This window comes from Vespula vulgaris, chromosome 1, assembly GCF_905475345.1.
Source record: "Vespula vulgaris chromosome 1, iyVesVulg1.1, whole genome shotgun sequence".
Taxonomy (NCBI): domain Eukaryota; kingdom Metazoa; phylum Arthropoda; class Insecta; order Hymenoptera; family Vespidae; genus Vespula; species Vespula vulgaris.
In genome coordinates, this window is record NC_066586.1 from 5286696 (window position 1) to 5358784 (window position 72089).

Genomic DNA, 72089 nt, shown 5'->3' on the forward strand with positions numbered 1-72089 from the left:
ATTTATATACAGCTGTTATTGATGCAAACGACAAAGATTAATGTTTAAAATTTTAACACTGGAAAATTAAATGAAATTTACTGGTTGACGATTTATTGATCGTGTCCTGAAAACGAGAATATGGCTCATTCAACCATTTCGATTACTTCTTGAAAATACAGTCACGCAATATTGTCACCCTATCTTAGATATTCGTTCTTTTTAAAATAAATATTTATCACGACTGTGGAACTATGTGTCATGCTATCAATGCATGTCAATGAACCATCTCTCATTCTCTACTATAAAGCTCCGTTGATCGACTGCCAAATCGAATGTCAATGTTCGGAGTAGTTATCATAAATGAAAAGAGAAACGATTCCCTCTCTTTCTCTATTTCATTTAAGAGTAAACGTAGATCGTGAATGGTGACTTCTCCAACATGCTCGATGATCATCTGACCCTTTCTCGTCTAAGCAACCTCTCTGACCGCCGATGCTGAAGATCTTAAAACGAATAAACCACGACGACCAAGCTCTAACTCTAACCAAAATAGCTCAACTTTTCTGAACGCGGAGGCGGTTCGCTTATAATGTTTCAAGATATACTTTCTTAAGGAGTATACTTAGGAGTACATTTAAAGGTGCATATTAAAATTTGTATTGAACACTGTCCAACGAGACTACGTTGATTTGTGTTGGCGACGACGGAACGTCTTAAAAGAAATCTTAACGAGCTTTCGTATTTGGCATCAACAATTGTCAGGCATTACGGATCAAAAGAAGATCATGCTTGAATATAAAAGTATATCCGAGTGAATGCACACTTGTAAATCTATAAAGCAACGTTAGTGAATAATGGAAAATATTACATAAAATTAATTATTATAACAGCATAATAATAATGTAATTAATTTAAGAAAGTAAACCAAATGTTTCTGATAATTTCAAATGAATTATTTCACCTGTTTCACCATTAATATATCGGTCTACCAGTGTTCATTGTCGTATGGTCGTATCTGAACGCATAATTATATCCGCATTAATGGTGCCAAAACGAAGGCAAAAGTCGATGGTATGGAATGCATTTCCCGGCTAAGAAAAATTAGTACAACGCTCTACGAATCGAGAATAGTGCGACCGCCTTTGATTTCTTATACTTGTTTCTCTTTTCTTCAAAATTTTTACATTATTAAATGATTTCTTGGTAGGAAAAAGAACGAATTAAATAAGTGACATTATAAATATATAGAAAAAAATATAGGAACAATCGTTCAAGATCTATTAGAGATTTGATCGAAGATGTTGCTTTTTCATCTTTGAAGGATTGTTTCTCTCTTTAAATATGTACGAAAAGACGGTACGATAACGGGGAAGGAAAGAAGAACGGGAGGTACGGGCAAGAGGAAGGGGTTGGAAGAAAAGGGATCGCGACGACGGTGTCGGTCCAATGCCAGTGAAACTCGCCTCGACGAGCTGGGTTTGGCTCGGCCTCTCGAAGTCGAGTGCCGAGCGCCGAGTACTAACGAGTGCCGGGAACTAAGTTCTGTCTGCTAGAGGAGGCACCTACTTCGTTAACGCCTTTAAATGTGAAATCGGTTGCGTTAATCGTTCCGTGCGAATATAGCACGAAGGATCGTTCATTTCTCCTTCATTTCAACTATCATGAAATACGCTTGTACGGCAGTTCTCGATCACGCCTCTTAAACATCGAATAATCGTTCTTCCAACGTACATCATTGGTCCATTCTTTCTGGATCTCATCGACGAATCCTAACCCGACCAAAAACTACTTCTATTCTTCTCTTTGGTCACTGTACTTCGAAACTATGAAGTGGTACGTGTTATCGATACACGATTTTTCATTTTTACCGTAAGCTTTTCTAAGGATCGATCGCACGAGAAAAATCATTCTTTCGATTATTTCGATCTTTCTTTGTTAAAGATAAGCCTACGATCATTCAATAAATAATCATTTTCTCCAAACTTTTTTCCTTAAATGTAATTAAACAAATTAGTCTTTTATCATAGATATGAAAAATTGAAGATTATTTTATGTAATTTTATTATATCTAAGGAGAAGATGTTTCGATATAACGAATCAAATGAGGGACAATATATATTATATTGTTGTTTCTTTACTGAGCAATGCCTTGCTTTGTAAGACGACTTAAATTTAATATTGTCTCCTTTTGTTTTCATTTGTTTTATAAGACCGCATTATTTTGTAGCATGGACGAAATGTATTCCTTTTGTCGAGTGCTAAATAACAACATAATTATTCGAAAAATCGATGCGCTTGTGAATTCTCGAGGAATATCATTCACTATAAACGTCTAGTATGTAGTTGATAATAAGCAACGAGGTGAACGCCTACGATTTTCAGTAATTATATACACTTTTATTTGGCCTCGGTTTGGAGGCAAATATTCGATATTGAAACTTGATATCTCGCCAACGCGATACCGTATAAATTCGATCGAAAGATTTATTGTGATGATTGGATTCCAGTCTTAACATTTCGTATCGATTGATATCGAAAGTTCTTCTTGTGTTCGATAAGTACATCGAACTGGTTATGTCAGCAAAATAATTGTAACATTGATACCAAATACTGTATCATTCGGGGAGTCAATTGTGCACGAAACGAAGAGTGACCGCGTAGTTATTTATGCTCTTTGGTTACTCTAAAATAAAAAAGCTCGACGAAAAATCTTCGAAAAAGTGCTGTGTTGGAGAGAACGATGTTGCCTGCTGTATCACACACCGAGTGGGGCCGTTTAAAAATAGATGTTTAAACTTAAATTATGCCCTCTGGTGAAGGGAACCGGTAGAATGGCGGTCAAAATTTCATAGTCTTAGAGTAAGTTCCTTCGATCTTCGTCGAGTTTGTCGAATTGCGTAACGAAATAGACGTTCTTATTACACATCCTTCTAATTTTCTTTTCATTCATCGAATCATATTCAGAATATGATTTTGGATTGTGAATATGCAAGAGAAATACTCAGAATATATATGTAATATCTAAAACAAACAATATCGACATGGTTACGCATAAATCATTTACTTTTCAATATTTTGATTACGTATTAAAGATCGTGATATAAAAAAAAAAAATTAAGAACAATGTTAAAAACATTTAATAAATTTTTAAGTATTTTATTCTCTATGAATAATCGCACGAAAGAATAGTTATGCGAAATTTTTAAGATCATTGATTAAAAGGGTAGAATAAATATGGCACAGTTTTCAATTATAAATACGTACGATTTAAGGTCATTAATTAATACTTTCTTTCGTATAACTATCACGTAATTATTTTTAATATTACTAGAGCTAAGCTAATTAGGAGTTCTTATTTTATTTAAAAGAAATTTTAAAAGCGAAAGTAAGCCAGTTGTACGACGATCTTTACCTTGAGCATGACATTCACCTACGCGCGTTTGTGCGAATCACGCGTGCTTGAGACGACTGATACATGTGTACAGATGGTTGTGTGAGTTTTAGGTGTGCATGCATGTACGCTAAGAGCTAGAATAAACACGTTTGTATGCAAGTTCGGTATGTGCAGTGGTGCAGTTTCAATCGACCAACTCAGTTTATCGGTATGCGATTGGCTAGTGAAACTGCTCACTTAATTTCTTTACGCAAGCTCGTGATACAAAACGCCAACTTACTTATATATTTCATTTGTATTGCTCTCTCCTATCATTTTTGTTCAATGAATAATTCTTTTTATATATATGTACAACCGAATGTCTTTAAATCGAGATCATCTCATTGACGCATTCGGATATGCATATAGAAAAGTTGTTAACAAAAATTGAGTACAATCATCGGTCGTTTTTTATAAATTATTATTACACATAGATAAATACTTGTAAGATCGCAAACATGAATATCACTTCAAATTTTCATTCATTGAATCGAGCTAAAATTTAAATCGATCCAAATAGTCGAATTTCTAAATCGAATGTTTGTCGGGACAAAGATCTTAAAATACATCAAACGTGCGTAAGAAAGAAAATAAAAAGATCAAAAGATATATTAGAACTAAATCGTTTCGTGTGCAAGTACGATCGACGCGTAAAAATTTCGAAGAAAAGAAAAAAGGATCACTTAGACGATGATTCTGCGCGTATCCTTACGCATTATCGTGTCGCGTCGCATGACGTATTGTGCAAGCACATTCGATAAGTGCACTCGATAGGAGCATTCGATGGGCGCACACGATAGGCATTATATGTATACTGTCGCGTGCGCGCTACTCTCAAAGGCGCTAAAAGAACGGCAGTTGGACGAGTTGTTAGTTAAGGGAGGCTCGGAGAAGAGGGGTTGCTCAGAGTAGCGTGCGACAGAAAAGGGACGGTGAGAAAGAGAAATCGAAGAACAAAATATAGTAAAAACGGCGCGGCGTTTCATAGGTCTCGGAAAAGAGAAAGATTCATCGATCGAGCGAACCAAGTGCTATCTCGTGGCCATTATGAATAACACGGTCTTCGGCGCGATGCGGAATGGTAAAATCGAAAAATGGCTGTTTCATTCGCGTGCGTTCACTTTTTCGCTTTGATCTACATTCAGTTAATTATTGTTTCCGATTAACATCATTATTTCTTATTTCAATATTCCGTATAAAAAAGAAAATGGAAGGAGAACGAGCGAATGACGTTTCGTGGGACTTTGACTCTTTATCGGAAAGGGACGAAAGGGGTAAGGGGTGCGAGGGGAAAATGCAAGAGAGAAGTGCGCGATCGTAAGGAGAGGTGCGTTCGGCGCTCGATCGCACGGCAGAAGTCCTCCGACTCGCGGAGGAACGCCGTGTCGGCGGCGCTCGTAGCAGACGACACTGTTAGTAAAAATAAAGTGTCATTGTATATTTGGATCGGTTCTCTCTCGTGTGTGCGAGTGGGGTTCGAGAAAAAAGCACAGGATTATCAAAAGGGGGGCGAGTCTTCGGGACATTGAAAATTCGATCATATATTAACGTCGTCTTGTCTACGGTGGTAACAAAGTAGTAGTAATAGCGGTGAGAGGGCATTATCGTGGTAACGTGTGCTTCCCTCTCCCAACGACAATGAAGAAGAATTGGTTCTCTACGAGAAATTTTTATTTTATCGAGAAAGAGGACCGCGAAAACATCGTTTTGTGGCAGTAATTACGGTTGAAGCGATAAGAAGAAAGAGAAGGAGAGAGATATAGAGAGAAAGAGAGAGATAGAAAAGAGAAACAGGTAGAGGGGAAGAACGAAGAGAGAAAGAGAGAGAAGCCAAGAAAGGAAGGCGACAGCAAACGCTATACGACGACGACGACGACGACGACGACGACTAGAGAGGGTAGAGGGAAAGAAAGAAAGAAAAGAAGAGAGAGAGAGAGACAGAGAGAGAGGGAGGGAGCGGGTGTATAGAGGGCTGACGACACGGTGGGGTAGACGGCGGGTTAGGCGATGAAGTAGGTGGCGGGACGAAGGGAGGGTTGAAGGAAAAGCTAGGAAGAGGTACCGCCGTCGTCCCCTTCCCCTTGTGCTCTAGCTGCACCCTTCGCTCGCACGCAATCATGGCTGCCTAGCACAGGGCGCGTATTGACCAATTTTCTATTACCCGCGCTAGAGTTTAGGTTAAAGATCTCGTCGCGAGATTCTTTCTCGGGGTGTGTCGATCCTTTTTCGCTTGCGTTGATAGCCCGTAATTCGGGCCATCATCTAGACATCGTCATTGAAGATGTCGCGATCATACGAATAAACCACCCTTCGTCATAATGACACTTCAAGTAAAGGGTTGGTTCCGCTTTCCAGGCATCCTAATCATCTTGAAAATTTAGTGCCGAGGAATGTAGGCGACGAAAGTACGGATCAAAACAATAATATAACTATGACGAGCGAGGATTTATTACAGCCTGGCCATGTGGTCAAAGAACGATGGAAAGTGGTAAGAATGCGAATTATTTGTTCTCTCTTTTTTCTTTTTTTTTTTTTTTATCGTTTTTCGTCTTAACGCGTTCTCTCGACTTTAGAGAACGTAAACTTTGCACGTTTTTTTCTTGGGTCTTATTAACTGCAAATTGATTAAGAAACAAACTTGTTTTGTTTAAGAAGGCTTTTTAAGAAGTAGTACTTTATGAACTGCATTATGCTTTTGAGTTGTTCCGTCTTCCAATTCTAGAATTTAGTCTTTGAGTTTTATCTCTTTTGCAAATAGCAGTAAAAAGAATATTTAAAAGACTATATCTCTGTAGTCTTTTCTAAATAGTTTGGTATAGTGCACAGACTAAGGTGTAATATATATACTATAGGTTAAAAAAATAGGGGGTGGCGGATTTGGTGAAATATACGAAGGCCTAGATTTAATGTCAAAAGAGCAGGTTGCTCTTAAAGTGGAATCCGCACGTCAGCCTAAACAGGTTCTTAAAATGGAAGTTGCTGTATTGAAAAAACTGCAGGGTCAGTATAGAATACCCTCCTATATTCCTTTAATATTTATATGCTTGCTTATAAAATAATGTATTTCTGGGATATTTCTGCAGCTGTATTGTTATATTGATTATACTAATGAATCTTTACAATACAGATTTGAACCAGATATAAAATAAAGATATTTTTTAATATATATATTGCTCTGTTTCAGGTAAAGAACATGTTTGCAGATTTATAGGCTGTGGTCGTAACGATCGATTTAATTACGTTGTAATGCAATTGCAAGGCAAAAATTTAGCTGAATTAAGACGAGCGCAGCCAAGAGGTGCTTTTTCATTATCAACTACTTTACGACTAGGTCTTCAAATTCTGAAAGCAATAGAAAGTATACATCAAGTAGGCTTTCTTCATAGAGATATTAAACCTGTAAGTGTCCTTAATATTTTTAATATTTCATTTACTTATTTCCCTATCTTTACATTTGCATATATTTTTTTTTGTCTCCTGAATTCTTATTAAAGCAATTATTTATTACATTTATGTTTACAGTCAAATTTTTCTATTGGACGCCAATCATACAATGCTAGGTTGGTATATATGTTAGATTTTGGTCTAGCCCGCCAGTTTACAACGGGTACTGGTGAAGTTAGACCACCCCGTGCTGCTGCAGGGTTTAGAGGAACCGTCCGGTATGCATCTGTTAATGCACATAAGAACAAAGAAATGGGACGACATGACGATTTGTGGTCTTTGTTTTACATGCTTGTAGAATTCGTTAATGGTCAACTACCATGGCGTAAAATAAAAGACAAAGAACAAGTTAGTTGATACTCAAATTTTATGCTCATAATATAAGATGTACATATATCTTATGTAAGTATTTTTAAAATTAATAGTCATACAGTGTTATATGTTTTATAGGTGGGTTTTATGAAAGAAAAGTATGACCACCGCTTACTTTTAAAGCATCTCCCATCTGACCTACGCTTGTTTTTGGAACATATTCAGGTATGTCTTTTTCAAATTAATACAAGTTAAATATGTCTATTAAAAAGGTAGATCTGCTTATCTCTGCAATACCTTAATCTCTATACATGTAATAGTATTCCGACACTACAAAATTATTATTTAATAGATGTACATATAAAACTTATTTATAAATGATAGGATTTTTAAACATATAAATGTAATATTTTTTTTATAAATAATATTCATTAAAAAGTCTTTATAGTAAATAGAAATATAAATATTTTTTATAATACATATTTTTACAAAATAAAATTAACACGATCATATTTTATAGAGTCTGGGATATGCAGATGAACCAGATTATGCAATGTTAGCTGGTTTGTTTGAACGATGCATGAAACGTAGATGTGTGAAACCAAATGATCCTTATGATTGGGAAAGACCATTGATAGCTAATGAAGGTTTATCAACTACCAGATCATTACCTACAGTTACTGTTCCTCCTGCACTTACAACAGCAACTGCTATTAATCAGCCTCCAACCATACCAACTGTAGATACAAACAACCAAGAAAATGTTGAACCAGACAACCGAAAAGAGTTAGATGTAAGAAATGTAGTTAAAATTATTTTTACAGTTTATAATAAGACTAAAATCAATATAGTATTACTAGTAATATAACAGAAAATTATGCCTGTTTTATACATACATATATTCGTATATTAGAGACTAGTATGATTACAAAAGAACAGTATAGAATCACTTACTCCCGTTTGGGAAGATAAACTTTTTTATTTCTTATTAAATTTATTAAACAAATAGAGCTTAAGTAGCACAAAAAGCACAAACAATGAATAATCTAGTATACTCAGTCTCATACTTTACATTCATATGTTTCTAATTTTAATTTTAATAATAACATATATATTATGATATCCTTGAAAGGCACTGATGGATTATGAAAGTGTATGTAGAAGGAACAGACAACGTGAAGTTGAAAGTTCTCCAGTACCATTTGCATCAGCTATTAGTAATCATGGTCGAGATAAAAATTGTAATGCAACAATACCTACAACAGATAATACTCAGCCTGGTACACAGAATACTGCAATTCTTCCTGTAGTTCAAGGTTGGTAGACCTTTTTTCTATATCTGTGATAATTTAAATTATTTTATTATTACTATAACAAAATTTTCCTTTCTTTAGGTTCTCCGAAAAAAAGGCGTGCTTTATCAATGGCAGTAGAACCACAAACTCCTGCTACAACAGTAGAAAAGCAACTGGACAATGAAGGTGATGCATTAATGGCGTCTGCTTGTTCAGCTTCTGAAGTTCCTCGTTCTAAAGTAATGTCAAATGCAGTAACTCCATTAAGAAAATCTGCAAGTGGCGCAACGTTTGCCCGTTTGCGTGTTGCTACTGCTCCAGAAAAAACTTCTGGTGAACCACCAAGTCCACGTGTACAAACTGAAGTGGATGCATCTTACTGCTCATATGATGTGACTAATACAAAATACATAGGAAATCAAAGTCCCGTATGTATACAGCATGACGTTTCACATGTGTCTTTATGTATATTATTTTCTTTACATGTATTTCTGTACCAATAACTATATAAAAAAATTAATTATTTATATGCATCACATTAAAGCATTTCCATGGTAGTAAAACACTTTAGTATTAACCTTTTTTTCAGTCTCTGCACTTGAAGTATTTCTTTATTTTGTAAGCAGGTACCCCTGCTATCTTATATATGATTAGCAGGTTACTGAACAGAGGGAACCATTACGACGGGAACCAAGAAGAAGAACAGATGGGCGACAGCAAGGAAGAGCAGGACGTGCTACTGTACGGGATTGCTCCATTACGCAGTTTGCGCAGATAGATGACGACAATGTGTCAGCCTTACAACAAGTGACAAAAGGTGGTGGTGGATTAACATTAGCTTCACAATGGAAATCGCAATTCGATGATTCTGAAGAAACAGATAATGAATGGAAAGGTGAAAATTTACAAAGTCCCGAACATAAGGGTACGAATCCACCATCTTTGGTTCCACAGGTGAGTATTAGATCTATTATTTTGTTCAGAAGGTCAGACGCGAATAGAATACATTTACTCACAGAAATTTCATTTAGATTCTATATATGTGGATGTAATTTTTAAATATTTGTTTTTTTATTAGTGCGGCTTACACGTTCGCGTGTTTTATATTTACATCAGATATTATCTTTCAATTTTTTAAATAATACAATTTCGATAATTGATGGAAGTATCTGTTATATTCTAGCCATGTCTGCCTTATATCAACATCCTCGCTTGACACCTGCTGTACTGCCAAATCAAGTTCTTGATTACCGTCGTTTTGAGTTCAAAATGCTATAGCCTCTCCTTTTACGTATATGTTAATAATTTCATTTCTTTGGATTAGAGTTACATGTATATCAAGATTAATTATGCAAGTGTAATCATAGAAAAATACAGTTTAATGCATGACCCGTATTAACAAATATATACAGGATGTTCTATTTGATTAATCCATGCAAATAGAATACCTATGGTCATGCATTAATATACATTTATAATTTATTCTATATATGATTCATTTGCCTTCTGTTAGAAGATGATAGTACACGAAACATTTTACTATTTTGTTGCAATGTTCTTCAAAACTTTGTTCCAAATTTAAAGAAATATCATAATGTAATAAAAAAATACAGTATCAAGAAAGGTGTTCTTATGTGTATAAAGTAGTGGGATAAAGTATACAATTTTTAATGTAAGTTTATTGCATGTGTTCTACTGTGCTTACTAATAAAATATAGTAGGAGCAAAGTATTAATTACATTTTTAAAATATAAATATGTATGGGGTGTATAATAAGCTATGATTATAGTACTAAAATAATTAGCCGAAATTTGATATTGTTTTTGCAACAAATATTTTTATGTAATCATACGGTATTTAATGAATTTAATGGAAAATATTACATGTAATAACATTTCTTCCTTTTAGCTTTTGTTCATTTTTTTTTATATACCTTTTGTTTATCCAGACAGCTGCTAATGAAGCTAATACTACAACAACTTCAATACCAGTACCAGCTGATACAAAAGCAGCAGGTCCACACCCAAGTAGTTCATCAAATACAGTACAACAGCATGTGGTAGTACCAACAGCTTTATCGCGTATAAGTGAAGATTCTCCACGTCCGGTAGTTCCACATAGATGTTTAAATATTGCTGGTATAGAGAAATATCCAGAACTTCAAGGAGCCCTTCCACGTGCTTGGAGCGTTCCTACATTAGCACCGCACGTTCGTAGCCATCTTGAAGCTCCATTGGTATGTATAATTATATATTACATTATATAATCTCTTTTATTATATCATCTCTGTGTGATATCATTTTTGTACTAATAGTTATACAATATCCTAACGTCCTTTTAATAGGTTCAACAAGCTGCATTTGATGACTTATTTTACGAAGTAGATGTTATGAGAAACATTGCTACAAGATATGATGAGCCAAGACAAAATCCACCACCAAGGAGAGCTAGTGTACCTGCTGTTGCTTTTTCACCTCATAACACTGTGCCAAGCACTCCTGCTGGCGATGAAGAAGAAGAAGCTGTAGCAGGAAAGCTTGAAATTAGAGTAGTAGATGCAACTGGAGGAGCTACAGTAATACAAACAAGTGCAGATAGGGAACCACTACAAAGTGAGTTGAACAATAAACGTATTAATTTCCTATTAATTTGAAAAAAATGTCTAATTCTACACATTACAGATAATTGTCTGAAATTAATCTTCAGTTTTCTATTGATAAAAGCTTTATTCCTCAACCTAATTTAATTCATTTAATTCACAGGAAAATTAACGAATGGTACTGCAGGTAGTCCAGCTAGCCCAAATCCAGGGCCTGAAGAACCATCAGTTTATTACGATGCAAATGAAAGTCGGGTACCTATTAACAATATTCAGAATAAAGAGTCTGGTGCTACCACTGCCGTAACCACTGTTTCAAACTCAGTGCCATTACTGCGTGAATATAAGGACAATAAGGAGAAGGAAGCACCTTGCAGAACGTATAGTATTCACAGTAAAATACCAATACCAGTGAAGAGTCCTAAATGTTCATTATCCGAATCAACTCCTGAAACTAATACACCAAATACTAGGACTGGAACAGGAAGTGAAGTAGAAAAATCACCAGCACCCGTGGTTGTAACTAAGGAAAGAGAAACTAGTTAGTAAAATGCTTCTTCATGATATATGTCAATTTTTTATGTATCGTGTTAACTAGTACACGAATTTAAAGTTTTCTCCGTATTTGATCGAATTACGATATCTTCGATTTCTATATCTACGATAGATCAGAAAAAGAAATTAAATATTTTTAGTAACACTTAATGAAGACATAATGTGTTGTAGTGCAAGAATAATTTTGAAGATTTCCCTGCTAAGAAAAATGGAAATATCTTGCAAATAGAGATAATTAAATTATTCTTAAATGATACTTGCTTAATATTAGGTATAATAGTGTATTAACTTGATACAATTTTAGAATATTAATAATCTTATACATGTTATTTAAAAAAAATATTTATATATTAGAAAGCAATCTATTGAAAAGGTATATTTTTCTTATATTAATTAAAAAGTTAGCTTATATTATTTTATATTATCACATCATTGGCTTAATGATTTGAAACTTACATTGCAATGCTTTCATCATATTATTTATCATTTCAATAATCTAATTTCATCTTATTATTAATTACGAGAGAGAGAACAAATCTTTATTTAGTACTAAATATGCGTTGATTTTTGCAATTAATATTACATACAGATCTATCAATACTAATGCTACTAAATTTTAGCTATCAAAGGTAAACCCTTGACAGTACATATGGAGGCACCTGCACTTCGTCGTTGTGCTACTTTACCTGATGCAAGACCAAATATGTCACCTTTAACATCGGCTAGTTCGGCGGAAGATGACAATTTAACTGGTTGTACACCAGCATTACGCCGTCGAAGACAAAGTGAAAAGTATGTAACAGATGCCAGTCAACTAAATTTACGATTTCAAAGACCACAACGTAGGATGAGGCCAAATTCTGAAGTATTACCAAGATGCTTCCCTAGAGGTGTACCTTCGCATCTATTAGGAGAAGGTGGTAAAAGAACAGAAGAAAGCAGTGATAATGATTCTGATAGCAGTGGTCCACAAAACGCTCAACCTCCACCGCCGCCAGCAACTCTTCCACCTCATGTAGCGGAAAATAATGCTAGGTATAATATAATCGACGAGCCCATTATTTTATATCACTAGATAATTACAAATATAATTACATTATTTTGTGTTAAGAAATATATAATACACACACACACACACATATTTATCGATGCAATTGTTTATTTGTATATTCATCCATATGTATTTAACGTTTTAGGTGTCGCAGATTTAGACCTATACCAGATACTACGGTAGTTAGCAGAGAATCGTGAGAATTAGTGTTCAGAATTTCCCAAGTCTTTGCTTATATTACAATCAAGACAATTCTACCACAGCCAACTGGGAGTGTGATACTTTCTTGGAAGAATACAGCCTTCATAGTAATCCGAGATGCTCATTAGAACTTAAAGACTTTGCTGAAAGGGATGGATATTCATTGTTATTTTATAAGAGAAGCACAGCACTATATTATTTTGGTATGTGATCGCGTAAAATATTGTTTTAAAACCACATTTTCAATTAAATTATCGTTATTTATGACATGATACATTTTTTTAATTTTTAGGACGTATAATTTACAAATTGCAGTAGGCTGAGCGTAATTGTAAATACTTCTATTTTCGGTGTACATTCAGTATAAAAAATCGAAATACTCAAATAACGATCATTAGAAATTATATCTTTTTAATCGTGAAAATCTTTAATATAATATAACTTGGCAGTTATATTTTATATTAAATCTAATTTATTTCAATAAATAGCTGTTTGGTGATTCTAACTTTTTATTTTTTCTGTGAAAAAAAATATTCGTATATTTATTTATTTATTTTATATAATTAAAATTATATTATTAAATGATATTTAATTTTGTCAGAAATATTGACAGAATGTTTAAGATAATATATTTTAAAAACACTATAATATACAATACTGTTTGTGCACTGAAAATTTATTTTGAAGTTTAAATTGCATAAAATATGATGTGTTAAAATGTGTTTGAGGACTACAAAACAATGCTTTGTTATAACTTTGATCATGTAATGCCCTTGGGTGTTAAATTATACATGATACAGAATTACACATATACATACATCATGCGCGCGCGCTCGCGTATATACAGATGTAAATTATACTAATAATGCTAGAACTACATATGGATTATACTTAGCAATTTTACATACAATGTAAAGCACTCAAACAAAAAGTTATGCCTGATGCTAAACACAAATTCATACATATAATAGTTACAACTCTGATCAGTATATCTTATTTACAGTTTAAATTGCAAAGGAAGCAAATATTTATCTTATAGAAGATAATTTTGAAGTAACCATTAATCCGGGCGAGTATGCTAGTCTTTAAAAGCCCACTACAGGAATCAACAGAATGCAACAATTTTTCAGTAACATCATCCAGATTGTTTGTGTATCACATTAATTAATAATTTAAACATACTGGATATTTAGTATATCTATTGGTAACAGACATTATGATTGATATGGTTTTAAACTTTCTTTTTATCACACTGTGCAATACTAGAGTTGTTAAAAACTGTGATCATAAGTTGCAAGAAACTTATCAAGTTGATCACGATCTCCAATATTGTTCCGTACAAGCGAAAATAACATGAAGTTGAAATAAGCAATGTTAGATCATCGGTTGTAAGCTGCATTTTTTATTTAGGGCTATTAGAATATTATAGCTTTATTTTAATATTCTATTAATTTCATAATGAACTATTTTTTTTCATTTTACCAACTAATTACAAATATACTAAAAATATCTAATGGATGTCCAAATAACTTATAATTCAAGATTTAGACAATATTTTGGGAAGTAGAAAGTACTTTTATTGAAAATTGAGTAACATATTTTATTGATAACTTTATCTAATTCTTTTATTCAAATATTATGCAGCTTTTCCTACGAATAACCAATAATTCACAAGTGATTAAAATCTAGTGATTCTTAAAACTAGTCAAATAGAATTCTATAGTGCTGTATTATTAAAATCAATTTTTTGAGTATAAAGTCATTATTTTGTACAAGAAAAGATTTTGTGCAATTTATGAAATTTTTCAAGCAGTAATATAAGATATAATGATTAGTTTTCAAAGTAAAAAAAAAAAATTTAATTATTTATTAACAAAAGAGACTAACATTTTATTTTTGGTTAAAAGTAAAATGTTCTCGCATATTTTTATTGATCAAACATTAAAAACAAAATTAGGATAAACCTGTAAGTATATATTTGGACAAATATATATGAAAGGTGCCACACAAAGACATAGCTATAAAAGTAAAGAATATAAATGCAATTTACTAGTAAAATACTAGTCAATCGTCGATTCTCTCTCTCTCTCTCTCTCTCTTTCTCTCTATATATATATATATATATCTACATTTTTAGATATATTAAATATAAATTGTTTTCAAATGTGTTAGTTTGGTTTTCAATTATAAAAAAGTGAAAGTACTAGATATCTATGGGTATTCACTTGAAATTTTATAGAATTGTGGAAATAAATAAAATGTTTTTTTTTTTTTTAATTGTGTAAATAAAATAATGGGGTATGTATCTGTGTTTGAAGCTATAAGGTATATATCACAAATGTACAATGTACGGTATGTATGTACATGCACATACGTATATTGTTGTGTAAACCCATATAGTACAAAACGCTCTATTAAATAAAAAGGACTATGATTCAAATTAATTGTGAATTTAGACTTCACTTTGTGAAACTGATGCTGGAGTATTCCGCAATTTCGTATGTTTAAGAAAAATCAGAAAATGTCATAATAAATCAATGATTTAATAAATTATTTCATGTATTTAAAGTAGCCTGTCTTATGATATACATGAATATGTAATTATTTTCAACAAACATATTTGATATTACTATAATTATTTTAAATTCATCAAAAACCATCTTACTTTTATTGTAAGATTACTATTATAATATATTACAAGTAAAATGATCGATCTCCTATTAAATCAATATTACATGTTTCAATTAAATATGTAAGCATAAGATAGGTTTCTTTAAAAAATTTCTTTTTTATTTATACTTGAATATACTTAAAAATCATGAAGATATTTAATCTAAAACGGGTATAAAAAACAGAGTATAAGTGCATTACAGTACTGATAACGTATCCTTTCAATCAGTATTAAAATAATTGTCTTTGCTGTGCAATAGTTTAAAATACTATATTAATACAGATACGCCATCATGTAGTTTATATGCCAAATTATGGATACTCGAAATAAAAATAATTATTGTTATTGTAACTTAGAGCAATACTTCTATGTTATAAATTCTTTAACAGGTTTTTATATACTGCTCTCATGAAGTTGGTAAATATGGACATTTTGCAATAATTTTTTATAAATGTATTTAAAGAAAATACATATACACATATGTTGCTTAAGTTATTTGAACTATTACAATGTAATATAGAAGTATTGTAATTTTATAATTTGTATCTATGAGAAATAAGCTTTCTGTTAAATATGATCAAAGAAATATTTCTGTCAACATCGCTTACAAGATACCAGACGTTAAAAGAAATGTTGCATTCCGTTGAGTGAAGCCGCCCATACCATCCCACCTTTTAGGTTCCTGTACATATTATGCTATTGTAACATTAATAACTTAATGTTGACTATCTTTCATAGATTGTCAAATAATATGATAATTATAATATCCTTTTGCTGCTTTGTGATCTATAAAAGATAGAACTTTGTCGGTACATGTGAACATAGCAACTCTTGATTCTTATTTGTTAGATAAGAATATAGGAGTTATATAATAATTAACAAATAAACAATTGTATTTAAATATGAAAATAGTTGTCTATAAATAATTAATTAGCATTAGTTATTAAAATATTAAAAAAAAAAATATAAATATAAGATGAGACATAAACAAAATCTTAAGAAATAATACTTGTATTTCATTACATCAATAAAACAAGGGAGAGAATATTGTTTTTCTTCGCACAGTATAGTTGAATGTATTTTGCAAGTGCCAAGTAAAGTAACTAAAATTATCACAGTGCTTTGCATTGTAATAAAAATTAACTAATTAAACTGAAAGTATATACTTTACAGGTCATATCAAACCCAATCAAAATCTTGGTGCAATACAAATTAAATAGATTCTATAGATTGGAATATGGTGTTAGATTATAGCTAGCTAGTCCTGCCACAGTTTTTACTCTATATGTATAATGAATGCTGAGGTACATATAAACAGCGATCAATGTTATAAAAAATGATATGTCTTTATTATTTTTGAGTTAAGATATTTGCACTGAACCTAAGATGTATTCTTTAATTCTTTAATAACATATTTTAGAATACCCAAAAATTCTTTCTCACATTAATAATAATAATAACAACAAAATAGATATTAACTTCTTTTTAATAAAATGTGAACAATTTTAGGTGTCCTCTAATTTTTTCAAATTTAAATGTTAAATTTAACATATCAAGATTAACTGAAATACTCGAATGAATAAAGTTAAATAAATGATCGAAATAACAAGATCATTATTTTTGTGTAAAATCAAATAAATTGGTTATAAACTAGTTCGCCATTATATCATATAGTATTAAGTTGGATTCATATTGCATATAAAGTTGTTACATTACAAACCGTCGAAGTAACATCTAATAACATCTATTTTATATTGTACTTGCACTTGCCACTACTAAAAATTTATAATAAAATAAATAAACATTTATTTTTTCTATTACAGAATATATTGACGGCTTATAACGTGTTAACATTATCAATGTGAATTGAGCTTTAATACCATATAAAATATACGTTATGTGAGTCAATCTCCGGTTTTACGATCTCCAAGCTCTAATGCAGTGGTGTCCAATCTTCTTGGTAGTATGGATCGCATTGAGTAAAGAATCGCATATAAAAAATAAAAAATAAAATATAATAAATGTATAATAAATATAAAAATTTCTTTTTTTTTTTAGTTTTTAGTCACATTATCTTCGCAATAAAACACTAAACATGTTTTCACTTATAAAGTATTGCTGCTTTAATCCTATCACCACGTGGTGTCCGCCGCCATCGAAATTTTGTCCATAAAACGATTATATTCGGGTCGTTATATTAATTTACTACAGGAAATTTATTCTGGGCCACATTATTTGCTTTATTGAACCATATGAGGTCTGAGGGCCACAAGTTGGATACCACTGCTCTAATGTAAAACGCACGCTTAAATTTTAGTTCTACCTATGAAACACTAAGCGGCGCAGTAATACGTAGATGTAATAGCTTTATTTGTGTATGCGTAGTATTCATTGTTTTGTGTGTGTATATATTGTGTGTATACTAAAATAATATTTATTTTATTTTCGCTTCGGCGCACTTGTGAAAAAACGTTTTCCAAGGTCGAAACATATTGCTGATAATTGGGTGTTGGAGTGTTTAAATTGTTCGATTGATTTTTCTCTTTTATAAGCTTCAGAGTAGGAAATGATGTATTTTATTACAGCAAATAAAATATTTTTCTTTGTAAATAACAAGTAATTTATCTTAAATTTTTCTTAGAAATTCTATAGTTTAAATGTACATATGATATTGTTTACTTATAAGATAAATAGATAAAAAAAAAAATATTTGAAGATGAAAAGATTAATATTCAATTGTGATGAATTGTAAAACATGATATAATTTCATGATGGTTCATTTTCAGACATTGAAATTCAGATATTATTAAATACGAAATGAATAATATACTACGCATATTATAGGCGTATATATACGTTCTTCGTATCTAATGGTACTTTGTTCGAAAGAGTATATATAAAACGTAAGTTAATGTCTAACTTTCAAGAATAATTTACATTTACTATTTAAATTCCTAGTCACATACGGATGCCTGCTTTCAAGTACTTAAATATTTGATTAAAGGAGTTCGAGTATTGTCGACAATAGTAGATATCTGCTTTATTGATGTAAAATGCGACTAATAAGACTAAATTTCTGTTTTACTAATCGATAATGATAGGTTTACCGGCTCTTTCATAATAATAACCCTGTTTTTATCGATGAGCAATGGTAAATTCTTATTTTGCCTTTTCTATCAGTAATAATAAATTCCTGTTTTATTAGTCGGTATATTTTTATTTTACTGACGAACTTTCACTTTGGAGGTATTAATAAATATTTGAATTACTTACCTTTTTGTCGATAGAAGTAGTTGATTGTTTTACCAGCTCAACACTTGGGAGATAATAAATTCCTGTATTATCTTGTATTATTCTTGGATTATATACTCCTGTATTACCGATCCGATGTTCACTCGTTGGAAGGCGAAAGACGACTGGATTGATAAATATCAAAGTCAATCGAACCTTCGATTGTTTTTCTTGTTCTCTTCGTACGCACAAGGAAGCTATTATTTACTCCACGGATATAAACATAACCACACTAGCTTTTATATGGCAGTCAGTAGTGGGATTAAGAACTTCTATCTTTTGTCGCAGATTTCGGAGGGCGCCACTGTAAGAAATGTTTCCATTCGAAAAATGTCGAAAAGAGTAATAAGTCTAGGCATAATTCTTGACCAATTTTGAGGAACAAGATCTTATTTTAAGTATAAGGGTTTAAGTAAGAACTCCACTTTCTCCAAGTTTTGAAAAAGCTTTATTTTTATGCTTAAACTATCGTCGAAAAAACACTTTTTTTAAAACGCATTATTTAAAGAAAATAATGTGTTTTCAAAAGTTCTCGTTTTTAAACCTTCATTTTTAAAATGAGACCTTTCGTTCATCAGAATTGTTCAAAAATTATGTCATTATTCATTATTGATGTAAATCATTATAGAATGAGAAGTGATAAACAGCCTTAAATTTTATGTTTAAAATCGATGTGACATGCTACCTTTTTATTACCTTATGGTGGCAGCACTGTCTTCGAGTTTTCGTGACAGATGCATCCTACATACATTCTACACGTTCGATAACGAAGTTGAGTTGTTCTTAATGCAAATAAATCCATACGTGATATTGCTGTCTAAGGTGGTTGTTATACACGCATATATATATGTATCACTCTAAAAATATAATTTCTCATTGTTAGATAGTGAATAAAGAAATTATATAGAATGTGTTTTACGATGTTTGTGTCATAGCTAATTCTAAGATTATTCTAACCTTATTAGAGCTGTGTTTACATGAAAGAAAAATTATAGATTTATTATATTTTAATATTTTTAAATATTGAAATTAATAATAATATATTTATAATGTCTATGAATGAAATTATACTTTTGCTTTACATTTACTAAATAAAAAGTTACATATTCGTGCTTTTATTAAGAGGTTAACCTTACAATTAATAGTTGGTGCTTTCTTTTTATTTTCATTTAATTTTAATAGAAATAATTATGAGTTATCACCGTGGTGGTGGTAATAAACCCAAAGGTTTTGGATTCCCTGGTTTTCAAATGACAGGAACCAAACGAAGTGGTTCCAATATACCTCCTCCTCCACCAAATTCAGTACTGAGTAAACAAGGATATCACACTATGAACTCTATTACTGAAAATGCTTTATCTGCTTGTTGGGGTATGCCAAAGAAACGTAGCAAAACTGAAGAAGAGTAAGTAAAATGTTATATAATCGATAATTATTAATTTGTTATAAATATAAATCTAACTATTATATTCATACAATAGATATTTTGAAGACGATGATGATCCTCCTACATCCTCCTTGGAGTATATACCTGCACCTGGATCGCCAACATATGATTTAATGAAAAAGACAACACCAAAAGAAGATAGCGATAGCGAAGAAGATCCTTTAGATGCTTTTATGGCAGGTATTGATGCAGAAGTTAAGAAAAATAATTATGAAGCTCAGCTAGCAGAAGAAGATCGTAAAGAAGACAAGTCTAAAGGATTTAGAGCAGATATAGATGGAGAGGACGATGAAGAGAGTTATTATAGGTAAAGAGCAAGTTATTGAATTTTTTCAAAAAAATATCAAAGAAGAATATCAAATAGTGATTACTAATTTTATAAGGTACATGGAAGAAAATCCTACTGCTGGATTACAACAAGAAGAGTCTGATCAGGAGATCGAATATGATGAAGATGGAAATCCTATAGCACCTCCCAAAAAAAAAGAGATTGATCCATTACCAGCAGTTGACCATAGTGAAATAGAATATGAGTCTTTTGAAAAAAATTTTTATAATGTACACGAAGAAATTGCAAATTTAAGTAAGCAACAAATTGATGATTTAAGAAAGACTTTGGGTATAAAAGTATCAGGACCTTCGCCACCGAATCCTGTCACTAGTTTCGGACATTTTGGATTTGACGATGCTCTGATAAAAGCCATTCGAAAGAATGAGTATACACAACCCACACCAATTCAAGCTCAAGCTGTCCCTGCTGCCTTAAGTGGACGAGATATTATAGGTATTGCAAAAACTGGTAGTGGAAAGACAGCAGCTTTTATATGGCCAATGTTAGTTCATATCATGGACCAGAGAGAATTAAAAACTGGAGATGGTCCTATTGGTCTTATTTTGGCACCAACTAGAGAATTATCTCAACAGGTGATTTAAGTTTTTACATTAAGGAAGATATATTAACAACATATTTACATAATTGAAATAAATATAAATCATATCCTATTTAGATTTATCAAGAAGCAAAGAAGTTTGGTAAAGTGTATAACATACAAGTCTGTTGTTGTTACGGGGGTGGTAGTAAATGGGAACAAAGTAAAGCTTTAGAAGCTGGTGCTGAAATAGTTGTTGCAACTCCTGGTAGAATGATTGACTTGGTTAAAATGAAAGCAACAAATTTAACAAGGGTCACATTTTTGGTATTGGATGAAGCGGATCGAATGTTTGATATGGGATTTGGTAAGTAAATTTATTTAAATTAAAATTAAAATCAAATTTTCGTTTGTTAATTTTTTTTTACAGAGCCTCAAGTGCGATCGATATGTAATCACGTTAGACCAGACAGACAAACGCTACTTTTTAGCGCCACATTTAAGAAGAAAGTTGAAAAACTTGCTAGAGACGTTTTAACAGATCCAGTAAGGATAGTTCAGGGAGATGTTGGAGAAGCCAATACAGATGTAACTCAACATGTCATAATGTTTCATAATAATCCTTCTGGTAAATGGTCTTGGTTATTACATAATCTTGTAGAGTTTTTAAGTGCTGGAAGTTTATTAATCTTTGTGACCAAAAAGGTAAGAGTATTAAATGTATTATTCAATCATTAAATATAATAACGAGTACGCGTATATCTAATTTTTTTTTCTTTATCAGTTGAATGCAGAGGAGCTTGCTAATAATCTTAAGTTAAAAGAAGTTGATGTTTTACTTTTGCATGGTGATATGGACCAAATTGAAAGAAATAAAGTTATTACAGCGTTTAAAAAAAAGGATGTCAGCACCTTAGTAGCTACTGATGTAGCTGGTAATTTAATTTCTTTTTTTCTTTAAAAGTACTTTTTCTTAATAAAAATGATTATAATAAAATTATTTTACCTTAGCTCGTGGTTTGGACATTCCACATATAAAGACAGTCGTGAATTATGACGTAGCACGTGATATTGATACGCATACTCATAGAATAGGTAGAACAGGTCGAGCAGGAGAAAAGGGTACTGCATATACTCTTGTGACGGAAAAAGATAAAGAATTTGCTGGTCATTTAGTAAGGAATCTTGAAGGTGCAAATCAGGAAGTTCCTAAAAGTTTAATGGATTTGGCCATGCAAAGTGCTTGGTTCAGAAAGTCTAGATTTAAAGGTGGAAAAGGTAAAAGTTTGAATGTTGGTGGTGCTGGACTTGGTTTCAGAGAAAGACCTGATACTTCAACGAATACGGTATTTGTCGATTGTTTTAAATAATATATGAATAAAATCGAGACTTACTCGTTCATGGAGTTCTTTATCGGATGACTTTTAACTTTAGACCAGCGGCACTTCGCAAGGATCCAAAGATATAAGTGAAGTTGTTAAAAAATTAGAAAGACATGGTCCAGGCAGTGATCGTCTTTCTGCTATGAAAGCTGCTTTCCGAAGCCAATATAATTCACAAGTAAAATAATATACTCTCGTTATACTTTCTATTGATATTTAGTACAACCGATATAAATGATTGTTTTCTTGAATTTTTATTTATTTATTTTAGTTCCGAGCGTCGTCGGATCATACGTGGGAACAAACTATCACACCACCTTCGGTTATAATGCCGCCACCACCTCCAGTGCCCCCAAAACCTAGTGTAGATCGACCTAAAGACAACCAAACCTCGAATTCTTCTGAATCAGACAACAAAACGGAACGGAAAAGAGTACGGAAAAGTCGTTGGGAATGATAAAAATATAATTATGCAGCCATTATTTTGTGATCGACTGTCATAATATGAGAAATTGTTTTATATTACAATAAAATTTAATTTTATCGCGAATACCTTACGATATATTAACGCATATTTTATTCATTATTCGATATTTCATTTTGTATCTTGCGTTGTTGTAAATCTATTGTATATAAATAAGTGTCGGTCGATGATAAGATTAGTCCTATATTTGTTACTATCAGCAAACATTTCTAAGATAATTATATTAGCACCGAATAAATGGACATTTGAAATCTTTAAATATTATGTAATTCTATCTTTTATTGTATTAAAAAAAATACTTTTCAAACTTACTTTACACACTTCACTTCATTCATTTTCTTTTCATTCGTGTTGAGAAAAATAGAGCTATTGATGAAAATGAATGAACTCGGAATAATTTATTTTATAACATATGCGATTTATTTGATATTTCAATATTTTCGATTTACATGCGTACATGTTCGGTAAAAAGCATATTTATTTTGCATACGAAGTTTAGATAATCATTTATAGCACTATTCATGCGATATAAATACTTAATAATTGCTAAAATGTATTTAATGAATCTTGCGGTATTGAAGTTTATGTTTCGGATTATAAAAGATAAAAATCAAAATTCTAGCTGAGATATAGCAAGGCATTAATAAAACAAATATTATGGAAAAGCATATTCTTGCGCGTGAATGCGTATCGTTTTTTAAAAAATTATGGTTACAATGAATTTTCAATGTACCTTATATCAAGCGTATTCGAAATTCTTCTAGTCTGAAATTTTCGTAACAATCGCATAGTTACTTTCTTATGTAAAAACATCCATAGGTCTTGCACTTACGTTTTCCCAAACACGTGCACGTTCGACCCTCCATTTGCTTAGAATGAATCATCTCGTAATTATTCCAATAAGGACTTATGACCATGATCACCTAGTCACAGTTTTCTCAATAATCCATTCTTTACTGAGACAACTAACTATATACATACGTATCTAGAATATATTCCGTTTCAATCTGGAGCAATGAATTTTCTGCTACCTTGTGGAAAAGGAACAGGATCTTTCGTATGTAATCGAGGAAATACTGCGTAATTCGACGTTATAGAAATTTTAATAGATTTTCCTGATTATACGATTTTGATACGATCGTAATTTTTCCCATAAACGGAATCTCGCAAAAATATACCTGCCAATCTCTTCTCGCGGAACGTCCTCCAAGTTCCGACAAAGCGTCGCGAACGAAGCCGATCCTATGTGCTTTACTAAGGAAACAAAAAAAAAATAGCTCTTCGTGCTTGCTCGATATGGAGATTATACCAAGGATAAGCTCGAGATGATAAATCACGATCAATTGCCTTTGTAATGCCGCGAAATAATCGAGTAGGACGTCGTTGACGAGAAATCTATAAATCTATAATTATCGATAACAATTTGAAACGATTTCGTTCGCGCTTCGATACGCTTCGAATAAAAATCATATCGCGCGTTGTAATCACCTTCTGATCTTTCCTCTGTTGACTGGCAGTGTTCTTGTCTCCCCTTCGTTCATCGTTGTGGATTACAAGACGATTATCTTAAATCCTGTAAGCGAAAATTTGATATTTCCAGCTTTTTTCACTACCATCTTGAGAATGACGCGATAACAGATAGATATATATATATGTGTGTATTATCAAATTCTAATTTTCAGTCTTTCGTACAAACGATTTTATTATGGTTTTAAGGATTAACGCATTGAGGCATGGCTGTAGTGCTTTTCCTCCTGATCTTTTCAATGTTCGTCGATAACAAATTCATCGATTTTTTATTGCAATCGTTTTTTCCTGTAAATCTTTCCATAGCCCTAGTGTAAGATCCGGTACATACCTTGCCCCATAGTCTCTTGTCTTCCGCGTTCTGTTTGCCCTTTGTTTCGTTCGAATCTAATTCCTTTTTCCTTTGATTTCTACAATTGTCTGTCTTCTCCAAAGAAACGTTTGATTCTGGTGTCGTTATAACGTCTTCCCAAGATACATTCGTATCCGATTGGACACTGGATGGTGTCGGACAACTACTGTCACTCGATAACGAAGATGACCTGACAAAGGAAGGTGGGACTATCAATTTCACCCTATCCTCGATCTGAGACATGTTAGATTGTAATTCGTTTTTCGCGGTACGAAAACTCGTTCTGTTATCTTTGCCATCGCTGACCGTAGAATCTAAGTTCTCATGAGACGTCAAATTATCATTGACTATGATCTTCGCTATCGACGTTCTTTTTCTAAGATTTTCCATGTTCTCTTTCGGTGTACTTTGAAAATTGTCGACCCTTTGAAGTATGTCCTTCAAGTTAACGTTAGGAACATTGACGTTACTCGATTGCATCGATTTTGTCAATTTTTTCTGATCTATTTTTACGTTTGTATTCGAAGATATTTTATCGTTGCAAGATGACTCTAGCATTTCCTCTTTCGCGTGACCAGTTAATTCCGGATAAATGTAATTAGGCATTCTTTCCTTTTGACGCATTGAACTCGTTGTTTTAACAAACGCAGAGATCTTCTCTTGCTTTTCGCTTTTCGATTTATTAGCAACTTTGACGCATTGTTTGTACTTCTCGTCGATTGTAGTATCGATACTATTTTCCATACCGATGCTTCCCGTAAAGTCAACATCCGTGGGCCAATCTTCGAAAACTAAATTATCCTGTTTCTTATCGCACGTTTCATTAACGATATCAACACTTTTATCAGTCTTATCGTTCGAAATTTGCTCAGGTTTTACCTCGCTTGTAATTTCTTGCTGGCTATCGTCGTCGTCGTTATCGAATTCGTTTTCAAAATTCTTAAGGACACCTTCGTTCTTCTCATTTCTCTTTCTCAATTCCTCCCAATTCTTCCTAGGCTTGTAACTCGTCTTTCGTCTGACTATTGTACTTTCTGTAATATCAATATCAGGTATGAAAAGACGCAGAGCTTTGGTGCCGGTCGGAAACGTTACCTCGTTGACTCGTTTCTCGCTCATAATCGCTTCTAAGCTACTTTTCGAGGCGACCTCTTGATGCTTGTTGAAAGCAGAGACTAATTGAGCAACCGTATATTTGGGTTCCTCGGTTTCTGACTCGGTCGAACGATCTTCTTTGTCATCCGAGATCCCAGAATTGTTGGAATGGCTAGAAACGTCCGAGTGTTGCCTTTGACACGGACGTTTTCCCAAGGACATACTGTTTGACTCTCTCTCGCGATCCAAAGGCATCTCATCGGATTCTTCCGTTAGAGTGTCCGATTCGATAGATTTCAAGGAATCTAGATTTTCTTCCGACCTCGAGTCCGACTCTTTCGACATCTCCGTACGATCATATGTCTTTTCCGCGCCTATAGAATCCGATAAGATCGCATGTTTTTCCAGAGGCTTTTCCTCTTTCGAGTTATCTACGATCTCGGTTACAACCGGCTTCTCCAAAAGGGATCCGTTCGTTTGCCGTTCCAAGTTTATCGAAGGAGTCTCACGGGTTGTTTCTTGATTATCATTGATTCTCGACATTTCTACATCGATTCGCTTGATGATAGGAACAACGTCCTCGGTCTTGGCTCTTTCGTAGGGCTTCCTCTTATGTCTGAGACACTCCAAACTTCTATATATGTCGAGAACACCCTGAGATTTCGAAAGCGATCGCAAACCATATAATTTTTCTCTCGATCTGCTAACGGGATGCATCGAGGCGATCATATGCTGAACTGGAGACGCGGTAGTCTTCGAAGTACCGTTCGATAGACACGTTTGAGATTGTATACGATGTAGGCTACGTATTCTGGACAAAAGGCCCCGGCTAGCGGCATGATTCAAATTAGCTTGAGATCGGCTTTGAGCTCGACTGAGCAAACCCTGCGTTTGTTCCTTGTTCAGCAAGCAACTCTGGCTGGCGCAACTCAGACTCGTTCGCGACGAGTTCAGACTCACTTGGGAATTCGCCGGACTTGGAAAACCTTCGCTTCCGGCGAGGCTCGATCGACTTGCCGTCATACAATCGCTCAGGCAAATCTCGCTGTGACTCAACACGCAATCTTGAAGATTTTGATCGTGAACCTCCGTCGATAGAAGATTCGCTTGGCTCGTCGTCTGACTCAAGAGGGCGACTCTCCTTAGATTCTCTCGGCTCACCACACGTTCCAGAAGGACCTCACGAGATTTCGACAAGTATCGTCTCAAATGCGGCGACGCTTGCGTCGGAGCACCGCGTAACCATTCGTGACGCAGACACTGCTTCGCTGTCATTCGTGCGCTAATGAGAAAGGAAAGAGAAAAAAAAAGAGGACAGGAAAGAAAAAAAAAGAACAAGTCGTTAAAGGTCTTCCGAGGTTCGAATTAGGTTCGATGATGCGTGCTTGAGAGGCTAACCTTGGGTCTAGCACTAAAAGTTTAGCAACGAAGTCCTTTGCCTGCGCCGAAACCTCCTCGAACAATTCTTCTGGGAAATCTACCTCTCCTAAGGATATATTTTGAAACGTTTCTTGGTCGGTGTCGCCTCCGAAAGGGGAGAAACCTGTTAGCAGCACGTAGGTTGTAACACCGAGAGACCTGGAATATTATATGTAACACGATTTCAAAATCTTTCCTTCTTATATTGTGAAATATTTACATTGATGTTTTTCACCCACCACATATCGGCGGCCAACGTGATCGGCTCGTAGTGTAATATTTCCGGCGCTGCAACAAAGATCCGATAGAACTTTTAATCGAACGTCGATTACTTAGATCTACGTCGAGAGAAGAGGTTTACTAATCGAAAAACATCGATCTTTGCTTTGTGAAATCGAATAAATCTGCGTATCGCGTTCCACGAACGCTAATACACGTGTTACGTCTACGGATACAAATTACCTAGTCCAACGGCCTCATTTGTACTTGCTTAATTTATTCGCGAAAAGTGTGCCACGTAGAAATCTGTATTTGGGTAAGGATAAATGTCTTACGTGTGCGCGTCCACGGTAAATCCAGTATCTCCTTCGTTACGATCACATTTATCCATCACCGATATATTCTGCTATACACGTAATTAAAATTTAACGTCATTTTCTCTCGTAAGACTTTGTAAAATCTTCGTAACGATTACCCGCTTTACTCGGGAAGTTTCGAGAACGTGCGATTTCGATCAGCGTTCCCATAAATCCTCGAAAGACCTTAAAACTGATTAATTGATCGACTAACGTGCTTTTAATCGAATCACTTTACTCTCTACTTCTCCTCCTATCAAATTATCTTGTTACAGTAATATCCATCGATCAAGCCCTTCTATTTCATTTTTCATGTTATCGTGTCGCATACTTTTCTCTTTCCATATATTACATTTACTGTTCTATAATTTATAAAATACATGTACATAAATTCATCGGACTGTAATTATATATATATATATATGCGAATACAAAATATTCCAATTGCAATTTCTTCGTGATCAATTTTCATCATAATAATGATCTTTTCAAGAAAGAATGCAAACAGATTTTACCTCGAAAAGATCGTTTAACACAAAGTCCATTGCAATCTAACGCGTATGCGTTTTGTTAATTGAAATGCTAATTGAAATACGACAAAGGTTGATTTAATCAGCCGAGCCGGGCGTGATCGAGATCGAGATTTGCGATAAAACGTACGATCGTCTCTCGTGGCTCTCGTTCCATAAAGACTTTTTTAGAATCCTGTCGATGTTGAGTAGAACATCTTATCAAGGAAATCGAGATAGATCTCGTTCTCGTTTCTCACAAACGCGGAGGAATTAACGTCGATTATCTTGTCGGATGCAAAACGGCTTGGAAATATGGTCATCGGTAAGTCATGTTGATGCTTTAAGAAAAAGAAAGAGAAGAGACAGAGAGAGAGAGAGAGAGAGAGAGAGAGAGAAAGAGAGAGAGAGGAGAAGGATAGAGATAGAGATAGAGATGAAAAGATAGATAGAGAGAGAGAGAGAGAGAGAGAGAAACCCTTGACACGTTCTTCGAGTTTCTTCATACGCGTGGAAAATTTCAAGAATGAGTTTGTCGAAAGGTCGTAAGCACGAAGCCGACCGAGGTTAACGCGTCGATTAATATCGATTATATATTTTCGATCGTTCGTACGCCCGAGATCGCCAATTAGTCGATCCGGATAATGATCGGCGCCGATTAAAGCAAACGCCAAGCGTGTTTCACAAAATGCCGATGCACCTGCCGGACTCTTGCGCGAGTAAACGCGATATCAAGGCAAACATGAGTAGCATCGATCACCTCGAAAGGAAAACAACTCTCTAATTCTGGACTTATCAAAATGATTATTTTCAAATATATCTAAATACATATATTTAACTCGTCTTGTCCATTTGACATAGATATATGTTATATATATAACAGATATCATTCCTTTTTTTTCTACCTCGTATAAAATCGAACAAGCGATTATTCATTTTATTAATATCTGCTGTACGTTCTTATATAACGATTGCATTACACCGTGACGGAGAGTGAAATCGAGGACGTACGTTACTCGAAATTTCCTGGACAAGAACACTTGGCTGGCACGAAAAATACCGACGTCGACTTTTCTTTGCAGAATGAAACGAACCGAACGAATGTTGACCCAGATAAATTCCCGGAAAAAAGCTCGACGATACGCAGACGTAGCCAAAAAATAAATTGTGCTCGTAAAACTTCCCTGTCTGGAATCTATACGAAAAATAGTATTGTTGCATGCCGGAAATGATCGTCAAAAATTAAGAAAAAGCCTTCGTGTTCTTTACGATTGGAATTTCGTTATACATACGACCTAAATATTATAAAAGTTAATATTTTTCTTGCGCAATACGAAACGTTTCGAATATTTTGTAAAACTTAAAAAAGAAACATTATATGACACAACATTTACAACACGGATCAGCGATAAATCGATCATAAAAAGACGTTGCTCACCCACATAGTCAGGCGTCCCAAGAATCTCACGAACTTCTGTGCCTTCCAGAATGACCCTCGATATCTCGAAGTCGCAAAGTTTCACGTCGCATTCCGGGAAAGTGCCCATCATCACGAGATTTTGTGGCTATAAAAAAATGTGTTATTACGCAATAAATATTACTGTAAATCAAACGACTATTTATATCTAAAGCTATAATATTTAAGTGAAATTACTAATATATCTAATAAAAATCTCATAAAAATCTAAACGACTGTTTATACGTAAAGCTGTAATATATAAGCGAAACTACTAATATGTCTAATAAAAATCTCGTAAAAATGTAAAAGCCATTGAGAAAATTGTTCGTATAGAAACGTTATAGACATTTTTGTTATTCAAGAATCAAAGGAACTTTTAGAAAAGAGACTTCGTATTATCTCGACGTCTTTAAACCGATCGTATGCCGGTAGAAGAACTCTCGAATTTCCTGATATTCGAGGCGCGTACGTATCCGATATATAAATCACGGAGGGAGCTATCGAAAAGGGCAAAAGAATTCTGTAGGCCCGACGGGTGGTCGTACGTCGTTTTCCTCGATACCGAGTACGGCTCAGCATTTAAACGACGCTGACAATTAGCGAGTTAATCGCGTAATTGAGTGACGTTCGTTTGTACCGTCGACTTTGTACGATACGTACGACGTACTTCGTACGTTTATGTATATACGTATATAACTATCTATGCACGTATGTACGAGTGGCGCCCAGCAGGATGTCTGATCCTGCATCGTCGCCAACAATGTCAAACGTCGACTATCAAATGCTGAAGAATAGAAATTCTTACTGATAAATCGCCAGATTTCTCGCTACCTAGTACGCTCTTACATTTTTTTTTTATTTCTTTTTTATCTCCTCCCATGGAATTTGCACATATTTTATTTCGTAATAGCGTAATAATAAAGATGAAATGACTTTTCTTCGATCGATCCTCGATACTCGTCGAATATTACAAAGTCATTCGATGATTAATTATCTTAGCTACGTCGAAATCTTCGTTCGATTATTTGCTCATCGAAAAATAATCGTAAGTTTGACAGGCTCGTCGTAAGTAAACGAGACTTAACGCATTTCTCATTAACGCGTAATGGGGGGGGGGGGGGGGGGAGAGGGGGAATAAAAAATTATAAGAAAAAAAATATAAGGAAAAAGAATATCAGAAAAAAGGGGAAAAAGATATACTTATTCACCAGAGACGAGATAAAACTCTTCGTGACATTTACATAAACACGGTAGATGCTGTTACGATAAATCCAAGTCTCTTACCCGATAGAATGGAATATTAAGTTTCCCCTGGCACTGCCCACGGGCAACTCGATGTGTTTCTCGTACAGCATACAACGTATGTACATATAACATAGTACGTTCGAAACGTTCGCTACCACCTCTCGCCGTGACGCGTACTAGAACGTATTTTTTAGTGCGAACTACCATGCTTGCACACTTATGCTTTATTCGCGCGACATGGCACGCATTTTAAGAAGAGAAAGAGAAAGAGAGAGATAAAGAACTCGAGTTATCGTTTACATCTCGTGTCTCTATGCAGCCTCCAATCTCTACATAGGTACCTACGTACGAATCCCATTATGGTTTCAGAGACTACCTGTAACGCTTGGCTCGTCAAAATTTTTTATACTTTAACGACGATACCAGCATACAACATAAATCACTTCGTTGACCTTTCGTTGATCCCCTCTCAACGTAGTATCTCTCAATGAGTACGAAAGGGTTTCAGGGTCTTTGCTCCAATTTACTCGCGACTCGATCATCCAACTTGTTTATTTATATACATAGTTATACATATGTAAGATTTATATATATATATATATATATATATATATATATATATCTACCTATGTCCCTATAAGAAACGCAAGAGTCGTCTCGAAGCTTTTTAATTTTCACAAGAAACTCCTTAATCGTTCGACCTCGAGCGATCGTCGTCCCGTAGAAAGCGGGCCGAACCCGTCGATATAATGAATTTATTTTTAGCCTAATGCGAGCCCTCTTTGCGACAAGGGAGACGAACGATCCTGCTGTATTCGGCACGACGTTTTCGACACGAGAACATCTCCGCGAGCCTTGGGAAAATTACGTGTGGGCGCGATTGAATATTCAAAGTTTCTCTTTCTTTCTCTCTTTCTCTTTTTTTCTTTCTTTCTTTCTTTCGAGTCATCTGCCGAGTCTTTCGATCGATAAATTACGACGGAAAGAAGAGGGAAAGGAAAAAAGAAACAAATAAATTAAAAAGGAAAAAAAAAAAGAAAAAGAAAAGGACGAATCTGATCTCATCGCCAACTTTAAATCTTTTATTAAAGTATTCACTTCCAATCGTTTACGAACGGAGTAAATATTTCAAACAAGTAGTCGAACGTACAAGAAGGATGTCACGTTCGATCCCACGCAGTTAAATCTCGTGAAACTCCCGGTTCGTGAAGAGTCGAAAAGAAGCGTGGGCTCTGACACGTAACGGAAGACGAAAGAGTGTTTACTTTGATAAAAAAAACCGATGAGATGGGCTCGAAGGTGAAAAACACAGATTCGAAAAATAAAATCCATCGATCTTTTTTCGATCAAAAAAATGTGAAATCTTTTCTTTTTTATTCCTTAACGAAACCTTGATGATAATTGAATCGGCGATTACGAAAGTAATCTAAAAATTAGTCATAGATTTTGTGTTTTGAGTGAGATATTTGGAGATTTGGATTTGAATTATTTCAAAATTATTTTTCTATAATGACAGCTAAACAGAAAGTAGTTATACGTGAAATATTCTCGAATAATAATTCTTTCGTGTAATTTAAAAAATTTTAAGAATAGCGAGTGTCAAAACATGTCCTTTAATATTTCAAATGATTTAGATCGCTTTTATAATCACCTGTTCAATTATAAGACTTGATCTTTCATTTATATGTACATATACACGTATGATCTTTCTCTTTCACCGGTTGAATAGATGGTAAGTGCAAATGCGTTTTAATCGCTCGATGAAATACGAAAATACCTTCGTGTCGATGAAGCGACGAAGAGATAGTGGAAGCTTTTATCTATTTTATGCCGAGGTTTAATGAGCCATTGATAGATGCGAAATAAACGCGCTAATGTATCACCGATATAACCGACTCGTTTAATTCATTTTCCATGATTCTCCCTCTCTTTTTCTAGCAAATAAATGTCGAGAGACAGAGAGGAGGTGCTCTAGTTACAGTAAACAGGTTGTTCATTAGTGCCTTTGCCGATACAAGATCGTGATTCACCGAACGTATTTTAGAACATGATTGGTCCTTCATTTTTTACTCCTTAGATCTTTTCTATGAGAAAAAACGTTCGATGCGAAGATGTTTCATTTTTCCTTTACTTTTCCTTTTTTCTTTCTTTTTCTCATATTTTTAATTAGAAACAAGCATATTGATTCCAACCATTAGATTTTCCTCTCTGACTTTCACCGATCACTCTTTTCGTCAACAAACAAACAAACGAACGAAATAATACTTTTAAAAACAAATAATCATTTTTCAAAACAAATGATTACCATTCGTCCTTAAAAATATCACTAAAGAAACTTTTACACAATGCAAAAAGAAAGAAACAACATTCGCAAAAGTAACATCCTGATAATACTAAGATAGTCTCCGGTAAAATTTTTAACAGACGATAATTGAAATTACTTTCGATTTTATTACAAGTCTACGACATTAAACGAAAAGTGATCTGAAAGAGAAGATCTCCCGGGTTGTTTTTCTCGTTGGTTTTATCAAAAGACGTGCTCCAGTTATGGCGGTCGAGCGCGAACGACGGCCGACGGCCGACGCGACGAGGAGATATGAACCAGGTGTGATTCACCGGGTATATCGAGAGGAAAGAGAGGAAGTAAAGAGAGAGAAAGAGAGAGAGTAAAAGAATGAGTGAGATAAAGAGAGAGATAGAGAAAGAGAGAATGAAAGAGAAGTAGTCGACGTTGGCACAGGGCGTGGTCGTTTCAAAGAGAGCGTGGGGTCCAGCGCGTGCACCGTTTTTCCATTCGAGAAACGCGAACTCGAACACAGCAGCGCGCGTTCTCTCGTGATATCGTCGTTCGCAAGGAGCTCAACAGCAACGAGATATCTCATCTGCATACGTATCTCGCATGGATCTCGCGTAGGGGCTGCGCCGAGTCAGAGCGCAGCAGGAAACGAAGCTCGGGAACGAAACGTGGGCGATACACAAGCTTTCTGTCCTTCCACTTTCGGTCTCGTTCACCTGTCGAGCTCCTCGATCCTTTCTTCTCCTTTCCTCTATTAAAAACGACTCTGTTTACGAGCTGTAACGAATCGAGTTTCAGTACAAATTTCGAGGACAAACGTGTGTAATCGTTTTACTCGTTACAATCTTTAAGAGAGTGCGGAGATCTCGATTTGTTCCACAGCTAAAGGGTTTATTGCACTTTCAACATCTCGCGTTTTATCGTTTTTATGTTTTATTTATTTTTTCTTTTTAAGAGAACAGGCTTGGTTTCGTAACTTTCGCGAGACTATGGAACGATTTGCTTCTTTTTTATTTCGTCTATACAAATATCTTTGCTCGAACGCATATGTAACGTGATATTCTTGTACTTATCCGACAATAAAGAACAAGATAAGAAATCTTGAAAAAGAAAATAATCTGTTAATTCTCTCGTGTCCCTTTCAGCGAGTAATATTGTATATTAGTGATATGTATATACATGGTTTTTCTCTTCGGTGTTACGAGATCTTTAGGATTTTCCACGGTCTACGATCGATCGTAGAAAAAGAGAGCTTTGTAGGACAGTATGCCGTGGATGACTCGTCCATCGTTGGCATTTACGCGGACATTTACGCCAGGCACTTAGGCCAATGTGAGCGCGTAACGATTTATACGAGAGCACGAGAACGAAACGAGGGGTGAGCGAACGAGATCGCGCCGAGTGAGAGAAGTTTCGCGCCCATTTTGGAAAGTGGTCGCATGCAAGCGTTTGATCTCCCGCTCTTTCTTGGCAGCCTTGAAGTTCCCTTGTAAATCCCTTTGCCGATGTAGCCGAGCTACATAACTCGACTTTGCCCAGCTCTCGAAGACGACGACGACGACGACGACGACGACGACGACGACGAAGAAGTCGACGAAGAAGTCGACGAAGAAGAAGTCGACGAAGAAGAAGACGAAGTCAGACTTCGGACGATCCCGATCGTGTACGAGTATTATTCCCGCGCTCCATAAACACTCCATCACCGTATTTGGATCGTAATAGTGGTACGCTGAGTTCGATACTCGTTTATGTAGGTACATACATACTATAACGCGTTTCTCCTCGTTGTCGAGTCATGAATTCGTGAGTTAATCGATCCTCTTGTATATCGAAAATTACGATTTTTCTTTCGAAGGCAAGAACATCTTTCTTCTCGTGACGTATAGCTTAAGACGTTCGATGATAAGCAAAGAATTTTATGCGACAGTCGGAAGCTGACAGGGTAGTCCTGGCTAGTAATTCAAAGAATTGCGAATTAACTTGAGTTTCTTCTGTCCGATCGTAATGCAACCACTACGAGCAAAGCGTTTACGATCGTTGGAATTTAATGTCCCGTCCGTGAGAATTATTAATCGGCGAATTTACTTCTTTTTTTTTTCATTTTCTCCCGGTAAAAGTCGTAAATTGTTCCACGCTATGTTGGAATCCTCTCGTATATACGTACACACGTTCGCACCCACATGTACGAAGAAAGAAAGAAAGAGCAAGTGAGAAAATTTATATAAACGAGGGTCTACGAACGCGCGTGAGTCATGCGGATATTTTCAACGAGCGTTCGACGATTGGCTACCGTGACTGGAAAATATGAAATATCTAACTGTTCTCGACATTCTTTTTGTAAACAATTTGTGAGAAAGGAGAATTTTAAGGCGAATGGACGGCAATAGAAGCATGTACGAGTGAAATCAATCTTTTTGCATCTGAAAAATCTAGCCGACTATTTACACATCTCTCTCTCTCTCTCTCCCTCTCAATCTCTCTTCTTCTTTTTTGCTGAAAATAACAAGAAGAGAATACCATCTCAAGAAATCGATCGACCTCGATGCATCAAAATTTCCTGTACTACGTCTCATTTCTTTCGTCGGTTCACGAAACTTCTCATCGAACGCCCACGCGTTCGTCTCTCCGAGAATGCACGGTGGAATCCAAGGGGGAGGAATAATAAGACAGACAACGAACGGGAACATAACGCGCAAGTCGAGGAAAAAAAGGAGGCAAGTGAAGACGTAGAATCTTTCTATACAAGTATCGTTGACCTTGATTCTCACTGCACTGACCTTGACGTGGTAATAGGCCATAAATCTCTATCTTTATGAAGTCATTCTTTCGCGTATGAATGAACCGTGAAGCGGCACACAGGGCTCGTCCGTTCTTTTTGTTATTTGGATTTCGTTTCACGAGTTTCTCTTCGTATCATCGATACATTAACATATTTACGAGAGAGTCGCGAAGTCTCGACGAATCTCGCTACGTAAAGAGGAACTTTTTAAATACTACTTCGCGTTTGCAAAAACTTCGGAAGGCCGATACGTTACAGGAACGCGCACAGGACACCTTTTCTTTCTTTTCTCGATAATAACCTTGTTTGTTGGTAATCGAAGGACCGTAGAAGAGTCTGAGGTGCCTGAAAAAAAAGCTATGATACGAAACGTACGACATCGTTTGCATAACGAAGTGTCAGGTGGGGCTTGGCCGCAACATAAAAGAAATTAGCTTGATATTTATTCGGCCGAGTCGGAGTTTATAACGACTTCGTCGAGCGTTCGGTCTTAATTATCGTATCTTCTCTGTTCTCTCTTAATTATCTTAGCACACGCGCATTTTAAATGGTTCTTTCTCTCTTTCGTCTTGGTTGGAATAAAGAGAATCGATCGGGGATCTCGCCTTGTTCCATGGAAATTACTTTTTATTCGCGTATAAAATATCATCGATCATTACCATCTTTTATGTTCGATGACTATGAGAACTGTGATTTTACAATCGTTTATGATAATAATAATAATAATACGAATTACACGATAAGAATTTAGAAGAAATTGATGAAAATAAAAAAGATCGAAGAACGCGAAGAAAACCGAGTAGAATTTCTCTTTCTTCTTTTTTCTTTCTTTTTTTGCTTTTTTCGAAACCGATCGTTCTCCTAATGTCTTGTGTAAGTACATACATACTTACATGCATACATACGTAACTTACATATGTAAGACATAAAAAGATCGAAAGAAATCTTCGCCGAAGAGTCTTCGTGTTTCTCGCGTTCTCACAGATAAAGAAGCCAGACGCTATAAATTGGCACAGGAAACGAGCCGGAATGGTGGAGCGAGTCTCACAATTTCACGCAAGCTCGATCCCAATGGTTCGCGGTTTTTGTTGGTCGATTTTAAACGGCGAATCGGGATGGCCGAATCGTCGAAAGACGTGCGCCTTTCCTTTGTCCGGATTCACCGTAAAAGGCGATTCCAATTTGTTTTCCGCTCGATTATCGCGGATCGTTCTCCGCGGGAAAGACCGACTCGATCGTAATTAAGCCTCTCTCTCTCTCTTTTTCATTCATTCTTTCTTTCTTTCTTTCTTTCTTTCTTTCTTTCTTTTTTCTTTCTTTTTCTTTGAGAATAACGAACACACGATTCTTCTTGAAACGACCGAGCTTGTTCGCTGCGGATAACAAGATCGTACAGTTTTTCGTTCGATTCAAAGTTTCTCTTTTCCCATTTGAAAACAACTTATCTCTTCAATTAATACGCCTTTCTTTCCTTTGTACGAATAAATTGGACATAAATTCTCTTTTATTTTTCATCATCATTTTATTAGGAGTTTATTGAGTTATCAGTGAATATGAGATTTTCTTCTCTAAATGTACGTGTTAGAAAAGAAAGAAAGATCTAAAACGTTTATAAAGATCTTGTTCGATATCGATTACGTTGAAAATTCTCAAGTTATTTTATGGAAGAGACAATTACATCGTAGGTACTAATAACGTGACAAACGATAATGATTCACGGTGCAACCTTGCGTTTTTATTAATTCTATACCGATCGCGTTCGGAAAGCGCGAGGGAAGATTAATGAGCGAATCAAAAGGCATCGTACGCCGACTATAAATTACTTATTCGAACTAAGTAAGAACATATAGTTGTCTTTTGCTAAGCGAGATTAGCAAATCATTCGATAGATAAATAACGATTCGTAGAATTTATTATTCATTCATTAGAATAATAGCCGGTAGCGCATTGTGTCTAATAACGAATTGTCGATTTGAGATCATTATCATTGCTTGTTTACAAGTAATTATTAATTACTAATCGATCAATTAAAAACGATATATCGTATTTGATCGTCAAGACATAGAATAATCATAAAGGAACGAATCTACGAAACCGGTGCAAACGTTTATAAATAAACTAAAAATCTAATTAACGAGGAAGAGAGATTCGCATAAACGTTATCTCGGCAATATATCTCGTAATGGAAACTCGTATATTTATTTTTATGGGAATTTAAGAGTTTTTAGATTTATCGAACATGGAAGGATACGATAATTATCGATATCGAGCGATTGTCAGGAAACAAGATTTAACGCGTTTCCTGACTAATCGTTCTAACGTAATTGGAGAATTTATTATCTACGGCTCGTGGTATATCGGTCGAATAAAGTTTTTATTTTTTTTTGCAATATAATATAGAGTACTTTGACGATCGTATTTTTAATTTATCGAAAGGATTAATTTCGACTAGTCACGGATCGACATTATTGTTGTAGGTTCGAATAGAGCTCTAGTTTCAGTTTGAGCTCGAGTTTGAGAGAATAGAAACACTGTAGATATCTCTCTCTCTCTCTCTCTCTCTCTCTCTCTCTTTCTGGAGAGAGAAAAAGCGAGAGAGAGAGAGAGATCGACGAAGTGCGCTCGAAGGAAAACGGCGGAACTTTCTGGTGCCATGACGGCGAACTCAGTTCCGGGATCCGGATATACGAGAAGCGTGACAAGACCGCTTCGACCTTTTATGGGTCGAACTTACCTTGATGTCCAAATGGGCGATATTTCTCTCGTGGAGGTAGGCAAGTCCTTCTACTAGCTGCCTCACAAAGTGGACGACGTCACCTTCGAGGGGCACCAAATCACCGTCGATCAGAGTCTGCAGGTCGCCACCTGGGGCACTGAAAAGTCACGCCTTTCGTCACGCCTATCCTCGCCTTTCAAATCCTCCTATCTTTATCTCCACTCGTTCTTACGAATCGTTAAAAAAGGAAATAAAAATGGAAACAAAGGAAAAAGAGAAGAAAAGAAAAGAACAAGACTCTCACAATTCCATGACCATAATGATCTCCTTCGGTGTCTCGTATACGTCGTGCAACCGAACTACCCGCGGCGATTGTGAGCAGAGAGACAACAGGGCGATCTCGTGTCTTAATTCGGCGCTGCAATCGGCGTTGAATCTGTTCCTGGACGAATACTTTGCTGCATAAACCGTACCCGTAGATCGAGATCTGCAGCGATATACCCTTGCCCACTGCCCGCTGTAAGAAAAAAAGAAAAAAAGAACAAAAAAGAGAAGAAAATAGAGAAAAACAAATTACGTTAACGAGAAAGTTTCATTCGTCGATCTAAAGAAAAAAGAGAAAAATAATAAAAAATAAAAATGAGAAAAAGGAACAAAAAAAAAAGATTCATTCGAGATCGAAGAGATAAGTGAAGTCGAGATTCGATTCACGACACAAACCGGCGACTTCGATGCTCACGAACGAAGACGCGTCTCTTATTGCAGCAAGGTCGACGCCGCGGCGCCTGACAAGGCTGCTGCCTTCCTAACGCGTATCTCGCATTTTCGTTTCGCCTTTATGCACGAGAGATTTTATTACGCAAATCCGGCATACCGAAGGAACGTCGTTTGAAACATTTCAAATTTCAAACGCGTCCTTTGATCGCATATGATCAACCATTCTTCGATACGATATATATATATACGATTCTAAATTTATATCTCGTTACCTCATGAAATCAAGGAGCAAATCATTTCCATTACGATCTACTCGTTCGTTCGAGATAAACTCGATGAAATAAAAAAAGTCACTCGCGATTAACTATAATCGCTTTCAATTTTCCTCGAGAAGTACAAGTACGCAACCCCTAGAGAATAAAATATTAAGATGGAAATGTAATAAAAGGAGAAAGGAAAGAAGTGTAATTTCTGGACGCCCTTTTACCGTGAATTCAAGGCTCTCTTCTAAAAGCAATTACGGCAAGTCGCGATATCGATGAAGACGCGAGTATATCGTGGCTGGAATCACGAAGCGTGTGCCCTATATACGGCCTCGCGTCGCATTATTCTCTCCAACGAGATCATTAAGGTACTCTCTGATTATTATTAAAGATCCGAGTGTACGCGCGGGATCGTAGAAAATTGGATTTCATCGATCGGCGCTCATCGAGAGCACTAGTTGGGAGCGCCAAAGTGGAAAAAAGTCGTACGCGTACGTAGAGATGTCGAAACGTTCATGGCGGTAAATAATTTTATGAAAATTTATGTGCGATATTATTTCTAGTTTTCTTGTTTCCTTTCCCTCTCCCTCCCCCCCTCTCTCTCTCTCTCTCTCTCTCTCTCTCTCTCTCTCTCTCTCTCGATGTCTATAAATAAAATTTTACTTTTATACGATCGTATATAATCATCAGAGATTGCGAGTTGCGATATTAACGTAAAACGGATAAAAAGAATTGATTTGCAAATACGTGTGTGTATATAGTTAGGTATTTAGGTCTAATCGACGATTTCTAACATATCCGGGATAAAGAAATCGGGTACGTTCCGTGGACAATCGATAAGTCGATTTTATTCGTATACATTCATTATCGATCGTAAAAAGAGACGGAGAGAAATATTTTTCTTTGTCAGAGTTCTTTGGAAAATCTATGTCGTTCGATCGCCTTTTACGACTCGTCGTTTCTCTTTACGTACTCAACGCGTACGGGCCGAATCGATTTCGCAGCAATGATTTTCTAATACACGGAAAGCCGTATTAAGAGAAGCGCGAGAAATTGCTACGACTACTGTAATTGGCGTTTATCGACGGGTGGTCTACACTCGTACGGGTGTAAAATCATTTTCATACCGGTCGAACTTCGATAAGTCTCACGAATCAATTGGTCTAATCAATAAAGTTCTTCTATTTATTTATTTATTTTCTTTTTTTTCTTCCTATCTCGTAAATGTCTAATTTGTCGCGCGAAATAGTTGCGGTGAACGTAATCGGCCGTTTATTATATCTAATAGATAACGCATGAGATACGAGAAGGTTAATGAGAAAGGAAACGATCATTTCCCTAATTCGATGAATGAGTTATAACGTTTATTATAACATTGATAACCACCGAGAAGAGAATGAAATTACACCGAGAAACGTATCTTCGTTATTTCTATAGAGTTTAACGCGAAAAGGACGCTTACGTACTTACATTAAGTACATACGATAGATAAGTCGCTAAGTGAATCGACTTCATTAGAGATGCTAAAGCACGCCGAGACAGTTGCGACCGATAGGAGACTCAGGTAACGAGTTATCAATGCATGCTGCCACCACCCATTAAAAGGATCATTAACATATCCATGAATATGAAACGACAGGAGGTTCATCGATGATCGGTTATGCGATTTCGGTGTCTCGTCACGTTCTCCAAAGGGTTAAAACGTTTGTAAGATATTACGTGTAGTAGTATGTAAGTAATTACCTATATACGTGATTATATACGTCAAAAGAAAAATCATCGGGACTTGTATCTTCTATTTGAAAATGAGAATATCTTTTATGCCATAAGTCGATGATAATAATAATCGTTTAAAGCATATTGCTCTCCCTATATTTCTACTCGATTTGGTCCGTGAAAGACCGGGTGATTCGCGGAGAAAAAAAAACAGGAATCGAATTTCCATAACGCATGTTCGAAATTACAGATTGGATCTTAATGAACTTCTTACACGCCGACGGAAGATACATTCTTGTTAATCGATGCCATTACGAATGTTGTTAAGTTGTACCTACATAAATGTCATAAATAATACATAAATCTATATCTTTTTAGATTTTTAATATTCCCAACGAGAAACGTCCACGTAGACTTTACGTATAGATTTTCTAACAATCTTGTCATCGTGTCGAAATATCACATGGATTGCGAAAGAAGAGCAGTACGTTTCTCGTTTAACTAAGATATTCGTTTCTATCGCGGGATTCTAAGATTCGACGGCGTATTTCTGACGTTTTTTCAATTCTCCTAATAAAGAAACTGGAATCGCATTAATGCCGGCATAAATAGTCGCGAGTCATCGTTTATTCAGTCGATATTGCGTACAAATGCCAGTTATCGATTCTCGTAGTGTTAGAAACGAGCGCCATCATTCGCGAGAAAGAATGATCGTTCGCAATCGATCGAATGAATTTCTTCCCTCGCTATCTCTATCTCTTTCTTTCGATCAATTCCATATAATAAAGTCGATGCAATTGAAGAATCGATTAAGAGACGAGCGTACCACCTTGTATTTTCAATTCGGTGCGTGGGAGTAGTTCCGTTTCGATCGTAAATAATCTCCCTTCGTTTCCATAAGTCATAACAGACGGCAACGACGATTACGAGCGACGATTGATTAACATAAAATCATATGGCAGAAGATCGCGGAACCGACGGTGTTCTTTAATGTTAATAAGCACGCTCACAATAACCATCTCCGTTCGGGCAATTTGATCTATACCAATATTAATAATAATAACAATAATGATAATAATAATAATAATAATATTACATATTATTATTATTATTATTATTAGCCAATCCGCGCGAGTCTTCAAGCCTGATGCAATAAATATGATTAATGTACGACGTATGGTGGCGCGTCACGTATCATATCTCGCGTCTGCTACCGCGCGTAACATCGTGACAAATTATATATCACAGTCGAAGTCAATTAATCATTGTCAAAGTATCAGGCGTAACCCAAGAATTTTCTTCAAGATTTTATTCTAATTAAATGTTAAAATCGTTCTTTAATCGTTTAGCAGCGTGACATTCATAGAATCGTTTCTATTGTTCTTTCATCTCGCGATGACGTATTCGTTATTATTTCAATGCGCCTTACCTCGCAAAAGGTTTTGAATCGATCTCATAGTGCTCGGTGATCGGTCCGGTTTTGACCACCCTAGCGAGTTGAGTCTCCTGAACGAGAACCAAGCCCTCCTTCACGTGCTTCTCGCTCCACTGAACTCTGCATCTTCCTCTGCACCTCTCCTCACCGTGGGCTCTCTCCGCAGTCCCTCCTCTCCTCTTCGAGTTCGCGCACTTCGAGGACGATTGGAGATTGCGATGCTGAAACCTCGGCGACGTCTTTCTCGTAGACGACATCGTTGGTGCTTGATGACTCGACTGATAGATCATCTTTAATCTTTAATCTTATTTCTTCTTCTCTTTCTACTTCTTCTTTTTCTTTTTCTTTTTCTTGTTCTTCTCTTCTTCTTTTTTTTCCTTTTTCTCTTTTTTCCCCCTCAATCTCCTTCTCCTTCTTTCGAAATCCAACGCACGAGCTCGTTAATTATCGCGCCCCGAGGGAGCAACAAGAGAATTCCTTCTTACGATCCTTGTGCGATTTCCAGCGCGATTCGCTGGACATTTCGAGTCTAAGCGATTCCGTCGAGCATTTATCGCAATCGGCGATTAATCTCTCACTAGGGAATCGTTATTGTCGAGTTTTCCGATCGAACGATTTGTTGACGAGCCAATTTCGATTTCTTCGATCATCCACCTCTTTTCCTCGTGTCTCAATTTCGGAGTTCTTTTCAACCGTGAAGTATCGCTAAGGAAGCATTCGAGGATGACGAATGCTAAATCGCTGAAACGCAAGAATCAACGTATGTATTACGTAACTGAATAACTTTTTACAAGACATCAAGCGCATCGTAATTATGTGTCCTTCGTTATGCTAAACGAGAGATCGAATGATCGCTTTAAGTTCGATCAACGGAGTTATCGTTTATAGTGATCTCGATGACGTACGGAAAGATCGCGAAGGCGTTACAAGCGATCGTTTCGCTTGATATTCGAAGAAGAGAATCGAAAAATCAACGCGCACGAAATATAGGTAGATACTTACGAGAGTGAAAGTGGCTTGAGTAAAAGTGACTAAAGAATGAATGTGTTTCTCTGTTGTGAAAAAAAAGAGATTCGAAACACTTTAGAGAAATAAAAGAGAATCACTGATCGATAATTAACTAATAACAACGACAACAACAACAATTTGGTTAAAAAATCTTCGATCAAAAACCGACACATTATGAATATCTATTTATTCATAAAATTAAACGAATGTACACGATTGAAAGATATTATAAAATTGAGAATGCGAAGAAAAAAGAACGGCGGAATTATTTGAACGAACTCTTAGAACGATTGATATATTTGATAGATCGTACGTCTACATCGATATGGTCGTTTCGATGGATACCAATGAATCGATTATAAATAAATAAATGATAATATTGCGTTTGAGGAAAAGGAAGAGCGTAGAAAAAAAAAAACGCACCTCTCTCGTGACTCGACGGAACCAACCGAGTAGTTTCTTCCGTACTTAGCCAAAGAATCGTTACCGAGCTTCACATCCTCGGTACCGATCGACGATGGATCGCCACCGCGTCGATTCGTGCGAGAGATCGCGAGCTTCACGGTCCAGCGCCGAGCCTGAAACTGGCCAGGAGAGTTGCCGCGAGGCCGCAACCGGCCGAGGTTGAAGCGGCGAGTCTCTGCACGGTACCCTCCGCTCCGTTCTCTCTTTCTTCTTCTTCCTCCTCCCTCTCCTCTTCTTAACGTTCAGCGTCTTTGTCACACTCGACAGTGTCCAGACGCGTCCTCGTCGTCATCGACGTTATCTTTGATGTCCCGGCATCGGACACTATGATCGAGCTTGCGACTCAATGCGTAGGTGGTATTTCTTTCGAATGATTATTTTCGTTATGAATATACATACATCTGAATTGTTTTGCTTTGATCCGATGATTTTAAAATCTCTTATGTAACCCTTTTACATCTTGCACGTTAAATTAAGAAGAAAGAAAAAGATAAAATAATAATAATAATAATAATAATAATAATAATAATAATAATAATAATAATAATAATAATAATAATAATAATAATAATAATAATAATAATAATACCAAAATTAAATGAGATTGATTTCCTGCCGTTCGAATGGACGAAAGAAAAAGAAAAATAAGAAGATTCTTTTCTAAAAGAGAGAAACGAAATATCGGAGAAAATAATATTTTCTTTCGTTTCAAGTAATTTAGAACATTTTGAGAAGATATTTGTGTTTAGTTCGACGATATTTGTTAAACATCTGTGCACCATAGGAAAAGGTTTAAAACTCGAGAAAATACTCGATTCTAAGAACCACCTTTCAACTCCAACAACCTCGATAGAAATAATCCAATTTTATGTTCGTGTTCGATGCAGGAGAGAGAAAGAGAGAGAGAGAGAAAGAGAGAGTATTTACATTGTCCAGGAAGAGGTTCGTGTAACCAGAGCGACCTTTAACTTTTCTCGTTACGATAATCGGGGCCCGAAGCGTCGCTCGTACCGTAATTGGAAATTACCGTATCACTGTGCTACATCGAGAACGTTCTCCATTCGCGAGAAGCGAAAGCGCAATCATGTGGAGGACCAGACGCCTATCGTTGGAGTCCTTTCCTTTTCTGGCTTTTTCTCTTTTGTGTGTGTGTGTATGTGTGTATCTATCTATATATCTCCTGCCCTTTATTCTGCCTTTGTCCTTGGAAATTTCACACCTGGAAGTGATCCGAATCGTGCATAGACCAACTAATTTCGTAAACCAAAGCGTCTCTTTTGTATCGTTATTTTTATCTTCATCTAAGTATCGTTTCCATTCGAAATTTCGAGGACAATTTATGATATTAAATTTATTCGAAATCATTCTGACGAAACTTGCAAATGTCAGCGACTTCTGAAAGATTACTTCAACCAAAATCATTTCCTCGATGAAAGGTAAACTAAGTGTTATCATAAAAACATTAATATGATAATGTATGCGTGGGAGTCTCCTCATAAAAATATTCACGTTCGATTATATTATATCGTTTCTTGGAAAACGGAGACGACATCGATCTTCGGTAAATACTGCGATCGATGAACGTTGAATTTTAAAAGAGGATCATTTTTCAGAGATACGCTTTTTTATTTCTTTTTTATCCCTCGAGGGTAGTAACTGCGGAAAATGCACGTGCAAATATTCACGATACTCGTATGAGTATAGTGACAAGCAATTAGTGCCGACAATTAGTAACGACGTGTTTGATCTCTACCGTGCCAAGGATAATTGCTCGCCTATTCGTCGATCGACTATTTTCAATGACGAATTCGAACGTTCGCTCCGTACAGGACTTCACCTCGAGATTGACAAGAAATTAAACGTTTCGGCCTCTAGTTTATCTGACGCATCATTTTTCAGTAATGTCGATTATATCGAAATTGCTTCCGTTTCCTAGCATAGCCCCGTATACGTAGTATCTTTTTATTCGACGGAGAAGGAAATTCTCTGTTTCATTTAAATCGTTATATATTATTCGTGACTAGAAGAGAAGAGATGCTCATTGGTAAGCAAAATTTGCGCCGATAGACGCATGATAATATTATTCATGAACCTTTCCAAGCGTGCCGAGAGATATTAAAGCCGAACGGAATGGATTTCAGTCAACGTGAAATCTATTTCGCTATGTCTGTCGGATATCAGCGCACGTCACTGTCATCTCCTTCTTTTGAATACAGGACTATATAACAGGGAATCTAACGTAAGAGATCTATGTACCTCTATTCCAATGTTAGAAAGTTCAGCCCGAAGTAACGTTCTGACTCCTACGTGAAGCGAACTCGAAGTTATGCCGGTATAAAATGATTAAATAATATTTCTAATAAAATAATTAAAAATAATAAAGACTAGATGGTAAGTTAAAACGATGATTTCTCTATCAAATTCGTTTGATTCATTAGACGCTTTTAAAGCTGACATCACGTCGTAGTCGATTAGTCAGCTAAATTATCAAGCTTTTATCATGAGATATCTATGAAATAATTCCCGTCTCCCTAGAGATATCTTCCGCAATTCGCACGGAATCAAATATTAAAGTGAAATAAATCTATCCATTCCCTATCTATCTAACTATCTATCATTCTCTCGGCTTTCCTTTCCAGCGAACGAAGGACCGACGATCTTGCGGAAAGCTCGCCATCTATAGAAAAATTTACCGAGGAGACGAGGCCGTCTCTTCGTCGTACGTGCGTACCGTTTGAAATCAATTATCCTGCCGTCTCTCTCTTTCTCTCTCTCTCTTCCTCTCGATCTTTCTTATCGTCGAGAAAAAGAGAAGTCAAGCGAAACGTCATCGTCGTAGTCTTCGTCTTCGTTGGTTAATGATTTCTGTTTATAGATCTACTCGCAGGTGCAATAAATTCAAGTACCGCGTCATTGTTGACTTTGATGGCTCGTTATTTGCGCCGATGTCCTCGGTACGATACGTTGACATCTTCACGGCAATAAAATGGATACGTCTCACTTTCGTTTTTGTGAATTCAGACGAAAAGTCAGTGACTGTGATGACGATAACGAATGCGACCTTAAAGAAGTCCATCGTTGTCCTCGTACGGGGAAAAGCATTTTATTTTATCCTTTATATTTACGTCTTCAGGATTTCGTCGAGGTAAAGATAAAGGATCGCGGATACGTACGCGTGAAACTTGATCTCTCCGGGCGCTTCCTGGCCATGAGAAGGGCGGACAGTACCGTTAATAGAGAATTAATTTGACGTCGACCTTTTTTCTAAACATCGAAGAAATAAAAGTCCGACCTTTACCTCGGCGAAGGTTTATATCCAGACTCTTAAGAAATACGATATCTACTCGTAAAACTAATAAACTTCGAGTCTAATCGTTGTTATCTAAGTAGTTACCGATTAGACGCTTATTAGTGACACGATGAAAGATAAGACATGGTTCGTGGGATAAAGACGAAAATTTGTCAGCCACCGTATATCTATAAATAACGAACTCGAGAAGATAAAAGCACCGAAAACTATCGCTATTAAATGAATCTTGCTAAACACTTAAAAGGGCTTCGATCTATATCTTCTTTTTATTTTCTACGGATATATATATATCTGTATAAAATGTATGCAGGTAAATAAGTACGTGCGTGCGCGTGTGTGTGTGTGTGTGTGTGTATAAATATATAAGAGAAATGAATAAATTAACGCGAAGATAATTCTGCCGGAATTAATCGTTAAATTGGAGTTTTATTACTTTCCATTATTTACACACGTAGGACGCCGTTTTATGGCTTCTCGGCGGTAAGCCACAAAATATGCGCTAACACACGAACGAAATGAGTATAAGTCTCTCCGTGTATACTTATATAGTAACTATGTATGTAAGTACGCGACAAACGGAGATAGAGGTAGGTATGATTTTTCGTTAATGCAATCTCGTGAGATCCCTAATTATCTTAATAAGAGAAAGAGCTGGAACTCGAACACGAATTGTAAATATTTCATTCCTCTTGGCAATCCTCTTTGGCGAAGCGAGATGAACGGGACAACGCGCGCCGTGAAACACTCGAACAAAGATGCGATTATTCGAGAAGCGATCTTCGAGTCGCGTTATTCGCTTTATAAATCGCAAAGCGACAAAGCGTGTACGAGCGAGAGCGGTTCGCTGATCTTAGAGAACCGATATAGACATGGGAGATGAATTTATTAAGCCATTTCGATCGGTGCTTCGTTTATGCTCCTTACGGTCTATCGTTGCTAATTAGGCGAGATAATTTGCGTAGAGGAGAGTTCACGAAGGAAAGCAAGTCGTCACGAACGATTTAAGAGACCAGAGAAAGAGAAAGAGGGTGAGAGAAAGAGAGAATATAAAAAAAAGAGAAATATATAAAAAGAGAAAGAGGACAAAAAGGTCTTCTTCTATCTCATAGAATGCAGTCTTTGTGATAAACATCGGGCGCCACTTTCTTGCTTTTAAACCAATGTCAGATATATAAATTTAGAGAATATTCTCGCGGTCGACTATTTTTATCGATATATCGTTTGATTCTTTTCAAGAAAGAAACGCCCTGACGATCGACTAGGTGTCCCGAATAAAGGGTTTCTTGTTTCGAAGTAAGCTTTGCTACGTTTACGCAAATCCTCGTGTGTGCACTACGAATCATCCTTCTAACAGTCAAAACATATAAAGGTTAACGCACTCTGTTATAAGAAAGATAGAAAAAAAAATTGAGAAAAGGAGATAGCCAGTATAATATATAACCAGTTCCGTTTAGTGACTCCGCTTTTTAAGGGCCAACTCGTTGCTAACGGAATCGTATAAACAATGACGTCATCGCGTTTGCCTTCTCCACTCAAGCCCAACAGCCGTGAAAGTGGGCGATTTCTAAATATGTATGTATACCACGCCGACAAATTCGAAAATCCTCATCTCTTCACGATACATTTAAATCGCGAGAACGTAATAGTTCTAAAAAGAAAAGATGGAGGCTTTTGACAAGATAATCATGTAGGATAGACTCGTTATTCTCTCTTGTCAAAGAAAGAATCATGAATTATTAATTAAGAAAATTAAATCGTTCATAGATTTCGTAAAAGGTTCGAGACGTTCGAGCATGAAATCGACACTGATAATTAGTCGAGATATAGCGACGATCTCTTGAGTTTCTTTAAGAAATGATCTAATTGAACGAGTTTTTTCGTACGTCAAACCGATCGAATCCGCTTATTAATAAATTTATCAATTTTATTAATCACGAGGATGGATCGATCAATTTTTTTTCTACCTTCTATCAGATTTGAAAGAAAATTTATATATCGCAAGGATATATAATAGATAAACATAAAAGCTTATAAATAGAGAAAACAAAAAGGAAGAAAAGTAATGCCAATAGATAAATTCGTCGGATAGGAGGCACGATAGTTATCCGTGGAATTTACTACGTGCAAATGCGGCTTCGAACTTGTTAGATCCGCAAACGAGGCAACGAGGCATTATTTACAGAAGGAAGGCGACATGAGCTGCTTGGTGGTGTTCTCGGTGTCCTGTTGCTGTTGCTGTTGCAGTTGCTGCTGCTGCTGTTGCTTCTGCTGCCGTTGCTGCCGTTGCTGCTGCTGCCGCGAGTATTCACGGAGAATGCAAATTACCAACTACCATAAAGGATCGGCATGATGTGCGCACTGTTTGCTCCGTAATGCGGGGACGGCGCGGCACGGTCTGCACGTGCGAGCTTCCTTACGATTTACGATCTAAGAATTAGACACAATAGGAACGAAGCGACTAACGTCTAATAACCGGCTTACGTAGACCATACACGGATTCTAACGATTAATGTGCTTTGCCTAGCCGATCATCGATAAGTTTGTGAATTTTCATTATACGTACAGCAACAGTTTTTTCTCCTTGTTTTCTTTCCTTCTTTTTTCTCTTTCTTTTTTATTTTCTTTTTATTTATTTATTTATTTTTTTTTTTAATTTATTTACGACCTCTCGATTCTAATGCATCTTGATTTCTTTAAAACTTCTCTTTTAACGATCTCGAGATCATCGTAATGGCATTGACTGAATCGTCCCGACCTCGAGAGATCCTCGTAAAGATTTCGCCTTTACGATTCGTGCGTTTCGCGAATAAAGAATTGGACGGGTGTCTTTAAAAATTGTGTTCTTTAACGGATGTCTGCCTACGTCATTCGAATGAGTTTTAAATGACATCGTACACGTACGAGAAAGACGGGACCGAACTTTGACGCAGGTTTGAATGAAAAAGTACCCGATAAACGAACATCGAACTTTCTCTTTCAACATAAATTACACTTTGCAAGATGCTGCTATTCGTTTAAACGAGTGTTAGTGAATCTAATAAATCAAGATGTAGGATATTCTTATATACATACACACACACATATATATATATTACTTTTTTATTTTGTATTATTAAAAAAGAGGAACGAAAAAGTAATAGATTTAAGATTTTTCATGTCGTATCTCAAAGCTGGGCAAGGTTCGAGTTTGCAATGAAATACAGAAGAACCTTTACGGATATTCCTTTAGCATTACCGCCGATCTCACTTCAACCGATAATGGAAACTGCCGAGGGCGGCTAACGTCCATTCGTCTATCCGTGGCGCCTAGAAATTGCTAAATCAACACTAGGAACGGTCGAACGTGGCACCTGGCACGACCAAATAAAGCGACTATCACTCTGGCGTATCCATAACTTTCCAATGATAATTCGTTAATTAGCGCGTAAAGTCTGGGGCGCGAATTGTCGGTGCGAGTTCTTTGTGCAAGAAAAAAAAGATGGGAGAGTAGCAAAAAAGTTAGTAAGAAAGAATGAAAACGCGGAGAGATATAGAAGAAGGGACAAACGGATGGACGGGAAGACAGACAGACAGAAATACAAAAGCGGCAGGCCGACTTTTAATTAATTACAAGGGAGAATATACGATGCCATTGCTACTTCGCACTACTTTCGTCGTTGAATTTATCGCGTCCAACGTTCGTTCAATGCCATCGCAAATACGTACATGTGTCTGTGTGTGTGTGTGTGTGTGTGTGTATATATGTATATATTCTATATGTATGTTAGTTTCTACGAGAGATACAGAGTAAAAGATTAAAATCCATGAAGAGAATGGTGCTCGCTAAGAATAATAAAATCGATCTTATGAATAATCGGAATAATATAGTTAATTCTCATCGAGAAAGAAACGGTGTTTGTGAGCTATTAATTTCAACAACAAATTCTTGAATATTCAAGTGCGACGAAGCGTGGGTACGCCTTCAAGGTGGGCACACTTTAAACGGGATTGCCTGTCTCGTGTTGTCCCGTTCGAACGAAGGTAGTAACATAGCGATTATAGTCGGTGGTGCGTACTATCATTATCGTTTTAAATGGCAAGCTAAATCGGCGGTACGGAGGAGCTCGGATCGTGAAACACGAGCGTGTTAGAATAGCGTGATCTAATCCTCCTCTTTAGCGACTTCTCTCATTTTCTCTTCGTTATTCTTATCGGTGCGATGTTATTCGATAAAAGAGAGATGAGAGATTCAAACGTTTCTATTCTAACGATATGACGTGATCGCATAGTAAAACGATTTGTACCTTTTCAAGCGACTATAAATATTCTTTTAGTTATATTATAATACGTTTCATCTTTCTTCGTGGCGTTGATAATAAACGCGGAGAAGGCTTTTGAATTATTTATCATATTAATGTCCAGAACCATTCCGAGCTAGCCGTGGTCCTTTAATTTTTCTTTTTTTCCTTTTTATTCTTTTTCATACAGTTGTATCGTTAGCCGGACGCCATTGAACGTTTAAGCGCAATAAGCATAAAATAAATATACACGTCTTGGCATAATTACGCGAGTCACGAGTCGCGAGTGAAATTGAAAATTGCTCCTATGGGAGAAGGTAGAGAAACGTTTGAACGTATGAGAGTATCTAACTAAAAGTACTCATTTGAAACGGAAAGTGCCAATGATATTTTACGTCGACTAGGTTCAGCCTATCTACGGACGACGACTAAAGACAACTCTCTTTTATCTGTTCTTTCACGCGAACGACGAGTAAATGCTCTCTGAAGCAGCTTTTTCTTTTTCTCTCTCAACAAAAAAGTAAACTAAGGAAAAAATATTTTCAAATGGAAATCCGCACGTCGTGCTCGTATCTCGACTACCCATCCAAGGATTCATGTCTTTTTCTTTGCAGTCTGAGAATATTACCAAGACACGGAATGTACTGAAAAATAAGAGAGAGAGAAAGAGGACGTATCACTCGCTTCTCGTATTTTATAGCGTTTATTTCGTACGTTATTAAAGAAAATACAATGATAGCAGTATTTACAGGATGTCGTAAGTTCTAGGTACACGAACGTGTTTTCCATCAGAATAAACTTCAGTATTAATAATAATAATAATAATAATAATAATAATAATAATAAAATAATAATAGTAATAATATAATAATAATAATAATAATAATAATAATATAATAATAATAATAATAATAATAATAATAATAATAATAATAATAATAATATTAATATTAATATTAATAGAATAAATTCGGACAAAGGATAGGGCGCGTTCATGTAATAGAGAAAAAGAAAAGAGATAGATAGAAAGAGATAGAGAAACAAAAATTAATGCAAACTCATCTTTTTCGAGGCTTCTTTACAAACGATGATACGCAACGATACAAGATTAATTCTAAAAAAAAAAAAAGAGAGAGAAAGAACGTTCGAATGGTAATTAAATACGACACCCGTTTTCTTTGTTATATAAGAAAAAAATAAATAACGACGAAAATTAGCCTCGAGAAAGAACGAATCCGACTTGTCGTTTGAACGCAAGCCCCACCCCATATTTCCGTAGTAGCAAAATTATATTACAGAAGTTTATCCTTTTTCTTTACCAGATCATACAGAGAAAAAGAAGACGAACATATGCATTAATCTTTCATACTCAAATAAACATACAAGAAATGGGACAACACAGTCATTCGCACTCGGAAAAGGATAAACTATATTTTTCGCGGTAAAAAGCGTCGCTTCTCTCGTAACGACCGTGTGCGTGCAACGACAGTTATGATGTAGTATCTTCTCTATTCCGTGTTGTGCGTTTTATTTTGTTCTTTTCTCTTCTTTTTATTTTTTCCTTTTGTTTTCGTTTAAATATTAGATATATTTTTGCACTTGAACACTATTCTTCTCTCTCCCCATGACATTGGGCGTTTTAAAGTTCACTAATTTCGTACGTTGAGAGATACGTTGCCGTATGAGAGAGAGAGACAGATGATGATAAATAAGGATATTTCCGATCTATTATATCGTCGTTGGATCGATCGAGCAAAAGGACCTTGCGATTTCTTCGCGACGATTTATGTAAAAATATTTTTTGTTCAAATTATCCGAGTTAATCGGACCGGTATCTCGACAAGTTCAAATTATCAAGTTAAACACACAAGATATATGTGTATATGTGTATATATATATATATATATATATATATATATATATATATATATCGACACGGAGAAGTGACAAGGTCTTACGTCGATCACCGATGATGAAACGTTCACCACGAAGAAGCCTTGTCATTTCGACTAATACGATCGTTCATTCGTTCGTTTTCTTTTCAAAGACACATCAGGCACTATTCGCGTTCTCCAATCGTGAGTCTCCGGAAAGAAGATCGGAGAGGACACCGACCGTTCGTTGGCTCCTCGTCAACGACCGTGTGCCCGGAGAACGATAACAGAGCTAGATACGAGGATCGAGAGAAAACGAACCACAATCTTTTCTGTTCCCCATTTTTTTGTTGTTGTTTTTTCTGTTTTTTTTTCTTTTTTCTTTCTTTTTTCTTTTTTATTATTTTTTTTTTTTTTTAATATATGACTAGTATTTAACGGAGTAACGAGGGACTTTTTCCTCAAAATCGCGAAAGATTTGGTCTCCACGAGCGATCTACTTTTATTTTTCTCCTTTCTCTCTGTTTTTCTATTTACTCATTCGCTTGTTGAATTTTTATTGCTTCTTCTTTTTTTTGTAATCAATTTTCTTTTAATTTCTATTTTCTACTTTTATATTCTCCTATTAGTAGCCGCATTGCTTTCCCCGCGATCTTTCGCGATCTTACCACGAGAGATTTACACAATATATGTACGTCTTAAAAAATATTACAATACCAACGATACATCCTCTCCGACGCAAAGAGATTTCGATCCGCATTCGTATCTCAAGTTTAGTCGCTAAACGTGGATAGATATAAGATCGATGTTGCATTTAAAAAAGGATTAGATAAAAAAAAAAGAAAAGAAAAAAGAAGACCACCCACCATCCCGGACATATTATCTTCTATATAATTCATTCGTACGCTGAACGTGAGACGCGAATACGAACTGTTCGTCTCTGTATTGTTCGTCGTTTAATTTTGAACAACGCTGTTGAAATCCGTCGAATGTTTTCTGGCTCATAAGCGGCGAACGTAATTTATCCACTATTTATTTTTTATATCGGCAGTTTATCGAGAGGCACATGATCGACGATCGAACCTTGAGATCTATCGTCTTCGATCGCCGATTGGGCAGTTTTATTATTGCAACGTCGAAAGAGGAGAGGGCATCGACAGAGGAAAAAATTAAATATATATATTTCAAACATCCTAATTAATTTCTTTAAAATATTAACAACGAACAATTATTGATTTATTTCTTTTAAATTTTGGATCCAAAAAAATCATCTTCCTTTTTTCTTCTTTTTTCTTTTTTTTCCTTTTTCTGTAATTATTATTTAAAACATCCTCTTCCTTTCCTTCGACGTCAAGGAAAGACAATAATTAGAGATGCCTAAAGGCTCGTCTAGGCTCTCAATTTCGCACGATCGACGAGCTACCCTGTAAAAGAAGGTTTCCTTTTTTCTTTTTTCTTTTTCTTTCTTTTTTTTTTTTGCGCGATTAAGGCACTGTCCGAACGAGTAAAAGTCTTTTCTCGCTCATGACTTTTGTTAAATTCGTACAGTCGTATTTGCACCATATGGCGCAAACTTACGCGAAGGAGTAGGCACTACGATCGTGTGTGTATTTATATATATATATATATATATGTATATATATACATATATATATGCGAATGTATGTATGTATGCATGTACATAAATCATACGTTTGCGAGTTTGTCTTCTCTTATAAACGCTTATTACGAAGGCACCGAAGTTACTGAAATAGAGCTACGACGACGTACGTAAGATTTGTTGAACAAGACGCTGAACACTTTCTTTATATATTACACAACAACCATACCGACGACGTATTCAATACGCTTGTTGTCACTACGGCTGATCATCGAATATCATCAACGAATGAAAATTCGAAAGACAGCACCGTTTTCGTACTTTTAAATCGATGCTCGCAAAGCGCTCTCTAATCGCCACGAAAGTTTGTCCCTTCTCCTTTCAAAACGGCAGATAACGAGTTGTCTACGTATCCCTGTACATATTCCCTTCCCTTTATACCTAACTTTACATCCTCTTATCTTTTCTCCTTCCTATTATTTACACCATGCCGTAAAAGCCTCGTTATCTCTGCCGTACAACGTTCTTTTATCTCGACCATACGCATTGTGTATATCTACGGTATATATTGTACCACCGAAAATGTGTGGATCACGCCCTGGTCATAATACTCGAAGAAGAAGAAAAAAAAAGAGAAAAAAAGGAGGAAAAAAAAGGAAAAAAAAAAGAAAAGAAAAAAGATATGAGAGAACAAAACGACATGCACGTCATCACACGCACCTAATATATCTTACTTATATATACAACAGCCATTTGTTCGCATTAATACATGTTTTTCCATCCTACCTCTTTTCTCTTTTACGCTCTCTTTTTCATCTCACTATCACACAACATTCTCTCTTTCTCTTTCTCTCTCTCTCTTTCATACCTATCTAACTCTTTTGCGAAGAGGCACGATCGGCCTTAACTGTACACGATTAACGTCATCTATGTACAAAGAAAGCATCAGTCTCTATCACGGATCACCATCCGAAAATGCGACGGCGATGACCGTCAAATATAAGACGCCTTCCAAGTGTGTTCCCTTTAAAGACAACGAGGAAGATTTTCCTTAGGACGCTCCATGTACTTGGAAACGTCGAATCCGTGCCTGCACCGATTCGCACTGAACCTCGCTGTACCTCGTATATCTACCCGCTCTGACGGGTTCCCTTATGACGACCAGATTGCCACCCCTCTCCCTGAGAGCTTCCAAGCCGGTCTTACCACGAACTACCGGTGGTACCGTCGTGGACAACTTGGAGGACTTGCTTGACGTCTCGGATGTGAAACGACTGAGTGCTTTGCTAACAACGCCGTTGCATTCTCTAGGCCAAGCTCGTGGATTGTGGTGATGGTGGTGCCTCTGTTCCCATCTGTCGGATGTAGGGTCGGCACCAACTGCGAAGGGAAAACTCGCCCTACCACCTCCCTGAGTTTTCCCATAGAGAATAAAATCCAACGAGTCGTCGGAATAGATGCTACTCCGGTCGCTCGAACTGTCCGTCGAAATTTCCGATACGGTGTCGCTTCCACCGTCGCTACATTGTTGTTCCTCGCCAAGAATGAATACCGGCGTACATTTGAATACTTCACCGGCTGGCATCGTGTGAGTAGCCGTCGCTCTTCTCTGCGTGCTCACGTTTCCAGACATAATCGTTGAACTCGTCGTTATCGTCGTCGAGGATGTCGTGGTGTTCTTACTGTTCGCGCAGGATGATTCAATAATGACGATCTCCGTACTCGAAAATTTTTGAGCCAGCGATTCCATATTACGTTTAAAGGTGTCCCTACGATCGGGACTCAAACCAAACCTCATAGACTTAGGGCTAGATTTAGAAGTCGAATAAATATTTTCCGTGTGCGAAGAGACAGCTCGGGTAGTCATCGTTTTTACTTCATTTTGATTGGCAAGGCTCGATGTTCGCACGTGTGTGTTTTCGGCGTCGCAGCACTTTGGTGCCGATGGTGGAATCGTCGTCTTCGTTTCCTCCGTCGATGATTTATTGTTGTGCTGTTGTTTTTGTTCTTCTTCTTCCTGCTGAGAGATCGTTTTGCATTTTAAACTGGAGTCTTCCGTCGGGGGTAGTGAAGAGGATAACGGTGGCACTGGATCATCGAACATGGCGAACCATGCATGCTTAAGACACTCCGTTACTGTCAGTCGTTCGCTGAAACGAGAAATAACATCAATTAGAATAATTATCTAATACGCAAGAGAGATACGAATTGAGATTAGACAAAAAACAGGGGCTATTTGATAGATGACGTTAGGAGGTAGTTTATGGTAAAATAGCCGAAATAGAAACCTAGTATAAATATGTCCGAAGTTGTATATCGCAAGTTTGAATATTCAATAGAAGATAACGCAGGTGGAACACGGAGGTCTTTTCTTAATGTTCCTTCAGATATAATCGAATCACGTGAAAGTACAGTTACTCGTTACCCAGTTCTGCTCCGATTAACCGAGGAGGTTGAATATCAATCAAACCCACGCTAGAAGGGGTTTTACCTAACGACACTTTTTTCTTCTTCCAAAATTTTCTACTCTGTTCGAACAAAACTACATATACTCGACGAATTGGCTCTCCCGTCGTTACGAAATCCTGTATCTTTATATGTGTTTTTACTCGAGTCACAAGCGTTTTAAGAAGAATTTTTTTAGATAAAAAAGAACAAACGAGGTAAGATTTCTAAGACAAGGAGAAGAGCTGTTGTACTTTTGTGGTCATCAGAACGCCTTGATTTCCGGACGAGGGACAGGATTGTCTTCGATAGCAGACTAACTGGATTGCGTAACGCTCGTCCGTTAACAGTTGTACGAGAGAGACAGAGAAATAGAGAGAGAGAGAGAGAGAAAGAAAAGAGTAAATTGTACTTCGACGCGGCTCATCGTGAGCGTATATGATGCTCGTGTGACGTATCTCTCTCTCTCTGTCTTTCCGTTGAGTATTGTCATCAACGAGATAAACCCCGGCTTTGCAAGGAAGGACCCGGATAGCCCGGATGGAGACTTCCTTCCAGCTGTCCGTCTGCTTGACGATAAGGAAATCTACGAGTTTTTCTAGTCCTCTTCCCGTTTCAATGAAAGTCAGAGCAAAGGCTGGAACTTGATTTGTTTGTTTGTTTGTCTCATTTTTATTCTCTTTTTTTTTTTTTTGATCAATCCAGGAAAATTTATCTACACGTATAGTACGATATGATGTGATATGATATATATCAAGATTGTCTATATGTATATGTATGTCTATACGTGTATATCTAAAACGCGCAGTTGGAAATGAAAGATCAACGAGAAACGAGATCTTTCAACGAGTTCGTTCAACATTTCTTCTCTCTCTCTTTCTCTCTCTCTCTCTCTCTCTCTCTCCCTGTCTTTCTCCAGAGCATATATATATATATATATATATATATATATATATATATATCATGTTATGATTTCTCAGACCTACGCTTGTAAATAATGTCTTCGGAGAAGTCCGTCATGACCTACCGAGAAAGAGTTTACGCTACATAGGACTAAGTGAAAAGAGATACCGGCGCGTAGGAAAGACGAATGTGATCTGCTTGTTCATCGATGGTTATGTTAGAAGCATGTTGGCATTATTTGATTTCTTCGAACGAAAACAAGCGTGGCTCGTGTAACTGAATGTCGACGACATTCCATACGCCTCGTGTTAACCTTCGTAACGTGAGCTAAATTATGTGGAAATTAATGGATATGATATATGGTATACAAAAAGAAAAAAAAAGGAAAAGGAAAAAAAAAGAAAAAAGAAAGACGAGCCGTTCGTTCGAACGCAGTGAAACAATTTTGAAAAATTCGATCGTGTGTTATCATGGAACGATCGACGACGTTCATTCATTACTTCGTTCGTTCGTTCGATTTAGCGAATCATTTGTTTCTATCGATTAATAAATTATTATAAACGTCGATTGTATCTTAAAAAAAAAAAAAAAAGAAAAACCCAATTCAACTCACCTTGGATCCTTGACCATGAGTTTGCGCATGAGATCTCGCGCCTCCTCCGATACGTCCTCGAAGAGATCGTCCGGAAAATCTAAACGACATCTGCTGATGTTACAAAAGGTTTCCTGCTTGGTATCGCCGCCAAAAGGGGAGCATCCCGTTAACAGAACGTAGAGTAGAACTCCGACCGACCACATGTCGGTTGCCAGACTGATCGGCTCGTAATTCAGGACTTCTGGGGCTGAAACACGCACGGATGCGGAAGGAACGTTTAAGAGAATGATTTATGATGCGTCCACTCTTTGAAATCATACGCTTGCGTCTGCATGCTGTACTCTATCGCGATGTAGATTTACTTGATGAAATAAACGTTCCTCAACAACAGAGTGTATCCCGTTTAATTGGATCATTTAAAATTGATCTATCACCTTTCGCGTTAAAAATTGTATGTTTCTTTTTTTTTTTTTCTTTCCTTTTTCTTTTCGCAAGAGAAGAACAATTAAGATCGTCGATAAATCGTTCCATTTTTTATCAAACTATATTAAAATCAATTAGAGATAGAAAGAAATATATATATATACATATATATGTATGTATGTATGTATATCATATTTAAATGATCCTTCTCAATGAAACATATACTCGTATTCTAATATCGTCATTAAGAAAGAATCGATATATACAATAAGGAATATAGAAGGAATACATAGAAGGTATATACGGTAAAGAGGCAATCAAGAAAGTCGACGATTTATGTGTCGACTCGCGCGAAAACGGCTCGCATATGAATCGAAGGGTGAATCTCTCTCTCTCTCTCTCTTTTTCTTGCTCTCTCGAGTATACCTTTCGTACCGTTTTCATTCAGACTCGACGACCGTTAGAGAGACGGGAGTCAGAAGTAATTGCGGGAGTAGTAATCGCGAGGATCGTAAAAGGACTCTCTTCTCCTTTTCTCTTCTTTCTCTCTCTCCCTCTCTCTTTCTCATTTCTTTGACGAGTGCACGAGTAGCAATAGCCGCGGAGAAACGACGCGCAAACTCCACCGCTGCCACCACCGCCACCGCCGCCACCATCACTACCAATACCAATACCAATACCAACATCACCACCATCACCACCACCATCACCATCATCATCGCCGCGTGCGGCTTTACTGCCGGCTGTGAAGTGGCTTGTTCTGTTCAATTATGCAACGGGCCCTGTTTCTTTAATGGAATTACGCGCTACGAAACGAGCCACCAACGGACGCAACCAGATTCTCTGCGCGAATAATATAACCCGTTGGAGTGAGAGAGACAGAGAAAAAGAAAGAGAGAGAGAGAGAAAGAGAGGAGACTTGCGGAGTCAACGGGGATCCGTGAAACGAAAAAAAGAAACGAAGGGATACCCGCGGCGATCGATTTCAGCGCACGTCAAATGATTTATATTTATATTCGTGCGGCAATCCTTTTAATTTATGCGCCCCTGCTGATACATCGATCCTCGCGAGGACGTTCATTTCGTCGCGAGTTATAAAATTCTCTCTTCCTTCTCTCAGGGATTCGTACTACGGAACACGTTTCGTCGCTTTTTTGTTCTTCTTTTCTTTTTTTTTTTTTTGTAATGTTTAATTTTTAAATTAAAAATTGTTAATTTTTCTTTCTTTTTCTTTTTCTTTTTTTCTCCCTATACTCACCAACATAATCGGGCGTGCCCAAGATCTCACGTATGTCCGCACCGTGGCTGATGTATCGCGATATACCAAAATCGCAGAGTTTCACGTCGCAATCGGGAAAATCGCCGGTTAGTACCAGATTTTGTGGCTGTAAAAATAAAAAGAAAAAAGAAAAAGATTGTAGATATATATAATAGAGATAGAGAAATGATCGAGAAAAAAATATTTTCCTACGACGTTAAAAAAAGATCGAATGAAATAAAATATTACTGACGTATAAACTATCTGCACAGATACTTATATGCGCGTATTTATAAGCATATGTATATGCATAAGGCCATTTCCCTTGCGATACTCGTCACGAAACGCACGATTTCCTTTCGCAACGTTGAAACTTCATACACCGTATCACCGTAGAGAAAAAGAAAAAGAAAGAGAGAGAGAGAGATAGAGAGAGAGAAAGAGAGAGAAATAATCCTTCTCTAACTCTCTCTGCTCTCCTCTCTTTCTCTCTCTCTCTCTCTCCCACGCTACATATTATATACCTCTGGCGCCAGACGTTCGACGATTCATTTCACATTTTTATCAAAAGACGACGACCGCGTTGGGAGCTCGACGATCGCTTTATTCAAACTCTTTGCCCTCTTTCCTTTCTAATGGAAGATATCCTTGACTTTGAAAAAAAGACGTGCATCCAGAACGACGAACGGTGCTGTCTCCATTTTTTTTTTTTTGGTCTATTCCTTTTCTCTCTTTTTTTCTTCGTCTTTCTTTTTCTAACGCTATTTAAACGTTCCGAATGCGTAACGTATGTTATATAGCAACGAATACGTAAGCAAATATACGTATGTATATACTACGTATATGTACATATACCTATATATATGTATATCCGTATATGTAAATACGTACGTAGGTAGACGTCGATGCAAAACGGTATCGCAGCTGTCGCAGGTAAAATGCGTACACAACGCACAACAACGTTTGTGCGTCCTCGTCTGGACAAGAGACGGAACTCGTAAGCGTAGGTACTTACTCGTACGAGAAAATAGAAGGAAAGAGTGGAGCAAAAGAAGGAGAGGAGAGGAGAGGAGAGTCGGTAGAAGGCTTTCAACGATCATTACGCAGTCCAACGTAGCAGGCGTGCGACTTAATTAAACGCATTTAATAAGCAAGGATTCGCATGCGCGCCCACCAAGTAATCGAGCCAATTAATCGTGCCGCGAGCGCATGCTTCGGCTACTTTTTCGCTTTTAACCTTGGCTTGTACTTCTCTTCCCAACCTACCTCTCATTCCTCTCATCCCTACCACTCCCCTCTCCTTTCTTCACTCATCTCCTCTTCATTACCTTCCTCTTTTAAATCTCGTCCCTCTTCGCGAAACGAAAGAGATTGCGTAGAGTTGTACACGTCCATCGAAGAGGATCCATTTTGATTCGATTAAAAAAAGGAAAAGAAGAAAGGAAATACGCGAACAATGAATCTGCAACCCCAATGATAATCTTTTCCTCGATGAAATCGTCCCGTTTGAAAATCGGGGACGATGTATTGATAATTAAGTGACTTTGTTCAACATGTGGTTCATTCATTTATCAAATTATTCAAGGGTAATTATGTGAGAATAAAGCGATTGTGGAGAGCGCAAATGTTAATCGTCGATAGTATATGTATATAATCGGTATTAACAATTTTAAGGAGCGAACCTTTCGAATGAATACTCGACAAGTACCCATCTATGTTATACGTTATCGAATTAATTCGATACACAGCGATTTCGCTGATCCGTCGTTGTGCAATTAATCGTATGCATCTCCCTCTCCCTCTTTTCTCGTTTCGTTCTCTCCCTTTTTAATTCATCTTCAGAGGTAACTGTACTCGATAAGAGCACTTCACTCTCGAACCTTCGAAAACATCGGCTTGAAATCACGATAGGTGGTCGAGAAACAACTCGTTGACTCAAACAATTCATGGGGGAAGCAAGCTTTCGTTTCGTTCTCCTCATATCATCAAGCATACAACAGAGAGAAAAAGACAGAAAGAAAGAATCGAGAGACGTAGAATGTTGTACTTACACATATTACTTTTCCATTTACATTTTGTTTTGTTTTCATCCTTCGATGTTTTAAAACCGATACAAGCTTTGTATCCGCGAAACTTAGAAAAAAGACCATATATATCCACTTATGCACTTGCACACTTACGCGTATCCATACCGTTTCCGTCAGTCGAGTTTTCAATTTATCGATGATTTGAAATCTTTCCTTTCTTGGCAGCAAGAAGGGAGACTTCCTTTTTATCGAAGTCCACGGTAATGTCGTCGCATGCGTGACTCTTATTTCCGTCATCTTGACTTTCAACAACTTTGCGCTTATCCAACACGATCGGCACACATCGAGACCTCTCCTACGTGCACTTTCACGCTATATCAAATCTCGCGCGCGCAGACAGATAGATGGATAGATAGATAGATAGATAGATAGATAGATAGATAGATAGATAGATAGATAGATAGATAGATAGATAGATACACACATACACACATGCATACACAACAATTTTCCTTTCGAAAAAAGTCTCTCGATATTAGCTGTGTTGCGCGCGTTAGTTGAGAAATAAGAATTACGGCGTAGAATAAACGGAAGAATCGCGAGGCAATATACATGTATGCATATATGTATGTACGTACACACACATATATATAATATATACATACGTCGTCCTTTTGCTCAGTAGGATTTGGTTTGTGTGTTACGTTTCGTTATACCGAGTTACGAGTCGAACGTGACCGGACTACGTTACGAAGAGTGCTCGACGAGCTGCGAATAATGATTTAAAAGGAGCGACAACGAATGTCGATTCAAAACTGCGTCGTTAACGTTCGACTCCTTCGGCTCTTGTTGAATTTCCTTATTTTTCTTTTCTCATTCCTTTTCGTTTGCATAAAGCCCGTAGAAAACATAGTATAAACATCGATTCGAGATATTGTATAAGAGAGAGAGAGAGAGAGAGAGAGAGAGAGAGAAGAAAAAAATAAATTGTATTCGATAAAAATAACGTTACGAATAATATTTTTTCGATATGCGTTTGTCTATGGTTATAAAACACTTATCATTTAAATGACATAAAAGGAACATACGCAGAAACATACATACATTGAATAGAAAAGACTTAATGATAGGGTAGAGAAGAGAGAAGCGTGTCTTGTCATGTTCGACGTTAACGATCTCGAAGAAAAAGCGTCTCACGGTCGGAACCTTCTAGAATAAAAGCGTAGGTACTTACATACATACATAACGTAGAATACGATAATGCGTAGGTATCAATTTGGGATCACACTGCAATTCGTGTCCCGGAAGTCGCTCAATAAGGAACGAAGACATTTCCATAATTAACCATTACGAAGTTCATACGTCAGAGCCGTCAGAGATGCATTTATCGAGCGTTCGTCGCTCCTTAACACATTGCGCCAGGACGTATGTGGGTGTGCTTGGCTATCGATTACAAACGAAAATTATGACGACGTCGAATGCGTTTTAATACTTTTAACGAAGGATCCTCGTGTCGTTTCATCTTCATTTATATCTCTCGTTTTGTTCTCTTTCGCGAAAAGTGCGAACGTTTGCGGGATCTTCAGGAGATTTTAATGTACGAGTCTATCGGCATAAAAAAGCGATATCATCGAACGTCGTAATTTTTCATTTCGATGCTTTTGATATTGGAGAGAGAAAGAGAAAGAATGACAAACGGTACGCGTAAATTGTTTGATATATTTACGATCAATCGTATTCTTATTTTCTTATTTTCTATATAAAAGATATCCTTTCATAAACTTATTTATTTTATTCAGCGTTACAGGAACGTAGGGAAAAGTCATTCGCTAGATGCATCCAACTCGACATGCATGACGTAGGTGGCGAACGATCGAGATTTCAAAGCGTGAATACGCTTTGAACGCGAGTCTTCTTCCTTCGATCGATGATGACTTCGATTAATCCTCTTCTTCCGAACGATCGAACCTACCTTTCGCCTTCCTTTTCTTCTATACGATCGATCGGACAGGTGTACGAGCCGTTCTTCTCGAGCTCGTCGGCATCGATGGGTATTACTACTACTACTACTACTACTACTACTACTACGAGAGAGAGAGAGAGTACTAGTACTAGTATTACTACTACTACTACTATTACCACATTCGAATACGAATGCCGTGTTCGCAAAAAATGTATGCAGGAAGGACATGACTCGTTAAATCGTCGGTAAGGCCGTTCATCCTTCTTAGAGAGAACGAACGAGATAGAAAAGGAAAGAAAAACCTTAGGTCGAGACGATTCTCACGATCCTTCGTAAATAAGAATTTATTTTTGCATGTAATAGTACTTCCTATGATTAGTTGTTTGCTGTACGAAGAAATTTCTCAAATAACGAAGAAGATATACTTCGTTTAAATATGTGTGTGTGTGCGTGTGTGTGTGTATACGCGCGTATGTTTCTTTTTCTTTTTCATACGTATCAATTCGATTAACGAAGTATCGAAATTCCACGGAGGCTAATGGCTCACGTACGTGGCCTTAAGCACGTACTTTGCCACGAATTCGAGAAATTGATAAGCGATAATAGCAGTGATCTTGGATATCGTATATCAGCGCGGATGCGTTTTATCGGCCGGTTATGCTATAAACGAAATTACAACGTGCATCGAACAATACGCGTTCGTATTATGTTCGTAATACTTAACCAAATCTCTCTCTCTCTCTCTTTTTTTCTTCTCTTCTTACACTATATCGTTCCCAATAAAAATGTTTTTATATGAAATTACACTTTGTTTAACGGATCGATATAATTCGATTAAAAATTGACTTATCTCCCTTTCTCACTTCTCCTATCATTTATCCATCGGTCAATGACATTTTTTCGTTCGAAAGGGAGATATTTAAGGAACAAAGCTCCCGCTGGTACGAAAGGGACGCGCGAAAAAGAAGATTCAAAGGCAGGACGCTTTTTAGCCATCGGCCAACGAATTTATGAGGATCCGTCTCTCGCGTTCATTGAAACTTCCGGCGGTCGAGAAAAGGGGGAAGCGACCCTGGCCGCTCGCGTTGCGTGTTTGAAACTGTCTCTTTCTCTTTCTCTCTCTCTCTCTCTCTCTCTCTCTCTCTCTTTCACTCTTCTGTGTATTACATTAACTCACACAAACACACACACACACACACACATGTGTCTATGCGCGTAACCGCGGACGAGCACAGCATGAATGTAATAAAGTTCGGGAGAACGAGCGATAAAGAGTCGTTCGGGCCGCGTTCCGTCGAGTGCAGTGCTGCGCTTGATTTACACGCTATAAAAGTGCGCTGATTAATTCCTTGCACATTCGCGCCGAGACTATCGTCTTACGGGCGCGTAAATATCGTTGGATCCTCTGGACCGCAACCAATGGATGAGTGGTTTCTCTTTCTCTTTTTTTTCAGACTTAATTGAGTGCGAATTTGACAGCTCTTCCCTCCTCCATTTCCCTCCTCCTTCTCTTTCTCTCTTCTCCTTTATTATTCTCTTTCCTCTTCGTTCTTCTAGCTTCCATTAGATAAAATAGAATTTATTTCATCGTTCGTAATACATGGATTTCAATTTACAGAGAAGAGGTGGAGGAAAAAGATGAAAACGTAATGAAGAAATAGAAAAGAAAAGAAAAGAAAAGAAAAGAAAAGAGGGAAGTGAATTTTTTACGAGTCGTCAACTGGTTGCTCCTGGCTTTTTTCCAATGAACGTAATCGCGCGTATTCCGTCGAAACGTGCGCATTACGTTTCCCGTCTGGCGTTCCATTGACTCGAGTTCGATGAATCGATCGGATCGCACTGCTCACTAGCGTGCCTAATGAACGGGCAGCGAACACGGCTTTAATATCGATCGGGAAAACTCGCTATAACGTAACTAAGGAAGGAGATTCTTAGTAAACGATGACTCTTTGCTTGGAAGGAAGGGAAACGAAGAGAGTTCATTGATAAAAGACACCATGAGAGTGGTCTTCTCGTTCTTAGAAAAAGCTCTTAAGAAATTTACGCTTCGTTCGTCTTTTTATCATTCTTCTTCACGACTTCTCTTTCTTCGTCTTCTTCTTCTTTATTTTATTTTATTTGATTTTTTTTCTTTCTTTTTTTCTTTCTTTCTTCCTTTTCTATACTCACTCTCTCTCTCTCTCTCTTTCTCTCTTTCTCTCGTGTCTAGAAGCCATGAATAACCATGAATATTAATACCCATCTTTCATCTGGCCGATCCTGGAATTATATCGCTAGTAACGCGTTCGATGAAACGTAAATTAACGTCGATCGTTAAATTAGTCACGATACTTCGTGATAATAGAATTTTTTCGAGGTCGTTTCCCTTTGATCTTTCTCTCTCTCTCTTCCCATCCTTTGTACTCGACCGATCGTAAGGGTCGAACAAATGGCTGCCTTAATCGTTATGATCGAAAGTGGAAGGGAAAGGTTAGTGATTACAATAATGGTAGACAGGAAGAGAAACGTTAGCTTAGAATTTTCATCGGATTTACTCCCACGCAATTGCGTAGTCGATGATAAATCGGCACAAACGGGCGGCGATAGAAAAGTAGGCGCTATTTGGCGCCAGCTTAGTTGGCTTTTATTGGGCCAAGAAAGAGAGAGAGAGAGAGAGAGAGAAAGAGAGGGGAATGATCGATCGCCGTCAGAGTTCGTTCTTCTATTTTCGAACTCGCGACAACTGCATTCCAACAAGGAACTTCTATCGTAGAACTTGTAACCGCTTCTTTCGTTGCTCCCTTTTCCTATCATATCGTTTTACTCAACATTCTGAATGTTAATTAATAAAACCAGTCACGTGACTTTCAGTTTCAATTTTGCATACGATCTAATAACAGTACAAGATCATTCATCACCCGTACCTAATCGTAGTTTGTTCTATTCCGTTAGATAAATTTATGTTAGAATTCATTGAATGAAACTCTATTCGGATGTCTTATCTTGATTCGCGTTATACGTGTAATCGTAACTTTTAAAAACAAAGCAAAACAAAAGAAAACAAAACGAGAAAGAAATAAATGAATAACACAAACGATCTAACGATTAATAGTTTATCAACCATCAAATTACACGATGGACTGAACGACGTATTTACGTATGATCGCGATGCAACAAGTTAATACAGGAAATTGCAAAGTATCAACGCGTTGTACCGACTTGTCCGTGTTATGGCAACGATCCTTGATAGGGAGGAAGAGGTGGAGGGGATCTATCGATCTATTCGCACGCGTTTACGATATTATTACACGTAGCCTATACGTGAATACCTAACTTTTATTTAGAAATAAATCGACAAATCGCCGAGGCGTGAAAGTCTCTCTTTAATGTTACAGGGCGCCCTGAACTCTCTCGATGATACATCGTGGATTACGGCCAAGGAAGACCTCTTGGAAAAGTGCCAGAGAATTCGTGCGTGCATTTTTCCATTCATAACCGCGAAATCTATATTTGGGTCAGACATATCGAGCAAATTCGTGGCACGATGTTATTTTAAGATCGAACCGGAGTACCGTGTCAGTCGGCTCGTTAACCCATTCGTTCGTCTCTCCTCCCTTTTCTTCATCATCATCATCATCATCATCATCATCATCATCGTCGTCGTCGTCGTCGTTGTCTTCGTCGTCGTCATCTTCTTTTTCTTATTTTTTTTATTCATCCTCTTTCTTATTTTCATCGTCTCTTTTTTCTTCGCCCGATTCGTCGAAACGATTAAGACGAGACATAATACTCCCTTCACGTTTCATATACAATACGAAATCATTTCTCTTTGACAGATAATTAATTAACGAGATTGAATTTAAATACGAAAGAGGGATAATACGAGAATACTAAAAAAAAGAAAGAAAAAAGTAAAAAGATAGAAGAAAAAAAATAGAAAAGAAATTATAATCTTCGTGATGGACGTGCAACATGCAACGGTAAATTAAACCCCCATCGTCCGACTATTCAAACTATTCTTTCAAAATATGAGCGGAATTCCGAGCTCGCTTGTTTATGCATTTGCACTTTCGCGCTCGCAAATGAAGTTGCAGATTAAGAGCGCGTATGATAGAGAGGGAGAGAGAGAGAGAGAGAGAGAGAGAGTAGACGTGCGGTGAAAGGGAATGGACGATTGAAATTCCTTTTGCACGCGCTACGGTGTTCGCACTTTTGACAAATATCATGGAACGTAAGCGTCTGGTAGAAGCTTAAGTGGCCTCTTGTTGATACGATCCTTGCCAGGATGAGGCGAAACGTTTGACACGTGGTATTCCCTAATTGTATACGCTATATTTCACCATCTAAAATCGTACAGGGATGCAACTATGTGAATCCGTTGTATGTTATGAAAAGTATTTCCTACGTGAGACGTCCAAGAGATTTACGATTTCTCAAATTTTATCGAAAGAGTCGTGAGACTGCAAAAGGATGGTAAGAGAAAGAAAGAGAGAGAGAGAGAGAGAGAGAGAGAGAGAGAGAGAGAGAGAGAGAGAGAGAGAGAGAGAGAGAGAGAGAGAGAGAGAGAGAGAGAGAGAGAGAGAGAGAGGTATAAAATAAAAAAGGATTAACGCGAGTTAATATCTTTCTTTTTTTTCTTTCTCATATACACACTTTTAAGAAAAAAAAATATATATATACGCGATAAAAAGAGAGATAGACTCACCTGCGAACCAAGACGATATCCTGATCCGCGTAAAAGCCCGTCTAGACTTCATCAGTTTATCCAAAACGTTGTAAGTGCCTTCTCGTGTAAGGAATAATATTTTACTCGACGGTTAAAGCCGCATCATCGGGTACTGAGCATCGCTTATTTATAGAATACGCTAATGGAACGACATCGCACCTGCGTTATAGATATGTACTCTATGTTGCTTTGAACCAAAAGCTCGTATTTTTATTTATTTATTTATTTATTTATTTTTATTTTTTTTCGTACGTTCTGTCAGTACTAAGAACGATGTTAAATAGATGCTCGTGTCTCTCTTTCTTTCTTTGCTTTATTTTCTTCTTTTTTTTTTTCTTTTTTTTTCTTTTGATAAACTAATCGCATTGCAAAGAACGTAAAAGATACTTTCTTTAGTGGGAAGAAAAATAATAGCTAGCTTTAGGAAAGATTTAACGCGTCGCTGTCGCAAAATTGCGTTCTCTTGTGCATCGCGATTCGCGTATCTCGAAGTTACAAGCGCTATCTTATCGCATCGAGATAAACTCGCACCGTTCCTTATCGAACGTTCGTTGAATAGCTGATAAAGTATGACAAAGGTCGTTGCGAACCGGTCTCCACGGATTACGTCGTTGTTTTGCTTTTTCGTTCGTTACAAAGAAACTCGCGAATTCGAGTTTTTACGAGGTTGAAACAAAAAAAAAAAAAAGAAAAAAAGAGAAAGAAAGAAAGAAAAGAAAAGATGCGAGGCAAAGTTCAAATTAACTTATTTAATATTATGACAATATCGTTACGAAATATGTGAAATGTCGTTTGGAATGTTCTTCGAAGAATAACTCGTCTATCTTCGGACTTTATGTAAATGACTGAGAAACATTTTCTTAGGCTTATTTGCCACGTCTGTTTTATTAAAACATCTCAATGCGTACATCTCTATTTTTTTCTCTCTCTCGATGTCTCTCTTTTCTGACATTCCATTCACGCACACTTTCCTTTCGATACGTTCCTCTTTTGCTTGGCTTCCAATTTGCCTCAGTACCGCTGTCTCGGCAAATTATTCGCACGATTTTCACGAAAGACGAGAAGGCACGATAGCTCGTTGCATAACACCGAGCGCGAACTCGTAATCTCACCGTCTTGTTGCCGGTTAGAAATGTTGGAAGAGTAGGAGAAAGAAGATGGAGAAGTAGAAGTAGAAAAGGAGGAGGAAGGAAAAGAAGAATAAAAGACCAAAGAGGAAGGGTGAAGTAAGTAAATGTACGAGATGTGTGTGGCGACGTCTTTTACTCTTTCTACTTCTACTTCTTCTTCTTCTTCTTCTTCTTTATCGTTGTCGTCGTTCTTGTGGCCGACAGAATATTTTATTAATACTCGTTCGCCTTGGCTCACCCATATCGATCACTCCGATAATCGATAAACACGTACATACGTATACGTATGAGCTTACACCTACACGAACGATTCGCTAACTTTATGCAAATTTTCAATCACGGATCGTCTTTCTCTTCCTCCCTCTCTCTTTCTGTCTTTTTCTTTTTAATACCTTGTCTATCTTCTTTCCAAATACGACATATTTCCTTCAGGGTTTTTCTTTGACACGCACGAGCCACCTTCGAAAGTGACATTCTCCTTTTTATTCGTTTCAAATATTAGAAATTAAAAGACGAAACTTTTTTTATCATCGACAAGAAGGACTTTCACATATCGTCGCTCCTCGATTCGAATAATCGAACTAATCGTTCAAACGGCGACAACCAGCTATCAATTCGATCGATTTTCTTTACTTTTCTCTTTTATTTTTTCTTCCTCTTTTCCATTTCTTTCATTAGAGATAGGACGGCACGCGGCTCGATTTTACACACCCGTCGAAAGTTTTTATCGTCGAGTTCACGTTTGCGAGCGTATAATTGCCGACTCGTTCAAGCGGGAATTTCACCGACAAGGCCACGGATCAATGATGATAAATGATAGTAGACTTCCAGTCAAAATAACCCGGTGAGAGTCGGCCGTTTTCTAAAAATAGAAAATACTACTCCTCGCCTACCTCTTTTCTCATTAGTCCTTCTTTTTCTTTTTTTATTTTTTATTTATTTATTTATTTTTTTTTTTTTTGCTGAAAGAGACGCTGAAAGAGACGG

The 72089-nt window shown here is 36.7% G+C and overlaps 4 protein-coding genes and 1 long non-coding RNA gene across 13 annotated transcripts in view; 2 read left to right on the forward strand and 3 right to left on the reverse strand.

Annotated features, from left to right (window-relative positions):
- The first annotated feature begins 1447 nt into the window (after positions 1–1447).
- LOC127064385 (tau-tubulin kinase homolog Asator) lies at positions 1448–18159 on the forward strand. 7 transcript variants are annotated; one of them, XM_050995401.1, is made up of 16 exons: positions 1448–1815; positions 5771–5903; positions 6268–6415; positions 6600–6814; positions 6938–7207; positions 7310–7396; positions 7692–7964; positions 8304–8487; positions 8566–8894; positions 9121–9420; positions 10415–10702; positions 10811–11078; positions 11229–11606; positions 12241–12412; positions 12509–12655; positions 12817–15425. In XM_050995401.1, the coding sequence occupies exons 1-16, from the start codon at positions 1808–1810 to the stop codon at positions 12869–12871; spliced, it is 3255 nt and encodes a 1084-aa protein (XP_050851358.1). In that variant the 5' UTR covers positions 1448–1807; the 3' UTR covers positions 12872–15425. The 7 variants fall into 7 exon arrangements, 4 of the variants coding, with proteins under 4 accessions (XP_050851358.1, XP_050851313.1, XP_050851337.1 ...); XR_007781668.1 differs by adding an exon at positions 17367–18159 and having other exon boundaries at positions 1449–1815; positions 12241–12655; positions 12817–13075; XR_007781666.1 differs by having other exon boundaries at positions 1449–1815; positions 12241–12655; positions 12817–13075; positions 13165–15425.
- LOC127064424 (uncharacterized) lies at positions 16539–19127 on the reverse strand. The gene is made up of 2 exons (XR_007781697.1): positions 18817–19127; positions 16539–17496 (listed from the first exon to the last, which is right to left on the reverse strand). It is a non-coding gene; the product is annotated as an uncharacterized LOC127064424 (long non-coding RNA).
- Positions 19128–19544: 417 nt separating this feature from the next.
- Positions 19545–23275, forward strand: LOC127064399 (ATP-dependent RNA helicase DDX42). 2 transcript variants are annotated; one of them, XM_050995424.1, is made up of 10 exons: positions 19545–19656; positions 20017–20239; positions 20316–20588; positions 20665–21205; positions 21289–21517; positions 21581–21855; positions 21935–22085; positions 22162–22496; positions 22585–22710; positions 22804–23275. In XM_050995424.1, the coding sequence occupies exons 2-10, from the start codon at positions 20025–20027 to the stop codon at positions 22987–22989; spliced, it is 2331 nt and encodes a 776-aa protein (XP_050851381.1). In that variant the 5' UTR covers positions 19545–19656; positions 20017–20024; the 3' UTR covers positions 22990–23275. The 2 variants fall into 2 exon arrangements, with proteins under 2 accessions (XP_050851381.1, XP_050851370.1); XM_050995413.1 differs by having other exon boundaries at positions 19603–20239.
- A 131-nt stretch (positions 23276–23406) lies between these two features.
- Positions 23407–44766, reverse strand: LOC127064373 (striated muscle preferentially expressed protein kinase-like). Of its 2 annotated transcripts, XM_050995343.1 has the most exons (9): positions 44551–44766; positions 43114–43860; positions 39293–39505; positions 39007–39145; positions 29932–30058; positions 27649–27697; positions 27389–27568; positions 24875–27272; positions 23407–24589 (listed from the first exon to the last, which is right to left on the reverse strand). In XM_050995343.1, exons 2-9 carry the CDS (start codon positions 43407–43409, stop codon positions 24578–24580), a joined length of 3414 nt encoding a protein of 1137 aa, XP_050851300.1. In that variant the 5' UTR covers positions 43410–43860; positions 44551–44766; the 3' UTR covers positions 23407–24577. The 2 variants fall into 2 exon arrangements, with proteins under 2 accessions (XP_050851300.1, XP_050851292.1); XM_050995335.1 differs by lacking the exon at positions 23407–24589 and having other exon boundaries at positions 24701–27272.
- An 8097-nt stretch (positions 44767–52863) lies between these two features.
- LOC127064405 (serine/threonine-protein kinase 17B-like) overlaps positions 52864–72089 on the reverse strand; it is a 78806-nt gene continuing 59580 nt past the window's right edge. Inside the window, exons 4-6 of the mRNA XM_050995438.1 lie at positions 61278–61404; positions 59615–59843; positions 52864–57803 (exon numbers count right to left, since the gene is read on the reverse strand). Of these exons, the coding sequence (XP_050851395.1) occupies positions 56705–57803; positions 59615–59843; positions 61278–61404 (1455 nt within the window). The 3' untranslated portion in view covers positions 52864–56704. The remainder of the gene's footprint in view (positions 57804–59614; positions 59844–61277; positions 61405–72089) is intronic.

Coding starts and splice junctions, on each gene's coding strand:
- LOC127064385 (XM_050995356.1), top strand. Junction 6,416..6,599: donor TGTATTGAAAAAACTGCAGG/GTCAGTATAGAA, acceptor GCTCTGTTTCAG/GTAAAGAACATGTTTGCAGA. Junction 7,397..7,691: donor TGTTTTTGGAACATATTCAG/GTATGTCTTTTT, acceptor CATATTTTATAG/AGTCTGGGATATGCAGATGA.
- LOC127064399 (XM_050995424.1), top strand. CDS start 20,025: ATGAGTTATCACCGTGGTGGTGGTAATAAACCCAAAGGTTTTGGATTC. Junction 21,518..21,580: donor AATGTTTGATATGGGATTTG/GTAAGTAAATTT, acceptor TTTTTTTTACAG/AGCCTCAAGTGCGATCGATA. Junction 22,711..22,803: donor GAAGCCAATATAATTCACAA/GTAAAATAATAT, acceptor TATTTATTTTAG/TTCCGAGCGTCGTCGGATCA.
- LOC127064373 (XM_050995335.1), bottom strand. CDS start 43,409: ATGATCTATCAGTCGAGTCATCAAGCACCAACGATGTCGTCTACGAGA. Junction 39,146..39,292: donor ATCATTATGGTCATGGAATT/GTGAGAGTCTTG, acceptor GTGACTTTTCAG/TGCCCCAGGTGGCGACCTGC. Junction 27,273..27,388: donor CTTTTAGTGCTAGACCCAAG/GTTAGCCTCTCA, acceptor CTTTCTCATTAG/CGCACGAATGACAGCGAAGC.